Genomic DNA, 72089 nt, shown 5'->3' on the forward strand with positions numbered 1-72089 from the left:
GATACTTTATACTGTTTGAGACTATTGTGAAAGGGGTCATTTCCCTAATTTCTTTCTCAGCCTGCTTATCCTTTGAGTATAGGAAGGCCACTGATTTGCTTGAGTTGGTTTTATAACCTGCCACTTTGCTGAAGTTGTTTATCAGCTGTAGGAGCTCTCTAGTGGAGTTCTTTGGGTCACTTAGGTAGACGATCATGTCGTCTGCAAATAATGATAGTTTCACTTCTTCCTTTCCAATTTGTATTCCTTTCACCTCCTTATGTTGTCGAATTGCCCGAGCTAGTACCTCAAGTACAATATTGAAAAGATAAGGAGAAACGGGGCAGCCTTGTCTGGTCCCTGATTTCAGTGGGATTGATTCAAGTTTCTCTCCATTTAGTTTGATGCTGGCTACCGGTTTGCTGTATATTGCTTTTACTATGTTTAGGTATGGGCCTTGAATTCCTGTACTCTCCAAGACTTTAAGCATGAAGGGATGCTGAATTTTGTCAAATGCTTTTTCAGCATCCAATGAAATGACCATGTGGTTTTGTTCTTTGAGTTTGTTTATGTAGTGGATTGTATTGATGGATTTCCGTATATTGAACCAACCCTGCATTCCCGGGATAAAGCCTACTTGATCATGGTGGATGATCGTTTTGATGTGTTCTTGGATTCGGTTGGCAAGAATTTTATTGAGTATTTTTGCATCGATGTTCATAAGGGAAATTGGTCTGAAGTTTTCTTTCTTTGTTGGATCTTTTTGTGGCTTTGGTATCAGCGTAATTGTAGCTTCGTAGAAGGAATTGGGTAGTGTTCCTTCTGTTTCTATTTTGTGGAATAGTTTGAAGAGTATTGGTGTTAACTCTTCTTTGAAGGTCTGGTAGAATTCTGCACTGAAGCCATCTGGTCCTGTGCTTTTTTTGGTTGGAAGACTTTCTATGACTCCTTCTATTTCTTTAGGCATTATGGGACTGTTTAGATGGTCTAGTTGGTCCTGATTTAATTATGGTATTTGGTATCTGTCAAGGAAATTGTCCATTTCCTCCAGATTCTCTAGTTGTGTTGAGTATAGGCTCTTGTAGTAGGATCTGATGATTTTTTGGATTCCCTCAGTTTCCGTTGTTATATCTCCCTTTTCATTTCTAAGTTTGTTAATTTGGATACTTTCTCTGTGCCCTTTGGTCAGTCTGGCTAAGGGTTTATCTATCTTGTTGATTTTCTCAAAGAACCAGCTCCTGGTTTTGTTGATTCTTTGTATGGTTCTCTTTGTTTCTACTTGATTGATTTCGGCCCTGAGTTTGATGATTTCCTGCCTTCTACTCCTCCTGGGCGAAATAGCTTCTTTTTGTTCTAGGGCTTTCAGGTGTGTCATTAAGCTGGTAATGTATGCTCTCTCCATTTTCTTTTTGGAGGCACTCAGGGCTATGAGTTTTCCTCTTAGCACTGCTTTCATTGTGTCCCATAGATTTGGGTATGTTGTGTTTTCATTTTCATTGTGTACTAAAAAGTCTTTAATGTCTTTCTTTATTTCTTCCTTGACCAAGGTATCATTGAGTAGAGTATTGTTCAGTTTCAACGTGTATGTGGGTTTTCTGTTGTTTCTGTTGCTATTGAAGACCACTTTTACTCCATAGTGATAAGACAGGAGGCATGGGATTAGCTCTATCTTCTTATATTTGTTGAGGTCTGTCTTGTGACCAATTATATGGTCAATTTTGGAGAAGGTACCATGAGGTGCTGAGAAAAAGGTATATTCTTTTGTTTTAGGATAGAATGTTCTATATATATCTGTTAAATCTAATTGGTCCAAAGATTCAATTAGTTTCATTGTGTCCCTGTTTAGTTTCTGTTTTCCTGATCGGTCCATTGAGGAAAGTGCAGTGTTGAAGTCACCCACAATTATTGTGTTAGGTGCAATGTGTGCTTTTAGTTTTAATAAAGCTTCTTTTACGAAAGAGGGTGCCCTTGCATTTGGGGAATAGATGTTCAGGATTGACAGTTCTTCTTTTTGTATTTTTCCTTTGACCAGCAAGAAGTGTCCCTCAGGGTCTCTTTTGATGACTTTGGGTTGAAAGTCAATTTTATCTGATATTAAAATGGCTACTCCAGCTTGTTTCCTGAGACCATTTGCTTGTAAAATTGTCTTCCAGCCTTTTACTCTAAGGTAGTGTTTGTCTTTGACCCTGAGGTGTGTTTCCTGTAAGCAGCAAAAGGTAGGGTCCTGTTTACATATCCATTCAGTTAGTCTGTGTCTTTTTATTGGGGCATTAAGTCCATTGATGTTAAGAGATATTAAGGAATAGTGATTGTTACTTCCTATCATTTTTGACGTTATTTTTTAAATTTGAATGCTTAACTTCTTTTGGGTTTGATGAAAGGTTACTATCTTGCTTTTTCCAGGGTGAAGTTTCCCTCCTTGTATTGGTGTTGTACTCCTATTATCCTTTTTAGGGCCGGGTTTGTGGATAGATATTGGGTAAACTTGGTTTTGTCATGAAATATCTTAGTTTCTCCATCTATGGTGATTGAGAGTTTTGCTGGATATAGTAGTTTTGGTTGGCATTTGTGTTCTCTTAGAGTCTGCATGAGATCTGCCCAGGACCTTCTAGCCTTCATAGTCTCAGGTGAAAAGTCTGCTGTGATTCTGATAGGTCTTCCTTTATATGTTACTTGGCCTTTTTCTCTTACTGCCTTTAGTATTCTTTCTTTGTTTAGAACATTTGGTGTTTTGATTATTATGTGACGGGAAGTATTTCTGTTCTGGTCCAGTCTGTTTGGAGTTCTGTAGGCTTCTTATATATTCATGGGCATCTCTCTCTTTAGGTTAGGGAAGTTTTCTTCCATAATTTTATTGAAGATATTTGCTGGCCCTTTAAGTTGTAAATCTTCACTCTCATCTATGCCTATAATACTTAGGTTTGGTCTTCTCACTGTGTCCTGGATTTTCTGGATATTTTGGGTTACAAGCTTTTTGCATTTTGCATTTTCTTTAACTGTTGAGTCCATGGTTTCTATGGAATCTTCAGCATCTGAGATTCTTTCTTCTATCTCTTGTATTCTGTTGTTGATATTTGCATCTCTGTCCCCTGATTTCTTCCCAAGGCTTTCTATCTCCAAAGTTGTCTCCCTTTGAGTTTTCTTAGTTGTTTCTACTTCTGATTTTAGATCCTGGATGGTTTTGCTTAGCTCCTTCACTTGCATGTTTGTGTTTTCCTGTAATTCTTTAAGAGATTTTTGTGTTTCCTCTTTCATGAGCTCAGCCTGTTGACCAAAGTTCTCCTGTATTTCTTTAAGAGATTTTTGTATTTCATCTTTCATGACCTCAGCCTGTTGACCAAAGTTCTCCTGTATTTCTTCAAGTGTTTTTTGCATTTCCTCCTTGTTGGCTTTTGTATTCTCCTGGATTTCTTTCAATGATTTTTGTGTTTCCCTTGCAAGGGCTTCTAACTTTTGATCCATTTTCTCCTGAATTTCTTTAAGTATGTCCTTCATGTGTTCCTGTACCAGCATCATGACCAGTGATTTTAAATCCAAATCTTGTTTTACTGGTGTGATGGGGTATCCAGGACATGTTGGTAGAGGAGAATTGGGTTCAGATGTTGCCATATTGCCTTGATTTCTATTAGTGACGTTCCTGCGTTTGCCTTTTGCCATCTAGTTCTCACTGGTGTTAGTTTGTCTTGTCAGTGCTGGACTCACCAGTGCAAGCTGCCCCTTCCCAGTTGGCCTCTGGTGCACAGCTTACCTCCTGCACTGCTTGTAGACAGGGTGCTGCTGCCCAGGCTGTTCAGATCCCAAAGCAGGCACCCGAAGGCTCCCGCTGGGGCCTGATGGATTCACTGGAGCACACTGACTTCTCCCAGCTGGCCGCCCGGAAACCCAGCTAGCCACTTGCAGGACTTGGAGATGTGGTGCTGCTGCCCAGTCTGATCTGGGCAGCAGAACTCCCAACCGCGTTGGTGCACACAAGGCTAGCCTAGCTGCTCAGGCCCTGAGTCTAGGCAAAAGCCTGGCAGGCCAATATCGTGCAAAGTTCCCCTCAGCTGTGGGTGTTAATTGGGTGTGTCAGGTGGCTAGGATGGTGGTGTGCACGAGTTCCCTGAGAGTGCTGGGAGAGTCTGCTGGGCTAACAACCTCCTGGCTGGGTCAGCACACAGATGGCCCACCGAGCAGCCCAGGGCCTGGGGGCAGTCCAGGGCCTGACCGTCTGAGACCCCTGCTATGTCTGCCTCGGGCTATGCCTGTTAGCTGGTTTGGTTTTCCCTGCTAGGTCTCTCTGGCTTCCCTTAGGCAAAATGGTGGTGGTGCGCAAACTGGCCTGGATAAACAACCTCCTGGCCGGGTCGGCACACAGATGGCCCACCGAGCAGCCCAGGGCCTGGGGGCAGTCCAGGGCCTGACCGTCTGAGACCCCTGCTATGTCCGCCTCGGGCTATGCCGGTTAGCCTGTTTGGTTTTGCCTGCTAGGTCTCTCTGGCTTCCCGTAGGCAAAATGGTGGTGGTGTGCAAATGGCCCCGATAAACAACCTCCTGGCCGGGTCGGCACACAGATGGCCCACCGAGCAGTCCTGGGCCTGGGGGCAGTCCAGGGCCTGACCGTCTGAGACCCCTGCTATGTCCGCCTTGGGCTATGCCTGTTAGCTGGTTTGGTTTTGCCTGCTAGGTCTCTCTGGCTTCCTGTAGGCAAAATGGCGGCGGTGCGCGCCGGCCCAGGCAAACAAGCTCCTGGCTGGGTCGGCACACAGATGGCCAGCCGAGCAGCCCAGGACCTGGGGGCAGTCCAGGGCCTGACTGTCTGAGACCCCTGCTATGTCTGCCTCGGGCTATGCCTGTTAGCCGGTTTGGTTTTGCCTGCTAGGTCTCCCTGGCTTCCCTTAGGCAAAATGGTGGTGGTGCGAGCTCCGGCCCGGGAAGAAAAAACCTCCTGGCCGGGTTTGCACCCCGGTGGACCCCCGATCAGCCCAGGGCCTGGGTGCAGGCCAACTCCCGTCGGGCTTAGACCCCCCGCGATGTTGGTCTCGGGTTATATTTGCGTACCTCAGTCTCATTTCTCTGGCTACCGAGAACCAATACGGAGCCCTCGTAACTGACTGGCAGGAGGCAGAGTTCTGATGTGTCTCCTTGATCCTCTTTGACTTGAGCTTTTTCACAAGGAGATAAGAAATGGTCGATTTGCATTTTTCTGAATGCTGACCTTCAGTTGATCCAGTATTATTTGTTAAAAAGGCTGTCTTTTTTTTTCCACTGGATGTTTTTACCTTCTTTGTCAAATATCAAGTGACCATAGGTGTGTGGGTTCATTTCTGGGTCTTCAATTCTATTCCATTGATCTTTCTCCCTGTCTCTGTACCAATACCATATAGTTATTATCAATATTGCTCTGTAGTAGAGCTTGAAATCAGGTATGATGATTTCCCCAGGAGGTCTTTTGTTGTGGAGAATAGTTTTCCCTGTCGCGTCCACCCTCGCCGGTAAGGAATGACGCAACACAGGAAGATCTTCTTCAAGCAGTTTACTCAGGACCCTTGTACTTCTTCTTCTTCCCTGTACTACTTCTTCTCCCTCCTGTACTTCTTCTTCTTCTTCTGACCCCGAGAGACTCAACCCAGCCCTTAAATACTAATAGCCAGCCAATCAGGCTTAGCCACTTGGGCATTGCTGATAGGATGTATCCACGTAGAAGGCGCAAGACTCAACAGGCTCCACCCAAATAAGGACTTGTTAACAGTTAACTACAGTTAACGACAGTTAACTGGCAAGCAGCTCCCTACATTTCCCTATCCTGGGATTTTGTTATTCCAAAATGAATTTGCAGATTGCTCTTTATAGCTCTATGAAGAATTGATTTAAAATTTTGATGAAGATTTCATTGAATCTGTAGATTGCTTTTGGCAAGATGACCGTTTTTACTATATAAATCCTGCAAATTCATGAGAATGGATTGGGCTTTCATTGTGTAACATTAGTTTTGGTATGATGTGTCCTCATTTTCATTAAATACTAAAAAGTCTTTAATTTCTTTCTTTACTTCTTCCTTGACCAAGTTATCATTGATTAGAGCATTGTTCAACACCCATATGTATGTATGTTTTTAGTTGTTTTGGTTTGAACTTAAGACCAGTCTTAGGCCATGCTGATCTGATAGGGTACATGGAATTATTTCAATATTACTGTCTCTGTTCAACCCTATTTTGTGACCAATTATATGGTTCATTTTGGAGAAAATACAGTGAGGTGCTAAGAAGAAGATATATTCTCTTGCTTTAGCATGGAATGTTTCATAAATATCTGTTAGACCCATTTGGTCCATAACTTCAGTTAGTTTTACTGTGTCTCTGTTTAGTTTCTGTTTCCATGATTTGTCCACTGTACAGAGTGGGGTGTTGAGGTCTCCCACTATTATTTTGTGGGGTTCAATGTGTGCTTTCAGCTTCATTAAAGTTTCTTTTATGAATGTGGTGCCCTTGTATTTGGAGCATTGATGTTCAGATTTGAGAGTTCATCTTGGTAGATTTTTTCCTTTGACCAGTATGAAGTGTCCCTCATTTTTTGACAACTTTTGGTTGAATGTTGATTTTATCCAATATAAAAATGGCTACTCCACCTTGTTTATTGCAACCATTTGCTTGGAAAATTGTTTTCCAACCTTACACTCTGAGGTGATGACTGTCTTTGTCTCTGAGGTGGGCTTCTTGTATGCAGCAAAATGTTGGGTCCTGTATTCATATCCAGTCTGGTTGTCTATGTATTTTTATTGGGGAGATGAGACCATTGAAGTTAAGAGATATTAAGGAAAAGTGATTGTTGCTTCCTGTTATTTTTGTTGTTAAAGGTGGAATTCTGTTTGTGTGGCTATCTTTTTTTGGATTTTTTGAAAGAGGATTACTTTCTTGCTTTTTCTAGGGTATAGTTTGTCAGCTTGTATTTGTATTTTCTACCCATTATCCTTTGTAGAGCTGGCTTTGTGGAAAGATTGTGAAATGTGATTTTATCATGGAATGTCTTTTTTCTCAATCTATGGTAATTGAGAGTTTTGCTGGGTATAGTAGCCTGGGCTGAAATTTATGTTCTCCTCGAGTTTGTATGAGATCTGTCCAGTATCTTCTAGCTTTCATAGTTTCTGGTAAGAAATCTGGTGTAATTCTGATGGCTCAGCCTTTATATGTTACTTGACCTTTTCCCCTTACTGCTTTTTAATTTTTTCTCTAGTCTTTGTTTACATTCCAAATGCTTTCCCCTTTCCCAGTTGCTCCCTCCCCATAAGTCCCATAAGCCCTCTTCCCTCTGTGCATTCCCCAATCACCTCCCTCCCACTTCTCTGTCCTGGTACACCCCTACAATGTTACAAAGGCTACAAAGCCTTTCCAGGACCAGAGACCTCTCCTTTCTTCTTCTTGGTAATCATTTGTTATGTTAATTGTGTCTTGGGTATTCAGAGCTTCTGGGCTAATTAATATCCACTTATCAGTGACTGCATTCCATGTGTACTCTTTTGTGACTGGGTTACCTCACTTAGGATGATATTATCCAGTTCCAACCATTTGCCTAAAAATTTCATGAATTCATTGTTTTTAATTGCTGCGTAGTATTCCATTGTGTAAATATACCACATTTTCTATATCCATTCCTCCATTGAGGGAAATCTGGGTTCTTTCAAACTTCTGGCTATTATAAATAAGGCTGCTATGAACATAGTAGAGCATGTGTCCTTATTGCATGCCAGGGAATCTTCTGGGTAACCCAATTCTCTGACTATAGCAAGACCTTACTGCTTTTAATATTCTTTCTTTGTTTCGTGCATTTGATGTTTTTATTATTATGTGGCTGGAGGAATTTCTGTTCTGATCCAGTCTGTTTAGAGTTCTGTAGGCTTGCTTCATGTACATAGGCATCTCTTTCTTTTGGTTAGGGAAGTTTTCTTCTATAACTTTTTTGAAGATACTTACTGGTGTATCACCTTTAAGGTGTAAATCCTCTTTCTCTTCTATACCTATATTCCTTAGGTTTGGTCTTCTCATTGTGTCCTGGATTTCGTGGATATTCTGGGTTACAAGCTTTTTGCATTTTGCATTTTCTTTGACTGTTGAGTCAATGTTTTCTAAGGGATCTTCAGCACCTGAGATTCTTTCTTCTATCTCTTGTATTCTGTTGTTGATGATTACATCTATGACTCCTGAATTCTTTCCAAGGTTTTTATTTCCAGAGATGTCTCACTTTGTGATTTCTTTATTGTTTTTACATACATTTTTAAATTCTCTACTTCTTTGTTTGTGTTTTCCTGAAATTCTTTAAGGGATTTTTGTGTTTTCTCTTTAAGTGCTTCTACCTGTTGACCCACGTTTTCTTGTGTTTCTTTAAGGGATTTTTGTTTTTCCTCTTTAAGGGTTTCTGTCTGTTGACACCTGTTCTCCCATATTTCCTTAAGGGATTTTTGTGTTTTCTCTTTAAGGGCTTCTACCTGCTGATCCATGTTCTCCTGTATTTCTTTAAGGAAGTTATTTATGGCCTTTGTAAAGTCCTCTATCAGCATCATAAGATGTGATCCTAAATCCAACTCTTGCTTTTCTGGTGTGTTAGGGTATCCAGGATTTGCTGTTGTGGAGGACTGGGTTTGGATGGTGGCATGTTGTCTTGGTTTCTGTTGGTAATGATCTTGCATTTGCCTTTTGCCATCTAGTTTTCTCTGGTGTTATCTGGTCTTGATGTATCTGACTGTGCCTTATCTGTCCTGCAAGTCTGTGTATCTGTACTCCTGGGATTCCCATTTTCTCTGTGCACACAGGTATATAGGCATACCTTGGAGACCAACTCTCCAGTGCTCTCAGGCCTCTCCTCACTCCAAATGCTCCAAATATTGCTACTGGTTCTCAAATGCCATGAGTGCAGCTGGTTCTCCAGAAAGTATCAGGAGATGGTGTTTTCAGTGTGGCAAACCTGGCAAGGTTCTGCCACAGCAGAAAGGGCAAGTGGCAGTGGAAGGGGCAGAAGGAACGGACAGGGAGTGGTATTCAGAATGGTGGGGCTTTGGTGGTTTCTGGGTAGCTAGTCCTTCCTGATTCCCAGCAGTGGCTCTGGGCCTCCAGAGGTGTGAGGGAGTTTTATCAAATACCCTGATTATAGCTGGTTCTCTAGGAACTTATCAGGTGTCTTTACTGTCACAGACCTGGCAGAGAAAGGGCAGACAGTGGCTCAAGGGGCAGAAGGAATGGAGAGTTTTTCCTTTTTCCACAGGTAAGAACAGAAATTATCATGTTAGAATCTGAAAATGGCCTTTTTCCAGGAAACTAATCTGCAAGTAAGTGGCTACTTGTTCTTTTATTTTTGCCTTTTACATGCCCAAAAAGGACCCATATTCAAAACTAAAAGGAGCCTCTGTAAACTGAATGCCAGAGGCCCTTAAGATTATACATTCCAACTAAGATGATTTCCTTCTAAGATAGTTTAATACATGCAATTAAAAATATATATATTCAGGGTAAGTACACTCAAGGACAGAAAGTACATGATCATCTTATGATACATAAAAGGCAGTTGACATAATTCAACATGATCATAATAAAAACACTGACAAAATAAACCATGTAAGGAACATATCTAAAAACAATAAAGGCTATATATGACAATCCAATAGCCAATACCATACTAAATAGGAAAATATGTGAAAACATGTCACATAAAATATGGGACATCAGAAGAGTTCTTACTCCATTCACTCTTATTCAGGGTGTTCCTGTAAGGTAAAGAAATAGAAGAGGTGCAAATCTAAAGGAAGAAGAGAAATTGTCGGGAGCCAAACTGGCCTTACTTTATGTTTGAGCTCATTTTAAAGATAGGCTTAAGTTTTGACTTCTCCTCAGCTACAGACCTTGGAGAGATCAGGTGGTCAATGGTCACTGTGCCCTCCCAGAAGAAGAAAATATCTTGCAGCTGCCAGAGGTTCACCTTGGCTGAATGCCCAGGCTACGTGAAAAATCCCACTTGCCTCACTTCTTCCCCTGCCTGTATAAGTTCCCTGAGAAAATACAGTTTGCGAGATCTTGAGCAGTTAATTTGTCTTGACCTCCTTATTTGTGTCTCCTGTCTCTGTTTCTCTGCCCTTCTCTTCTAGGGTCCCCTTTCGAAACCCCCCGCGGGCCGGGGCAAGAAATGACCCTACCTTGTAGATGATGGGATCCTTTATTTAGAAGATCCAGTAGATGCTAGCAGAAAACCTGCATAACTGATTTATTCTTGCTGAAAAAGAGCAGGATATTTATTGTGTTTCTGTGAGAGGCTATTTCAGAACCTTTGGATTCAGTAGTTAAAAAAACAGTTAAGAGTGCTGACACATAATGTGCCTTGCTACAAAATGTCAAATACTCACTATCAACTTTGAACATTTGAGTAAACATTTGTCTCTTTGAACTTATTTTTTTTAATCTTCCTGTTCCACTGCAAAAGTCAATCTGCTTTGGCAAATCTTGTATGAAGGTGTCCTCCAACTCTGCAGAAGATTCAAAAGCTTGTACTGCTAATCACTGTTTCTGTTAGGACTGTGTATCAGTGCTCCTCTCCTCAGTGCTCTGTCTTTTGTTTTGTTATTGATGCAGTCTATATTCAGAACTTTACTTCACTTTCTCATGAAGTAATACCTGAGTCAATTAGGGCCTAAATATTTTATATCATTATCTGTAACAGTATGTGACAAAATTCATTGTCAAGTACTTTGACATGGAATTTTACATATTTTTGGCATCTCATCTTTTAATAACTACTTCTAAAACTATAGTTAGGCAGTGTTAACTCTTAAAACAAGATTCTATAAAAATAATGAAGCAATTTGGAGCAATAACTATCTTTTCCCTCTAACAGTATATAATTTATTCCTCAATGATGAAATGAAATTAAACTACTAGAAAATCATTTCTAGTTTGATTTTAATAAGCCTCTAAAATGTATTGTACAAAATGTTTTGCATTGTGGACTTTTTTCCATAAGTCTGAAAAAAATAATTATGAATTTTTAAGTAAAAATTTTTACTTACATTTTATGTAATTCAATTGCATTTTAGTGCTTTTTTATTAAGTTATTTTATTTATTTAAATTGCAAATTTTGTCTCCCTCGCTGATCCTTCTCTCAGAGTTATTCACACCATCCTCTTCCCCTTTGACTGGGTATTCCCCCACCTATCTATCTACCCACCCATCTCCACCCGATGTCTCCATATACCCATTCCCTGGGGTTTATTAACCCACTAAGAACAGACAATGCAGTCCTCTGCTACATATGTGCTGGGTTGCCATGGACCAGCCCATGTATGCTCTTTGGTTGGTAGCTTAGCTTCTGGGAGCTCGGAGAGGTCTGGATTAGTTAATAATGTTGTTCTCAACTCCCATTTTAGCATTAATAATTGGGAAATGGAGTTTTTAGGTGGGCCAGTTTTACCAGAGTCTCTCAGATGACTTATAAATTTCAAATTCATGACTCAAAACTCAAGTTAATTTTAGAGCAATGTCTAAGGAAAGAAGACAGCCATATACTTCTTCATTGTGATTAGATTTTGCCATTAGTCCTGTGTGTTACTGTTTGCCTTGAAAAATGTCACACTTTATTTTTATTAACATTTAACACTTTGAGAAACTTAGTATTTTCATAAAGGCAAATTTACATGGATTATAATTTTGCTTGTATTACACCTTACATTTCCCATAATATAGGAGGTTAGGATATCAGGCTTAAAATACAATAATATTTTTAATACAGCAAGTCATACTACCTCTAGAGAGTTTATGCGATTTTTCTGAAAACAATAAGTTAAAAAATGTATTCAATTAATTTTCTCTTTTAATTCTAATCGTAGATTCAAATTTAATTGAATGATTGTTTTACATGTAATTTATAATCTAATGCTTAGAATAAATGATATGTCAAGCTAATTTGTGTTTCTTAATTATTAACTATCTATGTTTGTGGGTGGGTGACATTGACAGAATAATAAAAGCATAATTAATAATGTTTTCTTCAATTTACATGAGACAGCAAAAAAGGACAAAGACACAAATTTAATAATGGTAGACCCTCAATGAGGTAAACATTAATCTACATTAATTTTAATGCCAAATTAATCACACAGCAGCCATCAGTCCTTGTAAACTATTGCAGTCTACATTATATGTATTGTTAAGGGATTTTCGATCATATGAAATGATAGCTGGTATAGGAGTGCAAACTTATAGGACTAACACTTAGGTAGATGCAAAAGCAAATGAGTTCAAAGTCATCTATATATTGAAACTGAAGTGAACTAGGCGTGCAAGAAACATCTCTAAAACAGTGTTTGTGAGCATACTAACTTGTCACTGATATCTGATGTGACTAATTTGGTAAGTTTGGCTTTATCATGTGTTATATAGTCGTAACATGAACTAATGCTAATAGAATATACTTTATATTTCCTACAGATCTGTTGATACAATGATCTTCTAAATACTTTTGAGCATAACTAATATTATTATTAAATTCATGCAAATATATATAGGTTTATATATTTGTATAGTATATGTATCTTACGGGTTGAAATTATACCCTTCTGGGTATAAAGTTAATAACTATTAATGCAACTTAGGATGGTTTTACAATAGGTATGCTTTAATGGCATAATGATCTAATGGTCTAGTTGGTAGATCCTGAAATAGGGTATTTTAGCCAGTGACTTAGCCAAAAAGAGTTGATATCTTCAGGCACAGTAAAGCAAATTGCTCTAGTAATGGAAAAATCAAATTAAGTTTAAATTTCTAGCTGTTTGGTTGGACCTGTGTCTAAACAGATATTCCAAAAGTTTTACAATCACATCTTTCCCCATTTATTAGCCTAACGTTCATAATAAGAATCACAGTATCACTATGAGTTGGCCCACTCCATTTAATTTTACATTTTATTTTCTCTATTGTCTACCCAAAACTTGGGGGTAAGGTGAAACAAGAAAAAGAAAAGAGAGATTATTGAGTCTGTTACAGAAACTCCTTGGTTATCAGATCAAAATTTGAGCTGAGTTGAGAGTTGAATTGTCTGAATTTATTTGTCTCTTTGTGGTTTGTCCAGAGAGGTGGCAGGTCTCTTTATTGTTGTTACAGTAAAGTTCCAACAGTCACTTTGCTCCTGGTGAAGTTGTTCCACCAGGTATTTTCTTTAAATTAACTAATTGATACCAGTACATGCCACTAACATTATTCTCCTATTTTTATATACTGAAAGCTTAATTAGCTTTATACTCCAGCTGTGTGACACAGCCACCAACATCCACAACATGATTCCTGATGGTAATTCTTTGCTAATTAAGTCCTGACTTGAATGACACTGCCTACTAACCTGAAAGGGGAAATTGTAAAGCATGCAATAACTATCAAATTATAGAAATGCATAACAACAGAGGAACTAATTCAAGGAAATAAAAAAATAATAGAGATGGAGAGGAAGTATTGTATACAAAACTAAAGCAGGGTAACAGAAGAAAACACATTTGGAAGAACACCCTTTCTTTTTCAGACCTTCTTTGAGGGAGTGTGACTCTGACCCCATAAAAGATGGTAAGGTCAAAGAGATGAATCATCATAACTTTGCCAAGGATGAGACCACCTTCAACAGTACAGATAAAACATTTAAGAGAACTAACTCTTTTCGGATTCCATAAGAGGATAGCTCAAAATCCTACTCATAATGACATGGAATTCTCTATCACAGCACCTATATAACAGTATGAGTCCACTATGGACTCTGGCAGGAGTTAGTGGGAAATCATTTTCACAGTTGCCATGGAAACTTGCTGGGAGGTGAGACTCACAAATGTTGCATGTCCCAGTTGCTCTTAGATAAATCAAAAGAGCAGAAAGAAGAGTGCATTGCTGTCAGGAAAGGTAGGTCCTTCTTCCAGCTGTGCATTCCCTGCAGGCACTATTGGCTATGCTTAAGTTTAACACTGCCTGCTGACCAAAGGAAGCATTTACAGAGACTATTCTGATATCATAGATCAGAGGAAAGAGGGTTGAACGAATTAGCTGAGAAGTAATTACTTAATTAACAGCAATTCTTTAAATGACCTCTACTGCATGAGGTCCTGGATTAATACAAAGGAAACATGGAGGTAAGCAACAGAGCAGTAAGTTATAAATACTACTATGACCTCACTTCAATCGAATGCAATGTAGACTTCTACAATTCTATTTAGTATTTTTTGGTATCTATAAGTGCATTATAATTTGTATGTGGTTATTGGTAAGAATTAGTTTTTCTTCTCCTAGATCTACCCGCATTATACACATTTGAACATTAAAATTCTACTAATTTGGTATTTTGTCCAATGTTCTGATTGGACTATGACTCAATTCAAGGAATACTTAAGGATAAACTCAAAATGAATAATGTGTTTTCCAGAAGCAGAAACACTTCAGACAAGTGTTGAAAACTATTGTTTTGGGGAATAAGGAGATTGACTTTTTTTTTAAATGAAGATGAGTTACATATTGTAAAGTAGAAACAAGGATTTCTGATGATTCACAGAAATTTGAAACTGTGCAGCCGAAGATGTAAGAATGCTGAGTAGCCAGAGTAGCCTGTTAGGCAGTTAGCTTCCCTCCCAAGACAGTCAGTCCTCCAATCTGTTTCCTTCTGCATATTTATGAGTTGTCAGCTGGCTTTCTAGGCTCTGAAAGTTGGAGGCAGTTATTCCTTCTTGTTTGTTTCCTTCGTGTTTCCTCTCCACCCTTCCAGACACATCATCTTTCCATAACAACCATAAAATTCAGTTTGCAGATTTTCCATTTTCACGTTCCAGCACCAACCACATGTTTCCTGGTATTTTGAATTTTGCAGCAGCTCATCTCTGTAGAATTCTTTCCCTAGATTTACTTATTTATTTATTTATTTATTTATTTATTTATTTATTTATTATTATTATTTTACATTTATTTTATTGGATATTTTCTCTGTTTACATTTCAAATGTTATCCACTTTCCTGGATTCCCCTCAAAGCCCCCTATCACATCCCATTCCCCCTTCCCCATGTTCACTAAACCACACACTCCTCCTTCCCTGTCCTGGCATTCCCCTACACTGGGACATATAGCCTTCACAGGATGAAAAGTCTCTCCTCCCATTGATGTCCAATAAGGCCATCCTCTGCTACATATGCAGTTTGAGCCATGTGTACTCTTTGGTTTGTGGTTTAGTCCCTGGTAACTCTGGTGAGTCTGGTTGGTTTATATTATTCTTCCTATGGGGTTAAAAACCCCTTCAGCTCCTTGAGTCCTTTTTATAACTCCTCCATTGGGACCCCAAGCTTGGCCGCTAGTATTTGCCCCTGTATTTATTAGGCTCTGGCAGAGCCTCTCAGGAGACAGCTATATCAGGCTCCCATCAGCAAGCACTTCTTGGCATTCACAATAGTGTGTGGCTTTGGTGACTGTATATGGGATGGATCCCCAGGTGGGACAGTCTCTGAATGGCCTTTCCTTCAGTCTCTGCTTCACACTTTGTGTCTGTATTTCCTCCCATGAATATTATTTTCCCCATTCTAAGAAAGACTGAATTATCCATATTTTGGTCTTTTCTTCTTGAGCTTCATATGGTCTGTAAATTGCATCTTGGGTATTTGGAATTTTTGAGCTAATGTTTTCCTCTTTCTTTTCAGAGTTTTTGCATTTTTGGTCAGAGATGACATCATTAATTGAGACTCTCTCCATGATCTGCTGTTTCAGTTCAGACAGAAATTATTACCAAATTTTAATATGAAGAAAATAGAAATGACTAAATACAAATGCAGCTGAGACTCAAAACCACTGGACCTTGAGTTCATGCAATAGAACAGTATCTGGGTAAGTCTGGCTCCCTCATATCATGTAAATACACTGGAATATGGGATGTGGCCCCAAAGCTTAGAAAGACGATCTGGTGGCATCAAAGAACAAAGCCCATCTTATAAGCTCCAAATGGATAGGCCTGGTAAAAAATAAAAAAAAAAAAATTCTACTAGTGACCTGAATGGAGTTAAGTGTCTCTCATTTTAAAGCAAAGATTGCTTCCTGGATTCTAGACTGGTGAAATGCTGATTAGAGGTTCCTGTTAAGCCTACATTTGATTTCCAAATCTGTGTAATTGAAAAAAGGCTACGTTTTTAATAATTTGTTGCATGGCTATGAAACCAAATATATTTATTAATTAATAAGTATCAGGAACAGCATGTCATATCAGGTAATAATCTGGATTTTCATAGTGTCTGAAAATTTTAGCTTTAAATTTTATTTTTAACTTTTGACTAGTTTTGACTAGTAATATATATATATATATATATATATATATAGAGAGAGAGAGAGAGAGCATCAACCACTTTACTTCATAATCTTCTAATCTTGTACTTAAGATTTTGATTATACAATGAAGATTTCCTTAACTTCATTGGATATATAAAATGTTTACAATATTTTATTTTTCATATAGAAACTATTGGGATGAACTGGTTTTTCAATGTATTGTAAACCTAAAGACAAAATTTTAGTACATATTTTTATGACCTTATAATTTAATAAGAGTTCCCATGAACAGTATTCCACCTGTAGCCAGTGAAATGAAACCATGCAAAGAGAATTAAACAGATTTTTTCCACATGTCATTAGGTATTACTGTAAGCATAACACTGAAAAATAAGAAAATTCCAGGTAGGTCCACACTTCTTATTTTAGAAGGGTGTAGGCAATCCCTTGCTATGTTTCTTGTGGTCTAAGGACAATAAACATTCACTATTTGTGATAATTGTGCTATTTCTTTAGAACAGCCATAGAAAACAAATGTTTGATGCTGCTTATATAGGGGTTTAGATGTGAAACTCATAAAAGGAGAAAGCTGAATGATGACTGAGAGGACCTAGAGTGTAAAGAAAAGAAAAAATGGATATCAGTCTAAAGTTACACAGTTCCACTCAACCTCAAAAATTTAGTAAATATATATGTATATATATATATGTATATGTATATACATATACACATATACATATACACATACACACATATATACATATACATACACATATAAATATATATTACAACTGTGCTATCTAAAGTTAATAGCATGCCTTCAAATATTTTAAAATTTGCAAAGTGGATATTTTATATTAAGTAATCTTATCATACATTTCTATAAATATAAAAAGGGTAAAGTCAAATCTTGATTTATTGTATAGATTATGGAGATTATTTTGAAATATCTATTTGTATATATTATATAAATCTGTGTATGGCTTTCAAAATTCTTTAAGTTTTATACATTACTTATCTGCCTTATTTTATGCAAATTTTGTCGTAAAACTGTTTCAGCAAATTACAAATAAATAAAAGATAGTCTTATTTCCCATTTCTAAATATAGTACCTGGGATTCTGTACGGCAAAGGACACCATCAAAAGGACAAATCGGCAACCAACAAATTGGGAAAACATCTTCACCAATCCTGCATCAGATAGAGGGCTAATATCCAATATATATAAAGAACTCAAGAAGTTAGACTCCAGAAAACCAAACAACCCTATGAAAAAATGGGGTACAGAGTTAAACAAAGAATTCTCACCTGAAGAACTTCGAATGGCTGAGAAGCATCTTAAAAAATGCTCAACTTCATTAGTCATTAGGGAAATGCAAATCGAAACAACCCTGAGATTTCACCTTACACCAATCAGAATGGCTAAGATTAAAAATTCAGGAGACAGCAGGTGTTGGCAAGGATGTGGAAAAAGAGGAACACTCCTCCACTCCTGGTGGGGTTGCAAATTGGTACAACCACTCTGGAAATCAGTCTGGCGGTTCCTCCGAAAACTGGGCACCTCACTTCCAGAAAATCCTGCTATACCACTCCTGGGCATATACCCAGAGGATTCCTCAGCATGTAATAAGGATACATGCTCTACTATGTTCATAGCAGCCCTATTTATAATTGCCAGATGCTGGAAAGAACCCAGGTATCCCTCAACAGAAGAGTGGATGCAAAAAATGTGGTATATCTACACAAAGGAGTACTATTCAGCCACTAGAAACAATGAATTCATGAAATTCTTAGGCAAATGGATGGAGCTGGAGAACATCATATTAAGTGAGGTAACCCAGACTCAAAAGGTGAATCATGGTATGCACTCACTAATAAGTGGATATTAACCTAGAAAACTGGAATACTCAAAACATAATCCACACATCAAATGAGGTACAAGAAGAACGGAGGAGTGGCCCCTTGATCTGGAAAGATTCATTTTTGAAGCAGTATTCGGCAAAACCAGAACGGGGAAGTGGGAAGGGGTAGGTGGGAAGACAGGGGGAGAGAAGGGGGTTTATGGGACTTTCGGGGAGTTGGGGGGGCCTAGAAAAGGGGAAATCATTTGAAATGTAAATAAAAAATATATCAAATAAAAAAATTTAAAAATGTAAAAGTATACCTTATATACTTACTGTCAATAGACTTACTATTGTTTCAACGAAAAACCATGAAAAAATGTCCAAGTTGGGGAAAAAAGTGTCTATTTGACTTATGCTTCCCATCATAACCCATCACTGAAGGAAATCCAGACAGGAACTCAAAGAGGAGCAGAACCTGGAAGACAGAGTGGAGCTGAGGCCATAGAGAGGTGTGAGTAGCTTACTGGCCTGTACCTCATGCCTTGCTCAGCTCTTTGATTATAGAAGCCAATGCCATAAGCACTGTATGGCACTATCTGCAATGGGTTAGGCCTTCCTGCATCAGTCACTATTCAAGAACATGCTTACAGGCCTGCCTATACTTGGTCTTACGGAGAAATTCATTTTCTAAAATAAATTAAGTATAAGCAATGATTTACAAATTTGCATTGGTTTCCAAATACTCTAAAATTTGTAAAAATACCTGAACACAATGATATTTTACAAATCCATTAATAATTGCCAATAGTTTTCACTTTTACTAGTAACTAGTCTGAGTCCTATTTTTTATTGGGTCAGGAAGCCAATAAACAACTTTGGAGATTATTGTTCAGATAAAGTTTAGGTGAGTCTATACATTTTTTAAAACTTTTTATTGAATATATTCTTCATTTATATTTCAAATATTATACCCTTTCCCTGTTTACCCCTCCCAGAAAACCCCCAACCCATCCTCCTACCCCCTGCCTCCAAGAAAATGCCCCTCCACCCAACACACTCCCACCTACCCCCACCCTCGATTTCCCCACGCTGGGGTATCTATCGGGCCTTCACAGGACCAAGAACCTTTCCTCCCAGTGATGCCCAACAAGGCATTCCCCTGCCACACTTTTGGCTGGAGCCATGTGTACCGCTTGCTTGATGGCTTAGTCCTTGGGAGCCATGGGGTGTCTGGTTGGTCTACACTGCCATTCTTCCCATGGAGCCAAACACCTTCAGCTCCTCCAGTCCTCACTCCAACTCCTCCATTGGGGACTCCACACTCAGTCCAATGGTTGGTTGGTAGCATCTGCCTCTGTATCTTTAATGCTGTGGCAGAGCCCCTCCAGAGACAACCATAATAGTCTCCTTTCAGTACACACTTCTTGACATCCATAATGGTGTCTGTTTGGTGACTGTTTATAGGATGTTTATAGGACAGTCTCTGTGTGGCATTTCCTGTGTCTATACATTTTTATGAGGCTGCTATTAACATTATTCTCAAAGTACAGTTATATAAGTTAGTCCCAATTAAATTATAGACACCAATATTTGTATGTATTTATAAAAGTTTCTTAAGAAAACTTTGTTATATAAAATTTATTTGTTAAATAAACTTCATTTAACAATCTTAATGTCTTAAAACATGTACAGAAACGTATTGTAATTTTCATGTCTCCAATAATTCTTAACAGTTTTAAATTCCTCATATGACAATTGAGTATTTTTAACATTTTACACACAAGCATACACACACACACACACACACACACACACACACTGACTTATTGGTATGCTATCTTTATAATGTTCAAAATGACATTACATTTATTTCCAGCAGTATAACATTACAGACCTGGTAGCCTTTGGGGGCACTATTTAATTATATTAAAAAAATTACCCTACCTTTGAGGATACCTCTGGCTGAAGGTTTTTCATTGTGACAGGTTGACTAAATATAATCAGCTAATCCTGGTTCAATTGATTTTTAGCTGGACACTTGCCAAATGTTTCTTTTGAGACTCATTTTATTTGTGGTAGTGAGCAAATGAAACATTGCCTTGCCATAAACCTAATTTGTTTAATTAACATTTATTATTATTCAAAAAATTCGGTTTACATTATTAATTACTATAATTCTCTTAAATTGATATTACATATCCATTTTTATGGTTTTATAACAATCAGATATAATGTACAGTTTCTATCATATAGTCAAAAAGGAAAATAACATAGGTTAATAATATAATAATGCTATATTAAATCTAAAGGAAATTTTAGAATATAATTTATATATGCTTTTATAATGTTGTAGAAAACAACATAAATAGAAACAAATAATGATGTTGTACATAAACACATACACACACTTGTACACATACTCATATATGTATATGTATATATATATATATATACATATACATATATATGCCTATAATTGTAATCAATGACAAAAGAAATCAGGAATTTGATAAAGAACGAGAAGAGATATATGGGAGGATATGGAGGGAAGAAAAGAAATAGGGAACTGGTGTTAGTATAATCATTATAAATAATTAAAAAGTAAAATAAAATAATTACAGTAAGAAAACAACAACAAATAAAATAACTGAAAGGAAATAAAACTTGTTAACTACATTGGAACCAAGTCAAAAGGCTTATAGTGTTTTATAAAAAATTTATTTACTCCTCTGTTTTTTTTTATAAATTAAATGTCAATTTTACATATTTTATTTATTCTTCTCTCATTTATTACATCCAGACTGCAGTGTCCTCTCCTCCTCAATTTCAAGATCCTTTTCCCCACAGCTGACCCATCCATTTCCCTTCCCTTTCTCTTCAGAAAGTGATTGGCCTCCCAGAGATACTAACCAAACATGGTCTATCAAGTTGCAATAAGACTGGGCACATCCCCTCATATTAAGTTAAGACTGGATTAAGTAACCTAGTAGGAGTCAAGGGGTCCCAAGAGCAAGCAAAATAGTCAGAGTCAGTCTCTAATCCCATTCTTAGAATTCCCACACGATACCAAGCTATGCAACTGTAACATGCAGAGGGCCTAAGGTAACATGTATAGGCTTCTGGTTGTTTACTTCAGGCTCTCTGAGCTCTTATGAAACCAGGCTTGTTGATTCTGTTGGTTTTCTGGTCCTGTTGTTGACCCCTCTGGTTCCTAGGGAGATCTCTTTATCCCTCTTTTATCCTCATTGTTACTTAGCCTCGGTAGGTCTGTGGATTGTAGCATGATTATCCTTTACTTTATGCTAATATCCACTTACAAATGAGTACATATCATGTTTGTTTTTCTAGATCTGGATTACTATTCTCAGAGTGATTTTTTTTTTCTAGTTTCATTCATTTGCCTGAAAATGTCATGATATCATTGTTTCAATAGATAAGTAATACTCCATTGTGTAAATGTACCATATGTTCTTGATCTATACTTCAGTTGATGGACACCTAGGTCATTTCTAGTTTCTTGCTATTATGAACATAGTTGAGCAAATGTTCTTGTGGAAAGATGGCTATATGCCCAGGAGTGGTATAACTGGAACTCAAGATAGGCTGATTTCCAATGTTCTGAAAAACTGCCATATTGATTTCAAAGTGGCTATACAAGTTTGCACACCCACCAGTGTCTGCTTTTATGTAACCATTTTCTTTCTTATTTTCTTAATTTGGATATTCTCTCTCTGACTTTTAGTTTGACTATAATTTTGTCTATCTTATTGGTTTTCTTAAAGAACTAACTCTATATTTCATTATTCTTTGTATTGTTTATTTTCATTTTGTTATTTTCAGCCCTCAGTTTGATAATATGCAGCTCTCCACTTATTTTTGATATGTTTACTTTTTTTGGTTCTATATCGATCAAGTGTGCTGTTAAGTCATTAGTATCAGATCTCTCCAATTTCTTTCTGAAGACAGTGTTACGAATGTTCTTATTAGCACTACGTTCATGATATGCCAAAAATTTTGGTTTGTTGTTCATTCATTTTCATTGAATTCTAGGGAGTCTTTATTTTGTTTTTATTCATGCCTTTGCCTTGTAGTCATTCAATAGAGAGTTGTCCAATTTCCAAGAGTTGGTAGGCTTTCTGTTGTTTCTATTGTTGTTGAAATACGGCTTTAATCCACGGCGGTCTTAAAGGATAGAAGAGATTCCTTCAATTTTCTTTATCTGTTTAGCTTTGTTTTGGGATGTATTATGCAGTGAAATTTGAATAAAGTTCCCTGGGGTGCCAAAAAAGTTATAATATTTTGTATTTGTGTAAAATGTTCTATAGATATCTGTTAGTTCCTTTTGGTTCATAATATTTGTTATGTCCATTACCCCTGTTTAGACCTGTCCATTGCTGAGAGTGGAATATTAAGTAACCCACTATTGATGTATGGATTTTGATATATGAATTAAGCTTTACTTATATTTCTTTTACAAATGTAGGTGCCATTGTATTTTGTGCCATTGATGTTAAAAATTAAAATATCATCAGATGTATTTTTCCTTGGATAAGTATAAAATATATTCTTCATCTCTTATGATTAATTTTGTTGGAAGTGTATTTTGTCAGACATGGAAATGGCTCTACCTGCTTGCTTCTTGGGCCCATTTGCTTGAAAACTGTTTTTCCATCCCCTTTATTCAAAGGTATGGTTTATCTTTGATGTTGAGGTATGTTTCTTATTTTTAGGAAGGATCAAATTTGTTTTTAATTTCATTCTCTTAGCTTATTTTATTTTTTAATTTAGTAATTGGGTTCATTGATATTGAGAGATATTAATGATCTCTTATTGTTAATTCCTATTTTTGTTGTTTTGATTGTGTTGGTAGTGTATGTATGTATGTATGTGTGTGTGTGTGTGTGTGTGTGTGGTGTGTGTTTGTGTGTGTGTATGTGTGTGTGTGTGCACTTGTGCTTCACTCCCTTTGACTTTGCTGGTATGGGATTATTTAATTTCTGTATTTTTATGATTGTGGTTAGCCTACTTGGTGTAGAGTTATTTTTTCTAGTACTTTCTTTAGGGTAGATCTGCGGATAGTTACTATTTAGATTTGATTTTGACATGGAATATACTGTTTTCTCCATCTATAGTGATTGAACGTTTTTCTGTGTATACTAGTTTGGGCTGGCATCTATGGTCTCTTAGATTCTGTAATAAATCTGTTCAGACCCTTCTGATTTTAAGAGTTTCTATTAAAATATAATTCTAACAGTACTGCATTTATATGCTACATCACCTTTTTCCTTTGTAGCTTTCAATATTCTTTCTTTGCCCTTTATGTTTAGTGATTTAATTGTTATGTGTTAGGGTACATTCCTTTCTGCTCCAATATTATTGGTGTTCTGTCCATTTGTAGACAGATATTTCTTAAGATTATGAAGTTTTTCTTCTAAGATTTTGCTAAAAATATTTACTGGGTCTTTGATATAGGATTCTCCTTTTATTCTTGGGCTTTGCTTTTTAATAGTATCCCAGATTTTCTGAATGTTTTGTGTCAGGAAGTGCTTAAATTTAGCATTTTCTTTCACTGTTGTATCAACTTCACTCATGTTTTTTACATCTCAGTTTTTTGTTCCATCTCCTGCATTCTGTTGGTAACGCTTGTGTATGTAAGTTGTAAGTTCATTGTTTCTTATCTAAAATTTCAATCTCAAGAATTCCCTCAGTGTTGTGGTTTGCATATGTTTAGCTTATGGGAAGTGGCACTATTAGGAAGTATGACCTGGTTAGAATAGGTGTAGCCTTGTTTGAGGAAGTATGCCACTGTATAGACAGGCTTTGAGGTCTGCTAGTGTTTGAGCTCAGCTAAGTATGGGACAGAAACCCATCCTGGCTGCCTGAGAAGGAGAGCTTCTTTAGAAGCTATGAGTTGGGGTATGAAGAACAAGGGTGAGTGTGCTGTTGGATAAACAGCCTGCTTGAAGGTATTTGGGCAAAATGTTGACAGGGTCTGACCTGGGATTCTGGGTACCAGTGTGACCTCTGGAAGAGCAGTGAAAGTTGTGTGTAGTTTTAAAAGTCATACTACTGCCTCTGCCTAAGAGCTCCTGTGCTCTGACCCTTCCTGGCTTCCTACCTTTCCCAAACTGCTTATCTCCAGTATCAGCTGGTCAGTTTCCACCTGGCTTCTTTTCCTACCTGCCTTATGATTCTTTAGTTGACTGCTCTACCAGCTCACTCCCGATAATTTTGCTCTGGGAGGGGTCACATTAGCAGCCTTACCCAAGACCCCTGAATCCATGGACAAAGGACACACACTTAGCTTGTCACTATACAAATTGCCTTTCATGGTACAATTGTTGGGTGCAGATACCATTAGCATTGAAAGTCTCTCTTTCTGCCCTAAACTTTGTGTCTGCTGATCCAAATTAGCCCCTGCCAAACATCTTTGGGCACCCACCTGTAGAGGAGGCAGCAGGCCCTAGCTGCCCCAAGATCTTATGTGATTACTGAGTGCTTCTCATTCCAAAGCATGGCCAAAAAGGCTTGATCTCTTTCCTTGCATCTCCTCTTTCTCATGAGACCCAGAAGTCCCTCCTGTACATCCACCCAGCAATTGGCCCCTTGCCTTCTTTATTGACAAGTTAAGAATCAAATAGGGAATAAGTCCTGAATGACAAATATTCCCCTAACAGTGGGTTTCTTGCCAGAGTTGTGAACCAGGGTGTGGAGACCAGAATATAATATTTTAAGGTACCAACTCATTCATGTAGATAAAATATAAGACTGTTTTTGTGCTTCAAATGTACATGAGTACCTGTGAGATCAAACCATATGTCCCATAGAATTTATTCTTTGGTTGTTTCTAGACAAAATTATATAGCCCTTTGTGACGATTAATTTCAAATCTCAACCTGATTTGAGAAAGAAATATCTATATGGATATTTGGTTAAATCAATGAGGGAATTTCTAGAGAATTCTTACTTGAGAAGGAAGACCTAAACTTGTATGTGGGTAGCACCTCTCTGGCATGAATGACAAGAAGAAAGAAAAAAATGAATGAAGAAAAAAAAAGCAATGATATTTCCTTTTCCCTTATTCCTGATAAGCATCATGAGCCAAGTTGCTCCTGTTACCATATCTTCTTTCTCTCCCCAAATGTTATTGAAAATACATATTTTTCTTATCCAACATATTCTAATGAGAATTTTGTCTCTCTCTTCTCCTCACAGATCCTCCTTTCCCATCTAGATACACTCTTACTAGAAAAGAACAGATTTATAAGTAATAAAAACAAAATATAATAAAGTAAAATATAACAACATAAAACAAACCCCATCACATTAAGGTTGGACAAAAAAAGACAACAGAAAAAAAGGAACAAAATCAAATGCCCTTTCTCTCCTGAACTCAAGAGCCCCATAAACACATTAAATTGAAAGGTATATGTGCATGGGACCTGGACCAGACCTGTACAGAACCAGGGCTTGCTATTTCAGTCTCTATGACTTCATTTGAGTTTTACCCAGTTGATTTAGAGACCTGTTCTCCTGTCTTTCCCTAATCACCTGTGGGGCTGGTATATTTTTTCTTCCTACTTTTCCAAATGATTCCATGAATTGAGAGGAAAAATTTGACAGACAGCTCCCATTTAGGTCTCTTTATTTCAAGTTCTTCTTTCTTCTTCTTCTTCTTCTTCTTCTTCTTCTTCTTCTTCTTCTTCTTCTTCTTCTTCTTCTTCTTCTTCTCTCTCTCTCTCTCTCTCTCTCTCTCTCTCTCTCTCTCTCTCTCTCTCCTTCCCCCACGAGTGTGTGTGGGTGTGTGTCTGCTATCTGGTACAACTTCTTCACCATGACATTTTGCATTCCTCTAAAGTGGGTAGTGGGAACTCAAAACAGTCTTTCCTATTTTCTGTTTTTTTTTGGGGGGGGGGTCAGGTATATGGTCATAGCAATGGGGAAAGTAGTGAAAAAATCATATTTTAATCCTTCAATAAATATTTGAAAACATTTATTTTTGTTAATTTTATTGGATTTAACATAACAAGAGTCACCATTATTCCAAAGGAAGGATTTATAACAATATATTGGGAAGGAAACTGTAATCACAAAAAAAAAAAAAAAAAAAAAAAACCGAAAAAAAAAACCTAGGTAAAATAATACATCATTTACAAACAAAAAGAAGATTTTAAAAAACATGAAATATACATTTGTTGAATTTATAAAGTGGGTGTAAGTTAGAGTAGAGAGAAGAAAAAAATCATAAAAGAATCTTCCCTAACCTAAAGATCACTATATATGTACAAGAAACCTACAGAACAACAAATAGATTGGAGAAGAAAAGAATATTTCCTTGTTACATAATCAAAACACTAAATGCATACAACAATGGAAGAATATTAAAAGCTGTAATAGAAAAAAGGCCAAGTAACATATAAAGGTAGACCAATCAGAATTATACTAGATTTCTCAAAAGAGACACTAAAAGCCAAAAGATCCTAGATAGATATCATCCAGACCCTAAGATATAATCCAGACCCTAGTACGCAAATGCTAGCCCAGGATACCCAACAAAGCTCTCAATCCCCATAGATGGAGCAGCCAAGAGATCCCATGGTGAAACCAAATTTAAGCAATATATTTGTACTAATCCATTCATATAGATGATAGTGTAAGGAAAATTAAAACACATAAAGGAAAACTACACCCAAGAAAACACAATAAATTAAAGATTTCACAACAAATCTAAACGAAGAGAATCACACATAATACCTGCAAAAACAAAAATAGCAGGGAACTAACAATCATCAGTCCCCATTATCTCTCAACAGTAATGGACTCAATTCTCCAATAAAAAGGTACAGGCAAACAGATTTGATCCATAAACAGGATCTCACATTTTGTTGCATACAAGAAACACGCCTCAGTGTCAAACATAGGCACAACCTCAGAGTAAAGAGCTGGAAAAAGTTTTTTAAGCAAATGGTACCAAGAAGCAAGTAGGAGTTGCCATTCTATTATCCAATAAAATAGACTTTCAAACAAAAGTTATGAAAAGAGATGGGAAAGCACACTTTGTCTACATCAAAGGAAATTCAATCAAGATGAACTCTTAATTCTAAACATCTATACCTCAAATGCAAGGGCACCCATATTTGTAAAAGAAACTTTAATAAAGCTCAAAATTCACATTTAACCTCACACAATAATAGTAGGAGATTTCAAGAATCCACTTTCACCAATGGACAGGTCTTGAAATGGAAACTCAAGAGAGATGCAGTGAAACTAATAGAAATTATGAACCAAATGGATTTAACAGATATCTAAAGAATATTTGACCCCAAGCAAGGCCTTCTCAGTACCTTATGATAACAATTTGACCATATAATCAGGCACAAATTAGTCCCTAACAGATAAGGATGATTAAAATCTCGTGTATTATATCATATAAAATGGAGTAAGGCTGGGCTTCAATGACAACAAAAACAACAGAAATCCTACATATTCATGGAAACTGAACAACTCTTTATTCCGTGGCAACTTGCTCAAGGAAGAAATAAGGAAAGAAATTGAAGACTTTTTAGAATTCAATAAAAATGAAGACACAGCATATTGAAACTTATGAGATACAATGAAAGCAGAGTTAAGAGGAAAATTCACAGCACTGAGTACCTTCATAAAGAAATTGGAGAAATCCCATACTAGCAGCTTAACAGGACACTGGAAAACTCTAGAACAGAAAGAAACAAACATACCCAAGAAGAGTAGAGGAAAGCACATAGTCTAACTCAGGGATGAAATCATCCAACTAGAAACAAATAGAACACTACAAAGAATTACCAAACCCAAAATCTGGTTCTTTGAGAAAATCCAGACAGATTAAACCCTTAGCCAAATTAATTAAATGACACAAAGACACTATCCAAATTAAGAAAATCAGAAATGAAAAGTGAGACATAATAACAGAAAATGATCTGAAGAGGATTGCTAGGTCTGTGTTCAGTTGGAGAAGATGCACTTAACTCTCAAAGGACTGGAGGCCCCAGGGAGTTTAGAGGTTTGGTGGGCTGGGGCAGGGACATCCTTCTGGAGACAGAAAGAAAGGGAGGAGGTATGGGATGTGGAACAGTTGGAAGGTGGATGTGGAGAGGAATAAAATCTGGAGGATAAATAAAATAAGACAAAATAAAAGAAAATAAATAATAAAACTAACAAAAATCAGATTTTACTAAAACAGCCTAAACTCAATAAAACTTAAAAATCTATGTGAAATGGGTAGTTTTATAAACAGATACCACATACCAAAGTTAAATCTGGATGAGGTAAAGTATCTAAACAGTCCCACAACCTCTAAGAAAAGTGAAGTATTCAATAAATATCTCTCAATTAAAAACAGCCCAGGGTCAGATGGTTTTAGTGCAGAATTCTACCAAACCTTAAGAGAAGAGCTAGTATCAATTCTCCTCAAAGTATCCCACAAAAACTATTCCACAAAATATAAACAGAAGGAGGATACCTATTTCCTTCTAGGAAGCCACAGTCAGTCTGATACCTAAATCACATAGTAATCAAACAACAACAGCAGCAACAAAAAAGTTCTTCATGCCAATTTCGCTTTTAAATATCGATGTAAGAATACTCAATAAAATTTTCACAAACCAAATCCAAGAACACATTAAAACCATCATTTACTGTGAACAAGTAGGCTTCATCCCAGGGATGCAGGGTTGGTTCAGAATACTAAAATCCATATATAGTTATTATATTTTCAATTATGTAGTAATGTACTACATTAACAAACATGAGGAAGAAAGTCACATGATCATCTCATTAGATGCTGAAAAAGCCTTTGACAAAATATAATACTCATCCATGTTAAAAGTCTTAGAGAGATCAGGCATTCATGGCACATACCTAAACTTAATGAAAGTAAACCAACAGCCAAAATCAAATTAAATGCAAAGAAACTAGAAGAATTTCCACTAAAATTAGGGACAAGAGAAAGCTGCCCACTCTCTCCCTTATCTATGCAATGTAATTTTTGAAATTCTACCTATAGCAATTATTCAAAGAAAGAAGATCAAACAGATCAGAATTGGAAAGGAAGAAGTCAAAGTTTCATTACTTTTGGATGACATAATACTATATATAAGCAACTCCCAAAATTCTACCAGAGAACTCCTATGGCTGATAAACAACTTCATGAATGTAGCAGGATATAAAATTCACTCAAAGAAATGAGTAGCATCCCTTTGAACAAATATTAAATAGGCTGAGAAATAAATTATGGAAATAACACCCTTCTGAATAGTCACAAATAATGTAAAATATCTTGGTGTGATTCTTACCAAAAAAGTGAAAGATTTGTATGACAAAAACTTCAAATCTCCAAAGAAAGAAATCGAGAAACAACTTAGAAGATGGATCCATGCTCATGGATTTGTAGAATTAACAATGAAAATAGCTTTCTTGCCAAAAGCAGTCATCAGATTTAATGAAATTCCCATCAAAATTCCAATACAATTCTTCACAGACATGAAAAGAGCAATCCTCAACTTCATATGGAAAAGCAAAAAACCCAGGATAGTCCAAATATCTCTCAACAATAAAAGATCTTCTAGGAGCAACACCATCCTTGACATCAAGGTATACTACAGAACAATCATGACAAAACCACATTGTATTGGTATAGAGACAGGAAGGTACATCAATTGGATAGAAATAAAGAACCAGAAATAAAACCACACACCTATCGAAACTTATCTTTGACAAAGAAGCCACAAACATACAGTGGAAAAAAGAATGCATCTTCAACAAATCATGCTGGTATAATTGGTGGACTGCATTTAGAAGAATGAATAGAGACCTATATTTATTATGTTGCAAAAAGCTCAAGTCCTAGTGGATCAGGGACCTCAACATACAACCAGAAATACTGAATCTAATAGATGAGAAAGTAGGAAAGAGCCTCGTAATCATTGGCACAGAGGGAAATTTCCTGAAAAGAACACCAATGGCTCAGGCTATATGATCAACAACTGATAAGGGCCTCATGAAATTGAAAAGCTTCTGTAAGGAAAAAAATCAGTAACCTCCAGATTGGAAAAACGTCTTCACTCACCCTACATCCTATAGAGAGCTAATATCCAAACTATACAAAGAACTTAAGACATTAGACTCCAGAAAACCAAATAACCTAATTAAAAAACTGGTAAAGATCTAAAGAAAGAATTCTCAGCAGAGGAATCTTCAATGGCTGCGAAGCACTTAAAGAAATATTCAACACCCTCAGTCATCAGGGAAATGCAAACAAAATGATGTGGAGATTCCAACTTATACCAATCAGAATGGCTAAGATCAAAAATTCAATTGACAATATATGCTGATGAGGATGTGGAGAAAGAGGAACACTCCTGCACTGCTGTTAGGATTAAAATCTGGAACATCTACTTTGGAAAACAATATGATGGTTCCTCAGAAAACTGGAAATAGTTCTACCTGATGACCTAGCTTTGTTTAGCTCTGTACCCCATTTTTAATAGGGTTACTTGGCTCTCTGGAAGCCTTCTTGAGTTCTTTGTATATCTTAGATATTAGCCCTCTGTGGGATGTAGGGTGGGTAAAGATCTTTTCCCAATTTGTTGGTGGCTGTTTTGTCCTATTGACAGTGTTCTTTGCCTTACAGAAACTTTGTAATTTTATGAGGTCCCATTTGTTAATTCTTGATCTTAGAGCATAAGCTATTGGTGCTCTGTTCAGTAAATTCTCCTGGGTACCCATGTGCTCCAGGCTCTTTCCCAGTTTCTTTTCTATTAGTTTCAGTGTGTCTGGTTTTATGTGGAAGTCCTGTATCAGTATGCACTCACTGATAATTGGATATTAGCCTAGAAGCTCGGAATACTCAAGACACAATTCACATATCAAATGATGCCCAAGAAGACGGCAGAACAAAGTATGTATACAACGGTCCTTCTTAGAAGGGGCAACAAAATACCCACAGAAAGAGATACAGAGACAAAGTGTGGAACAGAGACTAAGAAAAAGTCTATCCTGAGACTACCTCACCTAGTGATGCATCTCATATACAGTAACCATCCCAAACACTATTATCAATGCCCACGAGTACTCGCTGACTGGAGCTGGATATAGCTGTCACCTGGGATCTGCTAGTTTATGACAAATACAGAGAGGGGGCATCTCAGACAGTCACTGAACTGAGCATAGGATCCCCAATGGGGGAGCTAGAGAAAGGACCCAAGGAGTTAAAGGGGTTTGCAACACCATAGGAGGAACAACGATATGAACAAAAACATCAACCAGATAGTACACATGGTGTTACCCATGGCTCCAGAAGCATAGGCAGCAGAGGATGGCCTTATTGGACATCAAAGAAAGGAGAGGCCCCTGGTCCTGGAAAGGCTCAATGCAGCAGTATAGGGGAATCCCAGGACAGGGAAGTGGGAAAGGGTTGATTGGGGAACAGGGGAAGGGGATATGGCTTATGGGACTTTGGCAGGAAGAGACCAGGAAAGGGGAAATCATTTGAAGTGTAAATAAAGAATGTATCTAATAAAAATAAAAGGACCCAGCTTTACTTTGCATATACCCAAAAGGACCTCTACCATACCATAAGGACTTGTGCTCCACTATGTTTATAGCAGCCTTACTTGTAATAGCCAGATGAAAACAACCCTGATGTCCTCCAACTGAAGAAATAGTTCATTTATAAAATGGAATACTATTCGGCTATTAAGAATGAGGACATCAGAAATTTTGCAGGCAAATAGAATGGACAAGAAAATGGCACCCTGTGTGAGGTAACCCAGATTCAAAATTATATGCATTGTATGTACTCACAGATAAGTGGATATTAGCAAAACAGTACAGAATATCTAGGATATCACCCACACATTTCAAGACATTTAATAATCAGGAAGGCCTAAGTAAGGATGCTTCAATCCCACTTACCACATAAACCAAAATAATCATGTGAAGGAGAGGAAAGAAGCAACCTAGGTGGGAGATAGGAGGGTGAGGGGGAAAGAGGAAAACAAACAGGGATGAGGGGAAGGACAGAAGAGATGGCCAGGAAAATGAATGGAAATATGCAGCTGCTGGGGTTGGAGGTGTATGAACTCTCTAGAAGTCATAGAAACCTGGGAGGTGAGAGATTCTCAGCACTCAGAGGGGGTGACCTTAGCCAAAATGTCCAACAGTGTTTTGAGGTCCCACTCAAACCTTGAGCTATCCTACAACCATGGGCTTATGATATCTGTAAAAGCAAATGTGTAAGAACAGGTTTAAGGAGCACAAAGGATAGCTGTGATAGACAGTAAGGCAAGAAGACAGAGAACATGTACCTAATCCTCAAGAGACTAGAGACCCCAGGGAAAGAGGAGGTCTGGTTCAGTTGGGGGAGTGTCGGGACATCCTTGTGGATGGGGGTGAGAGGTACAGGACGTGGAACAGTCAGAGGGTGGACCTGGAGGAGGATTAACACTGGAGTATACAAAATAAGATAAAATAAAATAAGAGTAAGTAGGGAATAGCCTGGAAGGCATTGACAAAGGAGACAACTTCTTAAAGAGAGTATCAACAGCACATATATTAAGATCCGTTATTAATAACTGGAAACTTGTGAAACGGAAAAGCTTTCCTAAGGCAAAGGACATCATCAATAAGATGAATTGGCAGCCTACAGAAAGGAAAAGATTTCCAGAAACCCCATTTCTGATAGGAGACCAAAATCTAAAATAAATAAAGAACTTAAGAACTAGATTCCAGAAAACTAAATAATCTAATTAAAATATAAGTACAGATCTAAACAAAGAATTCTCAGCAAAGGAATTTCAAATGGCCAAGAAGCACTTAAGGAATTACTGGATGTGAAACAGTCAGAGTGTATACCAAGTGTAAAAAAAGACTGAATAATATTTTTTTAGAAAAGAGAAACCTACCAAGTATTCACATGTGATACAAAGGATGTTAGAGTCAAAGAGTAATGTTACAGCTAAAACAGTGAGCCTAAGAGCTCAAAGAATGAGCATCAATGGAGCTAGTAGCTGGGTATGAGATAGCCACATTCAATGGATAATGCGTAGACTCTGAGAAACAAACATAGTTGACGGTCTTGCTGGCCATTTTCGGTTGATTCTCTCCTAAGGCATAGATCTAAACTTATTGGTCCCTCATATATCTTTGTTCCTACTATAGGTAAGTATTTTAAACTTAGTTGTAAGAATAGAGGCTGTTAAGAAAAAGCTTCACCAGCCAGTGACTAGCACATGGCAGAATGACAAGGTCAAATACTACAAGACTTATATCAAAGATACCAAAGGTGGACAGAGATAGGCTTTGGCTATCACTGACGGGTGAGTGATACATGAACTCTGCACAATCATCTCCCAGGCAGGACTAGGAGGATACGCATCTATCACATGAGCATTCTACTGACTTTGCCTATGATATCCATGCAAACTAACTGATCTTTAAATAAATGCTATCTCAGTCTTCCTTCAGTTTCTACCTCAGTTTTTAAAAATCCATGGAACAATGACGAAGATGGCCTTTTCCATAGTCTGAAAATGCATAATTCTCTCCGTAGTGACATTCGTTTAATTTCTCACTTTTCTGTAATGTTTAGCAAAGCTCTTCTCTACTTTACATATTTTTTTGTAAGTCTGTGTCTTTAGTTTTCTTTCTATTGAGGAAAAGAACATGGAGTTATTCTATGATGTCTGCATTTGACTGGCATCCTAGTTCTTGGGTTAACACATTAGCTACATGGTAAAAGGTCCTGCATTTCAAGCTTCAGTTTCACTGTGTTTCAATGAATAACCCCTGAGTTTGACCAGACCCACACAGTAGACTTGTGCCCACACAGTCTTTTCAGGAATTGAGCAGATGACAAAGAGAAGAAATAACATTCTCTCATCTATGAGTCAAGACCAGAATGCTAAAGAAAGAAACTTGGAAAATATAAATTCATGAATCTTGATGTGAATTTGTTGCTGGAAAATTCTTGCATTACATTCCACAAAAGTAATAGAATATTGACAAATATAAAGCAATTTCCCTTAAATAACTAAAACTATTAAAAGCTAGTATATAAGGTCATCCCATATAAGATAGTACTCCTTTGAATTAATGTAAAATTTGCTGATTAGGGAATTTTATCCATATAATATGTTCAAATTTGTCTGTAAGATTCTAATCATGGTAGAGACAACACAACAAATTTCATATCCTTTCTCTATTCAATGTGTATGTGTGTGAAGGGCGAGTTCAGACCTTGAACATCAAAACACTTTAGATATTGTCTATATAGACATACTCACAAATTATTGCATTAGAATTAATATCATAAGATATTTTTAAATACACAAGGCATTTTGTCATATTTAGGAAATACCAAAACATATTGGAAATAAAATCAAATTATCAGGCCTATGAACCTGTGGTTAGACAAGCCATAGGCCCTCGGATGGCCTAACTTCTATTATACTGCAATGGACACAATATTAAGAAAACTCCTAATAATATTATACATACAGATTAAGGTACCTCTCAAGCATAATCAAGAAAGCTTTGTTTTGAAGTTTATGGTGGCTAATAGGAAACCAAAACTGACTGAGTTCAAGAGAGAAAGTAATCACAGAATATTAAGTCCTAATTCGACTATATATACCATTCTGAGCTTATCCAAAGGCTACTATGCTCCAGTTAGGTCAGCACTACAGAATAGCTGTACACAGTAGCTCCACACAGTAGCCTCGTGCCCACAAAGCACTTTTGGGCTGAGCAGATGACAATGAGAAGAAATAGCATTATGTCATCTGTAAGTCAAAGCCAGAATGCTAAAAGAAACTAAAAAGTGTGGTGAGTATGCAAGAGTCAGATATGGCAGACAAATATAAGAAAATACTGTCTCTGGACTTGGCAGGATACCTGTATATATGAACTTACAGCATAAGACCTGTGCAAGCTCATGTTAGACTAAATCCTAGCATAGAAAACGAAGCTGGACCTTGAATTTCACCCTTACCTGATGAGTTACTGATAAGTGCAAAAGCATCTTGGGAAATGAAAGGAAAAGTCAGTTTCCTCTAGGATGGTGGCCCATGAGAATATTCAGAAAGGGCACATTGTCTTAAATGGGGGAAAATAAAGGAGACAAACTTGGGTGGAAAGAGGTAGAAAAATTGAGAGAGTAAGGATGAATAAATTGTCAAAATTCTCATAAGATGAAAATTCAATCAATGAATGTCTTAATTTTGTTTGGTTATGTTATATCTTCTTGCTTTAATTTTGGAGCATGTTACCACTGTTTAGCTCAGAATGACTAATGTTATAATGCTTCTGCTCTTAATTATGTGACTAGGCTCCTGTGCCACCACTCCTGCACACAATTACTTTTTTAAAGAAATCTTTACTTTCTCATAGTTCTTAATTATTATTTTTCACCACTGTTTTTGAGTGTGAATGTGTGTCTGTGTATGTGGAAAGCCTATTTCCACATGTGTTTAAGGGGGTGCATGCACCTGTGTGGCAGAGCTGGAAAAAAATCATTGACTTTCCAGATATTACTTGTTTTGTGTACAGATTAAGAGCATAAGTCCAGATGATTGATTTTGAATCTGAATGGTGTAATTCTAAATTTTGAACAGGGGCCAGCAATAATAGGTACAAGAATAAGGAACTTAGTTTGTTTTAATATGGTATTTGTTCCAGTTTTGGAGTGGCTATACTGGAGTCTAGAAATATTGGTGATAGTGAGATGGTAGAAATATTGGCGATAGTGAGGTAAAGGAGAAGAAACTGTGATTGGGTGCACTGAAGACAAAGAATCAAAAAATAATTTAAGAAAAGAAAATATAATTTGTAATGATGAATAGTAAATATACCCTATTTTCTCCCATCCTAAGTATACAACTGGCAATGCCTGTGGTTCACTCAGCTGAAATTAAATATCATCATGGAAAAAATTCATGATAGTGATTCCATCAAAACCATATTGAGCTAGTCCATTGTGCCAGGAGTACAGCATTTTTTAGTACACAATGTAACTTGGAGAGTCATTTCTAGTTTCATTGGTAAGCATAGCTGTTTATAGAGACAAGAGCTTCTAAAGGCTTTGTAAAAGTATAATTAAGAAGTCAAGTAAATGATGAACTAGGAATCATCAGCAATTTCAGGATAGGATTAGGAACACCACAGTCATTGAGAATCCCAGGCAGGTTAAGTTTCTGGTAAAAAGCTGGAAGATTACAAAAAATTATTTCATGGGTAGTGTACTGGATGGTTTTGTGTGTAACCTTGACACAAGCTGCAGTTATCACAGAGAAGAAAGCTTCAGAGGAGGAAATGCCTCCAAGAGAGCCAGCAATAAGGCATTTTCTCAATTACTGTTCAAGTGGGGATGGCCCATTGTTGGTGGTGCTATCCCTGGGCTGGTAGTCTTGGGTTCTATAAGAAAGCAAGCTGACCATGATTCATCTTAGAACAAAATCAGAACAGGGAAGTGGGAAGGGTTGGGTGGGAAACAGGGGGAGGGAAGGGGACTGATGGGACTTTTGGGGAATGGGGGTCCAGAAAAGGGGAAATCATTTGAAATGTAAATAAATATATCAATAAATTAAAAAAAAGAAAGAAAGAAAGCTGAGCAAGCCAGAGAAAGCTAGTCAGTAAGAAACATCCCTCGATGGCCTCTGCATCGGCTCCTGCTTCCTGACCTGCTTGAGTTCCAGTCCTGAATTCCTTTGGTGATGAACAGCTGTGTGGAAGTGTAAGCAGAATAAAACCTTTCCTCCCCAACTTGCTTTTTGTTCATGAATAGAAACCCTGATTAAAACACGTATTTTCAAAAATCTCCATGAAATGAAGACAAAGCATGAAGAGCCATTGGTAAAAAAAGGCTCATTGTAGACCGTTATGACTATCCTGTGGAGAATGACTTACAGACTGATTATGAATAATTAGATTACGTTTGGATTTCATGTTTGAGTTCTAAGGAAGAAAACTTTTGGAAGTGAAAATTAAGTATTTTTATCACTATTTTCAATTAACTGCTACATAAGAGACATAATTTGGGTCATTTTCATAGTAATACTCTATAAAGCTAAATTATTTCTATGCAATAAAGAATCTGGTGCTTTTAATACCGAATGTGGTTCAAAGTCTATGGGAAGAAGGTTAATCAGTGAGGAAGTGCTAAAAAAACAATTGCTAAATTAAATTGCAAATTTGTTGGCAAGAATTCACAATCCATCTCTTTTGTGATTATTTAATGGTAGTCACTTGTGTCATATTTAAAAATGAGGTTGATTGGAGTGGAAGGTTACCACACTGACTCTCAAATAACATATTAAGACTCATCACTTATCAGTTCAATGAGATCTCATATATACCTGTTGGGTAAATTGTATCTCAGGTTACATAGTTTATATTAATAATGTATTTCACATATTACTTTGTCTTATTTGTTCATTTTATCTGTTTATGCATTTACTGATCGTCTATTATGTATCTTTATATTTTATCATCTGTCATCTATCATTAACATCTGTTGATCTACATATGATATATCTCGACATCTTATAGAATTTCTTGTTTTTCTTGTTGAGTTTAAAGACTATAGAAGGACTGTTAACCCAGTTTATATCAAATTGGCAGAGAGTATTAAGTAACTTTAAAGCACCTTGAGAAAATTTGCTTGTCGATGAGTAAAACCATTTACTCAAAACCAACTGGATATTATAAAATAATCCTGTAATATTTCAATCTTCAGGAATCCTCATGATAATCTCTGTAGTAGAGATCATCTAGATATTTTCAGAAATAACTATATCTTGGTTTAATATTTGAAGAGTAAATAATTAAAACCCAAGATGAAGAAACAGCATATTTAACATCTGCCACATAATCTTTCATAAAATTATTGGAGAAAAATAGTCATATTGTATATCTTGTCATCCCAGAAGACAGTTTGCTACACTCTAATTTATCTCTTTATAATTAACACAGAGTTCAAACTCAAATCCCCACATTCTATTTAGTTAAAAAAATATCTTTAGTCACATTTATGAATGTCACAAAGGACAGTCATTTATTAGGATCCTCTGGGTATTCTGGGCTGAGTTCCTATATTCTGGGATTTTCTTTGATATACATGGGAATATCATTGTTATCCTAGTGTGGATTTTGTTGCCTACACTGTCGGGATTTGGTAATATGCCAAGAATATTTTACCTACCATTAGAATTTCCCTTAAGTATGCTCAGGGTTCATCTAGATTCTGAGAAATTCAGCTTTGGTTTCTGATGATGCTCAAGGCTGTCATCTTCTGTGAGTATGAGAAAATATTATTTATAATTAAGATCTAGGCAGATGGTCCTCAAGCTGACATTTTCATTTATATCCTAATTATGGTAAATGTATCTACAATTAAATAAAGTCTTTGGCACACTGATACGCAAAAGGTGGATGCACTATATCCTCATCAAAGACAGTCTCCCCTACTCCTTTGACCAGCAGTCCATAGAACAGTATTCAATATCACCTTACCTCTTCTCATGTGTTAGCAAATCACATGGGAGTTTTGTGTCGGTAAGACTGGCTATCTACTCTACCTCTCATTTGTTTGCTTTGGTTTTTATGTTCCAATGTCTCCTAGGAATCAATGAACAAAGTTATCATTCATAGTTAATACATAATCTGATTTGATCAAGTTTCACATGGGTTAGTGTGTGAGTTGGGGGAAGATATGAGTGTGTACTGTGTATGTGTGTCATTGTGTGAGTTTGTGCACATGTGTGTGCTGTTGTTTTTGATAGTATATTTTGACAAAAAAAAAAAAAAACCAAAAACAATAACAAAAACGACATCTCCGCATAGCTAGTAAATATTGTGAGTGCTCCTGTTTCACAGTTCTTTACTTTGTTTCAGAAGCATGCCCATGCTTTTGAAGGACCATAATTACTTTGTGTTTCAAGTATTTCATGTCATGGCTCAGAGGTTCTGTTTTCAGTTTGCCAGTGTGTCTTGATTAAGATTTTTCCTAGAAATAGTAGGTGGTAGTATCTGTCTTATGCTCATTTCACTCATGTTGGGAGCAAAATTCTATAGCAAGTTATTAAAACATCTCCAACATTTATGTTTAATTTCCAATAAATGAGATTTTATGCTCAGGATATAGAAGGATAATCCATATTTTAGGAGCCATCTGTGATACAGTTTGTCATTAAAATTTTAATGCACAATCAAAACACATACTGAAAAAGGCTTCTCAGTAGGTTCAGTACCTGCTCCATTACATTTTCTCCTTCATTACCTTGACTAAACATAATAACCAGGCCATAATAATGGCCATATAACATCTGCCCCCTTTTTAAATACTTTAATCTCTGTATCCACACTTGCCCATATTACATATGAATCCATTGTAGATTTAATTTTCTTATCCTTTTTTGATCTGTTTTGTTCAACAATCTTGCTGACATGGAAGATTTTCTTGTTAATTTTATTGCTGTTTAAAACGTGAATATTTTGAACAATATGTGTTCAAATGATATTATATTTTAAGGTAGAGGCAATGATAGTCATGTCCTCTGAGCCTTAGATAAATGAAAACTCAGAAATGCTCTGACAAATAGTCAAAAATAAGTTTATAAAAACATGCAGATTTTGATATGCAGAAGTTTACATTGCATATTAATATGTTCAGCTATATTTTGTAATGCTATTTTTATGTAACTGTGTTATTCATTTTGGTGTCCAGATGTCACTGCACACTGGCTTAAAGAATGGAGTGGAGCCTGCACAAGGTGGAGTTCCACTAGATATAGGTCCTGGTGGAAGTAAATGTTGGGAATGACATGTATGGGGTGGGAAGAAAGGCCCTCTTCAGATATCTCAATGAAACAGCTCTCTGAGATGATGCTAGCTTGTGTGTACTTCTTTATTGTGGTGTGCATGTATACACATAGTTTATTACTGCCAAACCAAGGGAATATAATTTTGGGGAAGTAGGGTGAGAATGTCCAGGGTATGCACAGGACTTTGGCGAAGTTTAAGGTACTGAGATGCCTCACTAGCATGGGGAGGTCTTCCAGGACTCTCAGGTGCAGGATTACATGAAGTTCCTCAGGTAGGTGGTGTTTGATCCAAGATCTTCTAGGTGGAGAAGCAGCAGCCCTGCTGACAAAAGAAGTCTGCTGTTTTGCACTGAGCTCAGGACTTTCTGGTAATATCAGGTAACTGCAGTTTGGAAAGTTATCATAAATGGGAGATAATTATTATATAAATAAAAAAGCCAAACCACCCAATCAAACCAAAACACCAAAATACAGACCTTAATTTCTTGATTCTTGGTATCATTTCCTTTGGTTATTTTTATAAATTTCCCTCAATTCTTTATGATATTTTACTGTCAGCTGGATTCAGATTTGCTCTGTTCTTTTTTCCCACAATTTTGAGTAGTGCAATTAATGTGCTGGATTCTATTATTATTTTATTCTATTTATTCTATTTATTATTTTACTCTTACTGAGGTTTTAAAGTAGAAGCTTTTAAATTTCCCTTTTAAGACTGCTTTTAATGTGTTCCTGAGGTTTTGTTGTATTGCATTTTCATTTCCATATAGTTCCAGTAGTCTTTCTATCATTCTTGATTTCTTCGTTGAACCTCACTTACCAGAGATTTGTTTGCTGCTCATCTTAAGTACTTTACATTATACTCAGATAAAGTAAATTGAGTTATTTTAATTTCCTAAATATATGAAAAGTTTTTTGGTATCACAGATAGGGTCTATTTTAAAAGATGCTTCCACAAGCTACAAACCACAATGTTTACTATTTGATGGTATGTGGAGTATTATGTACATATCTGTTAATGCATTTTAATATATCTATAGCCATCTATGTTGAAATCAAAATAAGCAGAAAACTCTGCTGTCTCAGACTTTAACATGTTCCAAGAGTTTCACTCTTTTTTTTACACCATTTAAAAAATATGAGATTATAATGTAATTAATGTGCCACTCCTTTGTGTTTACTCCTTCTAAGCCCTGCCATAAACACCCCTTTGCTCTGTTTCAAATTCATGTCCTCTTTCTTCATTGTTATTGCATGCATAAACATTTTTAGTTGCATTTAATTCTTGGTATCATTTCCTTTGGTTATTTTTATAAATTTCCCTCAATTCTTTATGACATTTTACTGTCAGCTGGATTCAGATTTGCTCTGTTCTTTTTTCCCACAATTTTGAGTAGTGCAAATAATGTGCTGGATTCTATTATTATTTTATTCTATTTATTATTTTACTCTTACTGAGGTTTTAAAGTAGAAGCTTTTAAATTTCCCTTTTAAGACTGCTTTTAATGTGTTCCTGAGGTTTTGTTGTATTGCATTTTAATTCTTTGTGTTGAACATGTTCATTCTCAAAAACCATTGAATGTGGATATATGTATAGTAATCCTGAATTTGTAAATGCCAAACATCTCTCCTTTTAGCTTCAAATTATTTATCATTCATGTTTTTTAGAATTCATTTGCTCATTCACTACTTCTAGATTTTCTATCCTACGACTTATGAAAATCAAAGTGTTGCATAGTCTTTTATTTTTATATATTTAAACATCATTATTTAATTGTACATAGAGATATACTTGTAATACAGTTAGAACCATTTATTATAATCTTTATTCTACCTACTGATACTTTCATTTGTGGTAGATATTACCAGGATTTCTTTTTTCCTTTTGTAAAATAATTGAAAATAGTTTCTTCTTTCATACACTACTTTCTGAGCAGAATTTTCCCTCCCTGAAGTACTCCCAGCTCCACCCCTACTTTTTTCTCCCATAGATATTCTAATCCCTCCTTTTCCTCTTCATAAAAGAGCAGGCCTTAAAGAGATGACATCCAAGTGGGGAAAAAAAAGGCAAAAGTCTGTATAAGGATTTGACAATCCAGCTCAATAGGAGGAAAAGAACCCAAAGAGCAGGTAAAAGAGTAAAAAATGCACAGGCATGCCCACTGGTAGAAGTCCCACAAAAACACCAAGCAAACATCCATTACTGTGTATACATAGGGCCTGGTGTAGACCCATGAAGGCTACAGGGTTTCCATTTCAATGCCTTTGAGCCCATAAAAATCCTAAGCAGAGTCAGTGAACCATGTTCTCCTGGTATCCTCTATCCACTATGCTGCCTATAATCTTTCCTCACATCTTCATTCCGTCTCTGAGCTCTGAAGGAAGAGACCTGATGGAGATCTACAATTTATACTCTCTTTTCTCATAATCTCTGGATGTGTGTATTTGTATCTACTCCCATCAGCTGGTACAGGAAACTTTTCTGCAGATGATGAGAGAAGATACTAATCTATGAGCATATTAGAATATCATTAGAAATCATTTGATTGATTTTTTTTTGCCACCAGTATTTTCTTATACCTGAGATCTGTGGATTATCCAGTCTCAGGTTCCTGACACTTTAAGCACTATAGGGCTCACTATTGTGATGTAGGCCTCAAGTTAAAGCAAACATTGATTGGCCACTCCAATAAACTCTGAACTACCATTGCCCAAACACATCTTATAGACAGGAAACAGTGTAGGTACAGGTGCAGGTGCAGGTGCAGGTGCAGGTGCAGGTGCAGGTACATGTACAGATACAGGGTTTCATGACTTGGTTCAGATTTCTTTTTCTTTTTTTTTTTAGCCTGGAGAATAATTTCTCATGCCAAAGTGACTAGAATATGTGGGTGAATGCTCTAAGCTCTCACAAGCTTGATATCCCTCCATTAAATTAGCTATGTGGATATTTTCATTGGCAATAGGAAACTGGTGTCAGTTTCTGAAGAGTGACTCTTTGTCTTAGCATCATGTGAATCACACCATTACTCTCAGTGACATTCCTACTTGATATGTTTGTAGCACTGATAGTATTCAAATATAGTTTGGACTCAAAATAAAATTATATTTCTATTTTATAATAATCAAATCATGCACAATCAGTTATTCTTCTTCATATCTTTGCCTCAGAGGCTGAATATTTTTTGATAATATTATAGTATCATAATAGCCTTTTTATTATTTCATAAAAATTAGTAAAATCTTAGCAGTTAATCTGGAAAATTTAATAGAAATTAAGCATCTAGGGTCATAAGTCATCTATCAATTATGGATTGGGAGTGATATCTCACATATTTTTTAAATTCTGAGGATATTGCAGTACAAGTAGATCTGTTCACAGTAGTTTTAATAAAAACATCTATAATATTAGTATAGCATTCTGGAATTTGTTACCTTGTATGTAAAGATAAAGGCATTTTTTTTCCTAATATGATTCTCATAGGGATGAAAACTAAGCATAATAGAAAATACTGTCTTACTGGCCTTCATGACCTTCTAGTGGGCATCTCATGGTTTGACTCTCATGCTATTTCAATTCCTTTAAAAGTCAGTTGGTTAGTAACAGCAAGCCTTTAAATGTCTACATTGCCTTAGGTACTAATATTTTACTCCATTAAAGGTAGACACTTTTTAATAAGAAATAAATCAATTATATCATTCTCCACATATATACTATGCCTATTAAATATGCCAAGAATCTTCTATCTTCTGAATAAAGACTTAGCTCGGTACTAGTTGTTGTGATGTGGTAAAGATTCAACTCTATTTTTGGTACTTTAACACAGAAAATTCAAACTGGCATGATGTTTCCAATGACCAAGATGGTCCAATTATTTTTTCTTTAATATGGTGTATGATTATGACACTTTTCTTTATATTGTGTTTTGTTTAGTGTAAAGGAATTTTAACTCAGCAACAAGGCTGCTCTGGCAAGGGATCACATCCAAAGATATGATCTGGCAGGAACACAGACATGGCCTGTATTACAATATGATCTGGCATGAATACGGACATATCTTTGGTACAAATCTTTAACCCCTAACAATGAAGATAAGGTTAGTTTGTTAAAGGATGCTTTTCAAACTCAAAGCATCTTTGAGTTTGAAAGTGACTCAAATAGATGTGCAGACAATGTGAGAAATCAGAGGAAGATAAAAGATATATTTAGTTTAGTTCTTCTTTATTATGTTAAGATAAGTCTTAGCACATGTTCAGTAGCTCTTAATTTTTCCCATTAAAACTTCACGAAGTAAAAGAGACAAATCACAGATAATATATTTTAAATTAATTTATTTCCCTCTGTGTATAAATTAAACATTTAGATTGTTGTTAGGGAATATGCTAGTTTTGTAAATTAGTGACTATATTTTCTCTATTAAAATCTACTACTTTGCTGGCAATGAACAGTTAATTAGCTTTCCAGCACCAAATACATTTTTTTCTTGTTAATTGGGTTTTAAGTACAATTAGAGAGCTGTTTGTTACTACAAATATACATATCTCACTACTGAAACCTTAAGAGATACTGGTTACATATAAAACTCATAAATGTTGTAGTCAGGTAAGAAAGTTATTTAAACCTCCTCCTTTTGGGAATTGCATGGAGCCTTCCAGTACTGTTAGTACTGATCACTCCTGAATCCAAGACTTGGGGATCATTGCTGAAGAGTGAATAGAAGGATTGTAAATGTTTAGTCCTGCTCCCCTAAGCATTTTTGAGCATTGCTTAAGTCATTTTGTTCAATATCTGCCACTCATTTCATATTATTGGTGAAAGAGAATTTGCACAGCTTGACTCAGAACAGGTCAAAATGACCATAACATATCATGTTATATTCTGAAGTTTGATATTTTTAATGCAATTTCCCAACCCTAGGACCAATCAAATTAAAGGTCATCTTTAACTGTTACATGTAAGCTAACAAAATGTCTTGAGTCAGGGCTTATCACCCTCCATGTTTCCTCCATGTGTGTATGAGATCAATTTTTTTTTTTTACTTTGTAAAATGACCTTGGGAGACATTCAGGGTTGCAGTGTTAGACCCCAAGGCTAGGCTACATCCCTGATTAAGGATACCTTCATTAACCATTATTTCTCAATTGCAAAGGTCGTCTGTATGTTTCTGCAACAATGTCTGCATCCCAACAGTCAAAGACAAAGGATCAGGCAGTTTTGTGTGTGACTATGACTCCTAGGAATATCATAAATGACACATTTCTCACCAACGTAGCTTTACAAAAGTGAGCTGAACAGGGATATCACCAATAGACTTACCAAAGTGCTAGTAGAAGAGTCCATAACATCTTAACCTTAAAGAAAAAACTACAGTGAATAAAAATGCTAAGAGTGGCAAGAGCAGTTTTCTTCAGGAAAGAACTAATTGATTGTCAAATTAGCCATAAAAACGTACAAGTATCATTGCACACACACAGTTTGCATTTAGGAATATGTAATAACAGTTAATGGAACAGAAGCCATGGATTGTAAGGAAAGAAAGGATCAGTAATTGAGAGTGTTTGAAAGAAGACAATGAAAAGAAGGAATATTGTAATTATAATCTCAAAAATAAAACAACAGAAAATTACTTTGTATTGAGAATATATATATATATATATATATATATATATATATATATATACACATTTACATACATACATACATACATATTGTTAAGAAAGCCCATGGGTACTTGAGGATATAGTTCAGTAGTAGAGATCTTTTCTAAGTGTATGGGATCCTTGGTTTGAGCTCTAACATTGCAAACAATCAATCACATAACCCCACAAATAGAAATGTAAAAGTATGTTTTATTTGCCTGATGTAATTTTCATCTCAGAGGCTTACTGCTGGATAAACTCATTCTAGCCCCTTAAAACTCTGGCTGGCTGGTTTAACTCAGATGTTATTGATAAAATGCCTCTCCAATCTCACTGGTTCAATTTAGTTTCTCTCAGATTCTCACTGAATTGGTCTATTTGGCCTCAAACTAACTCTGGCAACTTTTTCTAATCTTCTGTCTCCTTCTCATTCGCTGGCTTTTGCTGCCTCTGATGTCCTGCATGATGAAATGCATGAATTGAAAAATGAACTCAATCATGTTGCATCACCCTTCCTGAACTGATCCCAACTGACTGTCTCAACACTTCACTGAAGTCAACTGAATGTCAATACACTTTTTTTTTCCTGTACTACTCTTTTTTCTTTTTTCTTTTTTTATTCGATATATTTTTTATTTACATTTCAAATGATTTCCCCTTTTCTGGTCCCCCACTCCCTGAAAGTCACATAAGCCCCCTTCCCACCTCCTGTTATCCTACCCACCCCTTCCTACTTCGCTGTTCTGGTTTTGCCTTGTACTGCTACACTGAGTCTTTCCAGAACCAGGGGCCACTCCTCCGTTCTTCTTTTACCTCATTTGATGTGTGGATTATGTTTTGGGTATTCCAGTTTTCCAGGCTAATATCCACTTATTAGTGAGTGCATACCATGATTGATCTTTTGAGACTGGGTTACCTCACTTAGTATGATGTTCTCCAGCTCCATCCATTTGCCTAAGAATTTCATGAATTGATTTATTCTAATGGCTGAATAGTACTCCATTGTGTATATATACCAAATTTTTTGCATACATTCTTCTGTTGAGGGATACCTGGGTTCTTTCCAGCTTCTGGCTATAATAAATAGGGCTGCTATGAACATAGTGGAGCTTATATCCTTATTACATGCTGGGGAATCCTCTGGGTATATGCCCAGGAGTGGGATAGCAGGATCTTTCGGAAGTGACATGTAGCCTTCCTTTCCTGTCTGTTCTTATGAGAGTTGCATATATCCTGTATCAGATTTATTCTACCAGATCATTCTCTGATTCATCATTTCTTCTGCTCCTTAATTAGACATAATTGTGGATAAAAGTATGTCCTAAAGGCATATCAGTATTCCAGCCAGAACAATTAAAACTATGAGGTTTTAATCATAAGTAATTTTTATTCCCTGGATATAATTGTCATGTCAGAGGGTTACTGTTGAAAAACCTCACTCTTCCTAGCTCTTTCTGAATTCTGTCTGGCTGGTTCAACTCAGTTGTCCTGACTTCAGTCTCCTTTCCAAGCTGACTGATTAACACTGATTTCTCTCAGCTTCTGATTGAATTTCTCTGCTTGGAAAAATTTTCTCTGAACTCCACAAAATGAACTTTACCAAACCAAACTCCTAAACTCTTTCAACTCCACTGTGGTACACTACACAGACTCCTAACTCTCTGTCTCTTTGAGCTGCTCTCTGATGTTGCATCGCTTTCCTGTCCTCGTGAAAATTAGGAATACCTTATCTCTGACTCATTCTTTCAAGTCGTTCTCTGATTCATCATTTTGTCTGCCACTCAATTAGATATTGCTTTCAGACCTGGCTTCTTCATTCTACAAACTAACCTTTAGTACATTGTTTGGGATTAAAGGCATATACTACATGCACATCTGTATCCTGGTAAGAGCAGTTATGTTAATGGGATACAATTCTTTTACACAAAGATATGTCTAACAATATAAAAACTCAGCTAAAAAATAAGAGACCCAAATCTGGAAAAGATGAAAATGTTCTCACCTTTCCAGAAACCAAGTAAAACAGAATAAAAGCACAATGAGATATTCTCACACACTTAATAGATCGTAGAAAATTACTCAACTTAAATGAATATTGTGAAAATATAGAACAATTTTGGGGAATATAAAAATATTCTATTGCAGACATGTAAGTTGACAACCGAGGAAAAACATTAGGAAGTGTTCAATATAGAAGAGATGCATAACCTGTAAATCAATATTTCTATATCTGGATTTATCCTCGCCTGAAATTATATGAATGTTGCTACTCATATGAACAGAGTTGGTAACAGCATCACTTAAATACATCAAGACTAAAAACAGTGCAAATATGCACAGAGTATATTGATGAACTATAGCATATGGATATGGCTATTGTACAAAGTATAGATGAGCTGCAGCATATGGAAAATATCAGTCATGAAAACACAATATTGAATAAATAGGCAACACTTGGAAGAAGGAATATGATGAACATATGATTGAGAAAAATCATGAAAACCTGACTATATGCAGATTATAAACAAAGTACAAATTATGTTTAGATTTCAATAAAATAGAGAAAAGTAAATACCACAAATGTATCATTATAATGAATATTAGGATGGGAGGTTATGATTACAAGAGACAGAAACACCTATGAAATACATGGAGCATTTCAATTATTATACAATTAAATGAAAAGCACTTAACAGTAATTTTGGATTCAATTTTTTGTTATCTCTCACAATAGAAATATTTTAAAGTTCATGTAAATTTTCTTTCTTTATATTGAATCTCATCATTTAAATAACATAAATGTAAGTATTATGTACTAATGGATATTTGTTCATGACTATTATATTTCATACCTTCATTATTTTAATAGTTATATGTAATATGGTGTATATATGTATATGTGTATGTATATGAGTGTGTATGTGTATATGTGTGTATATATATATTCTTTAAACTTTATCAATATGCTAAACATTTAAAGTATTACTGTTAAAGGGATGAGAAAGTTTGTAACTCCTGGTTGGATAGTGGCATATATTTTAGTTTTAATTGTTTTTCTGCAGACACATAATTTTTGAAGTGCCAGAATGAAATCTGCATAAAAACTATTTTAATGTCACTAAATCGAGTGTAATTAAATTATATCACACTGAATCCCACTAAGTAGGTTTGGTCATATTCCACTATGTCTCAGTTTGCCAAAACCCAGACTATTTTCAATTATTATTAGAACATCTCTGAATTCAGAACAAAATTTCAGATATAATGTAATTTTTTAATGCTGTCACTTTTAACCATACTGATTAAGCTATATCTGAGAATGTCTAAGAAATTGGTTAGGTATCTGACCAAGACTATTTCTATGGGAACCTGAGCAGCCCATTAATAACTTACACATTCCCACTTGAGAGCAGGTCAACATTGTGAAAGAGAAGCAAGATAAATTAATTATTAGATGTTGAAATCCTAACTTAGGAGCATGAGTGTTTAGATGTTTTTCCTCTGTTTCTATTTTACATGAGGTTGATCATATTGTTCATTATTTTTTCATATGTTTCAGATGTAAACTGACACATTAATAATATTGAGTAAATTCATTGTATTAAGATGCATTATTATAATTTGGAATTACTCAAAGTAATGTAAATTGTTAATTACTAGAATTGTCAAATTCTTCAAAAACATTCAGGTTAAGACAGTTTTCTATCTATGAGTTAGGAAGTGTTTAGGGTGATGACCCTACTGAAGATATAGAGAGTGTTCACAGTCACTGATCAGAGCAGTGTGTCACCTACACTCAGGGTAAAGCTAAGAACTAGTTCCACATGAGCTTTCAGACAGAAGTGGCCTTATGAGAATCTGATGAATTTAAGACATGATAAAAAAATGAATGTTAGACAACCCTAAATAAATGGAGTACTTAAACATAATCATAGAGTAAAATGATCCAAGTAATGGTGGCCTACATTATAGGGAGGTAAATACAAGAAATGTTCAAAACTTGGGTAAATTTTTGTGAACATATTTTTCAGAAGCCACCTAAGAGTGAAAACAGATTATTTATGGAACAAGAAATATGCTAGTATGCATAAGTCCAAAAGTATTTAAAATTTCTGAATTATTATATTTAGATTTTGAGCTAATACAGGCAAGAATATACTATAGGCAATGATAAATATCCAGATTTTATTATGAATTTAATGTAGACATTATATGAAAATCTTTGACTCACATTCTACTAAGCTGCTGCATAATTATCTCCCAAAGTATTAGTCTCCCTTGAATTCTTGATTTATTCTAATACTGTAAAATAATAAAACTTTCAAAGTGGACTTTCTTAGAACTTATAGAAGATAAAGTTTGAATTGAATATTACTTGTAAATTTTTAAATATAAAATTTTGGGATAAAGTTAATATTTATAATATAATAAATTACATATCATCTAGGTTATACTAGTAATATAAAATAACTACTAATAATAAATGGGTAAAAACCTCATGGATTTGTGAAAATATAAAATTCTCCTTATATGCATGGTTTCTGCATGTCAACTTAAGTTCTTATGCATGTTATCTTCTGTCCACGATGGAGGATAAAGTAACACCTGTACATATGAAAATATATATGGCATGGCTTGTGTCAATTTAAAACTAATTTAATTAAAGACTCCTCGATGATATAATATAGTTAGATTATCAGAGTCGTCTAATATCCATGTACCATGGAAATCTTTGCTATCCTGTTTTCATCCTAAAAGTTTAAAGAAAAGAGATATATTGGAAGGAGTTTAGCTCTCTAGAAAGACATTTTTAGAGAAAATAACTTATCTTGGAGTTTCTTTCCCTCCATCTCTCCCCCCTTTCTCCTTGTCTCTCTGTTTTAACTTGCTTTGTATAAGGTAAATCAGTTTGCTCCTCAGAATGCTAATGTAATGTGCCCAAAACAAGGTAACCCCAGTAACCATGGATGTGCCTGTCTAAATCTGTGAGACAGACTAAATCTTTTTTCATAATAAGTTATGTCAGTGTTTTTTCTACAACAAAGCAAGCTACCATAAGAATAAGTGTAATTACATTGGAGTACTCATGAAGAACATTCATGTTCTAATGATAGCTTTCCTCAGACACCTGTGTATGTATTTATGGGAGTGTTTCCAAACTGATTTAATAAGTCTGGAAAGAAACTGAAAGTGGGAATCACAGTTGTATGGACTTGGTCCTAGACTGAATGAGAAGGAGAACATGAGAACCAATATCCATATATCTGTTCCCCAGCACAAGAATCAGAGCATCCATCATTTGTAGTCAAGAGTCCCATCAAAATACTAATCTGAATACTAAAGTTTATGCACTGAAGACCTGATACAGACAATACAGAGAATCAATAAAACTGACTTGGTTCTCTGAGAAAATCAGTAAGATTGACAAACTCTTATCTAAATTAACCAAAAGACAGAGAGAAGATATATAAATTAACATAATCATAATGGAATAAAGAGGGCAAATATGGAGCTCACTAAACCAAACTGAAAAACCAAATTGAAAAACTCACTAATCCAAATTGAAAAATTTAAAAATAATAATAAAAAACAAAAACAAAATATAATTTCATTGATACATACCACTTATCAAAGTTAAATTAATATCAGATAAGCAAATTAACAAACTTTATCCTCATTAGTGAAGTAGAAGCACTGATTAAAAGTCTGCCATCACACACACACACACACACACACACACACACACAGGATCAGGATCAGATGAGATTTTCATAGAATTCTACCAAACTTTCAATGAAAAGTTAACATCAATGTTGTTGAATTATTCTGCAGAATCATATATATATATATATATATATATATATATATATATATATATGCGTGTGTGTGTGTGTGTGTATAACAATCAGTAAGTAAAATTAATCTACACACCATATAAATAAACTGAAATAAATATAAAGAAGCTTACATCATCTCATTAGAAGCAGGAAAAGGTTTTGACAAAATATAACATCAGTTAATTTTAGTAATTTATTTAAATAAAAATTTAATAAAGTTTAAACCTGGAGGTTACAAAGAAATAAACAGTGAATTTTAAAATGATCAGAGTACTAGGACATATTTGTAAACATCAGTAAACCACATTTTAGCTATACATAGATGAACAACGAGTTGCTTAGATATGGATTAATGATACCTGTCTGTTCTGTTAATAAAAAGACTTAAAAAACAGCACCAACATTGTAGAAAAGAGCATACTTGAAGTTGCTTTAATATCATTCTACAATAAAGGGATCTGTTCTATTAAGGTACATAGATCGGTAGAGGCAATAAATCAGTCAAATATGTCAGTATGTATCATTGTATAATATCAGAGAGTAAATAGGTTCCATTTTATTTCCCCATCTTCTATCAGATACTTTCTTCCTTCTAAAACTCCCTCTCTCTTGTTCCTTAAAAATATAGGAATCTAGTTTCATTAATTTCTCTGGGGTGTGGAGTTTACCTGGAATGTGGTCCATATACCCAAAATCACACTATTGAAGAAAAAAACCTCTTTGCACCCAGAAGCAGTCAAATTCCTATAGATCCTTGTCATTTATGCCTAGCTCTCCTCCTTCATGCTGGTATTTTTTCTGACTTGATCTTGAATTTGTCTTGTATATGTGGTCACAGTCTCTGTGAGTACATATGTGCATCTGGCCTTTTTTCCACTGGAAAACACACTATGTACTTAAAGTCAGAAATTATGGTTTGTTTATACAATATTTCTGCCCTTTCTCATCAATAAAGATCTCTGAGCATTGAAGGAATGGGATTAAGATATAGGTGTCCCCTTTATAACTGAACATCTCAAGGTCCATTCCTTAATTGGTGTATTGATGAGCTATGGGTTTCTGAGCTAATTACTATCTTCTAAGGGAATAATCTCTTCTGCTCAGATTTGTATGTTGTACTAATCTCTGGGAAAATCAACATGCCAGTAGAAATTGTTTATTGACATGTGCACTTATCAGAATACTAATAGTGGTTTTTCCACTAAGGACAATGATGTGTCTAGAATCAGGTTCTTGGCCTCATTAACAATATCAGATATGGGACATGATTCCAATTAATAAATTGTTGGTTACTCTTAAAATATTTGTGTCATTTTTTAATCAGGAGGCATATTTTACCAGAAATATGGTAGATTTCATGGTTCAGTATTGTATGAGATTAATGATTATTTTTCTCTGATAGCTTCTTCTAGCATAAAACTATGAATGCTTTTATAAAATAGTGATAAAGCTTCATGGCAAATATCACCTATATATTTTCCACTGATTTCTTTTATAACCTATCATTTATAATGTTCTACCATTATTTACAATCTATTGTAATACTATTGAAGAATAATTTGTAGTACAAGAGCTGTTATCAATAATTTAAGCAGTTTTAACAAAGCACTCAGTACTAGGATCCCTAAAGTCCTCATTATTATGCCATTCCTGAGTGTTCTTTGTCTGCTGTGGCTTCATAAGGCACAATACTGTCACATTTTGTGGTGAAAAGAAAAAGTTATTTAAGCAACATTTTATATTCCTTTAGAGATTCATACAACTCCAAGCAACCACATCCACTAAAAATGCCTGTGCTCCATTTCTGAATATTTCCAGAAACTCAGTGTTTGAACATTTTTTATCCTGGTCTTACCAAACTCTTGTTAGCCTGTGACTGCAGGGTATTGTTCAGAGAGGACAGTCCTCTTTTGTCCTTCAGCTATGATGGAAAGAGCTCTGTTACTTAGAAGTCATTCATTGACAACACCTGTCATCTAGATATCTTGTGAAGTAAGGGAGTCCTAAAGGAAAAAACCCAGGAAGAACCCATGTTATCTAAGGTGAGCTCCAAAAACAGAACTCACAGGATGTGCTGCATGGAAGAATATCAGGCCTATTGTGGTACTGTGAAAGGCAGCCTGTTTTCTGGTCAGCAGGTGTTCCTGCAAGAGATGGAAGGCCTGTTTTCTATGCTCCCAGACACTAGGCTCCTTTCAAGAGGCCCCAGCTCCATAATTCTGTGGCCATCAGTCATGTAGGGCAGTGCCCCAAGCTCCTGGTATTCTGCCTGGACTCTACCCCCACAGTTACCTGGCAACAGCCAGGTAGGCCAGCCCACTATAAAAGGAGCTGTTTGCCTTCCTTCCTCTCTTACTCCTGCTTCCCATTTGCTTCTGTCTTGCCCTCTTGTTCCCACTTTCACTGCATCCCCTTCACCCTTCTCTCCATGTAGCTATGGCTGGTCTCTACTTCCCCCCTCTCTCTCTCTTCCCCTCTCTCTCTCTGCCTACTTACAATGAATGTCTTAAAATCATGGACTGCCTCTTCTCATCCGGATCTGCCATGCTGGAGCAATGGAGCAGGTCTTCCTCTAAAGAGAGGCACAACTAACCCCCTGCAGAAGGCTTCCCTTGTGCTCTATAACACAGGCTTCCACCAACCCATGAGTGGAAAGAGAGTCCATCTGAGCAAGACCAGGACTCTCCTCCTTGCAGGACCCAGCCAGAGCCCTCTCCTCCTGCCCCTTTTCCTTTTACCCTGGGCCCCCATTCTTGTTCTGATCTCTTCTCCAACATCCAGTGGCATCTGTGGTGTCCAAGAGCTAGAATCTGCTGTCCCCTAGCCTCCGTGCAGCCCTGAGACCCCCATGCAGCCCTGGGACCCCAGAGCCTGCTCTTCTGTGGCACTTGGTAGTGTCTATGGTGCCCAAGAGTCCTAGCCTGACTCAGGCAGTTCCACAATTCCATGGGTGCCTCAGACTGGCTTCCCCATCCATTGAGCTGGGTCTTGTGGTTTCTCACAGCCCTATGCCTGCCTGGTGGTGGCCTGGAGTGTGCATAAATGTCCCATAATCCACTTCCATGAGAGGCAGGCTGGATGTGGTACATGACTTTTAATCCACAGCCTATACGCTATTTTCATTATGAGGCAATGATAATAAAGTCAATATTAATGCTTCCTTCTTTTTATGGATAATCAATACATTTTGATTAGTAAACTTAAAGTGTACAAATATGAATAAAAGAGTGGGACAGAGTACTTTCTGGCTGGTTTTGTGTATCAACTTGGCACAAGCTGGTGTTATCACAGAGAAAGAAGTCTCTCTTGAGGAAATGCCTCTGTGAGATCCAGCTATAAGGCATTTTCTCAATTAGTGATATGTAGCAGAATTCTCTCCTAACTGATTAAAATAATAGATACAAGAATTCAATTACTGGCAAGATGGAGGTAGTATTTCAAGTTTGAGAGAGGCAGCAGGAAGACAGGAGGAGGGGACAGTCATTTTGGAGTGTGGAAGCAAGGAGACATGATATAGGCTGGAGGCTGTTAGTTCAGATTGCAGACCCAGAAGATTTCCAACTTAGAATAGTTGTTGAAATTAGGATTCTACATTCTATTCTCAGTAATTGTGTTATCTGCTGATTCTAAACAAAGATTGTCTGGTATTTTCCTTCTTACTGGGCTTCAACTGAGCTCCAGGGAAAGGTAAGCACTGTGGAGTGTGGGTTTGTGAGAATATGCCCCAGCTAGCCATGGAAATTTAGGAGTGCAGAGCATGTTTGGCAGCAGCCAGCCACAGGGAGGAGAGAGTTATTTTGGGGCTCTAGAGAGGCAGAGCAAACTTTGGTGGGACAGACTTTGGCAAAAGGGAAAACACTGTAGGAACAGACCAAGACTACAGTCCCAAGCCTAGCTGGTGATAGTGTGGATTGTTTTTTAGTATTACATCCTACAGTTCTCAAAGATGGAAGGACCCATTGTGGGTGGTGCCATCCCTGAGCTGTAGTTCTGTGTTCTATAATAGAGCAAGCTGAGCAAGCCAAAGGAAGCACTCTAGAAAGCAAAGTCCTTCCATGGCTTCTGCATCAGCTCCTGCCTACAGGTTGCTACATAGTGTGAGTTCCAGTCCTGACCTCCTTTCGTGATGACCAGTAATGTGGAATGTAAGCTAAATAAACCCTTTTCCCCCAAGACTTGCTTCTTGGTCATTATGGCTGTACAGGAAAAGAAACCCTGACTAAGACACAATATAATATTGCTGGCTATGAAACTATTAGTAACCGTTGGCTAGATCCATGAAACATCTCATCTTGGTCACCATCACTTATAATACTGACATTATTTGGGTAAGAAACAGGAGGATTACCATGACTGTTAACTTCCATCCTAGTTCTAGGTACAGTAAGAAACCCTGTTTCAAAGGAATGAGGCAGATATTTGAGTTAACTGGACACACACACATTCTCTTGAACTCTATACAGAAACAAGAACACTCATGTATACCTATTTGTATAATACACACATAACCCCCTCACACACACATACACATATCAGAGCAGTATTCATAGAACTAAGAATTGTAATGAATCTTTCTTTGGTGAATAAAGAAGAAGGTTGTTAGTTTTTTTCTTAAATTAGATATTCGCTTTATTTACATTTCAAATGTTAACAGTACCCTTCCCACGTTACCTCACCCAAAACCCTCTATCCCATCCCCCTTTCCATGCCCCCCTCAATTTCCTGACTTGCATTCATCTATTCTGGGGAATGGTTAGATACCAGTTGAAGATATGAAATATTTCAATATTCATGGTATATTATATAAGAAAATGCATCACTACATGTAACATGCCAGCATTTATTCGTATTCTGATTAATAAATTATTGCACTAAGCATTTAGTAAACATGCCTCTTTCGATATTTCTGCCCATCCTCTTTTGTTTCCTTATCAGGTAATAATTCTAATCCAATGGGATTAAAAGTCCATAATATTGTCTGCCAGACCTCCAGGCGTTGGGCCTGTGTCCTGCCTGGAGAGCAGCAGAGGGAGAGAATCTCCACAGCCATATTCGCTGCCTGCCAGGGCAGAAGAGCTTCACTAGATATTGTATCACACTGAGCTTTAGGTCTCTGGGGTGCAAACTGCCAGGGGTCTGCCTGCACTCAGGAACTGAGCACATAGCAGTTCATCTGCCAGACCTCCGGGCATGGGGCCTGTGTCCTGACTGGAGAGCAGCAGAGGGAGAGAATCCCCACAGTCATATTCTCTGCCTGCTGGAACAGAAGAGTGTCACTAGGTACTGTATCACTCTGAACTTAAGATCTCTGGGGGTGCAAATTTCCAGGGTTCTGCCTGTGCCCAGGACCTGAGAACATAGGTGGTTTATCTGCAAGCCGGTCGGTTGTAGGGCCTGTGTTCTATGTGAGAATCAACAGAGGGAGTGACCCCCATACACATCATCTTTGCTCCATAACAGAGCAGTCTGAGAACACCTGGTTCACCTTGACAATGCAAGTATAACATTTCTTGAGGCAAGACTGAGCAGGGTTCCAAAGGAACAAAAAAGAAAAAAAAAATGACAGCATATCAGTAATCTGTGCCAGAGGAAACCCAGTCATCCAGTGTCATGGAAATAGCCTTAAAGGTCCACAGTAGGTTGAAGCACCAGCCAGTGACAATAAGACCATCTAACACCAGTGAGAACTAGATGGCTAAAGGCAAGCATAGGAACATTACTAACAGAAACCAAGGCATATGGCAGCATCTGAACCCAATTCTCCAACAATAGCAAGTCCTGGATACCACAACACACCAGAAAAACAAGAGTTGGATTTAAAAGCACTGGTAAGGATGCTGTTAGACGAACACATGAAGGACATAAATAAATCTCTTAAAGAAATTCAGGAGAAAAATGATCAAAAGCTAGAAGCCCTTACAAGGGAAACACAAAAATCACTTAAAGAAATTCAGGGCAATATGGATCAGAAGTTTGTGGCCAATAAGGAGGAAATGCAAAAATCACTTTAAAAATGCAGGAGAACTTTGATCAACCAGCAGAAGTCATGAAAAAGGAAACACAAAAATCTCTCAAAGAATTAGAGGGAAACACAAACAAGCAAATGATGGAACTGAGCAAAAACTTCCGGGATCTAAAAACAGTAGTAGAAATAACTAAGAAAACACAAAGGGAGACAACTTTGGAGGTAGAAAACCTTGGGAAGAAATCAGGAACCATAGATGCAAATATCAACAACAGAATGCAAGAGATAGAAGAAAGAATCTCAGATGCCGAAGATACCATAGAAACCATGGACTCAACAGTCAAAGAAAATGCAAAATGCAAAAAGCTGGTAACCCCAAACATCCAGGAAATCCAGGACACAATGACAAAGCCAAATCTAAGGATTATAGGCATTGATGAGAGTAAAGATTTACAACTTAAAGGGCCAGCAAATATCTTCAACAAAATTATGGAAGAAAACTTCCCTAATCTAAAGAGAGAGATGCCCTTGAATATAAAAGAAGCCTACAGAACTCCAAACAGACTGGACCAGAACAGAAGTACCTCCTGTCACATAATAATCAAAACCCCAAATGTACTAAACAAAGAGAATACTTACGGCAAGTATTATTGAACTTGGGCACAAGTGCAAGTAACATATAAAGGGAACAAGGGCAAGTAACATATAAAGGAATACCTATCAGAATTACACCAGACTTCCCACCAGAGACCATGAAACCTAGAAGATCCTGGGCAGAGCTCATGCATACTCTAAGAGAACACAAATGCTAGCCAACACTACTATACCCAGCGAAACTCTCAATCACTATAGATGGAGAAACCAAGATATTCCATGAAAAAACCAAATTTACACAATATCATCCCTCTACATACCCTTCCCTACAAAGGATAATAGGGGGAAAGCACCATTACAACAAGGAAAACTATACCCTAGAAAAATCAGGATATTAAGCTTCTTTCATCAAACCCAAAAGAAGATAACCATACAAGTATAAAATTAACATCAAAAATGATAGGAAGCAATAACCACTAGTCCTTAATATCTCTTAACATCAATGGACTCAATTCCCCAATAAAAAGACATAGACTAACAGACTGGTTATGTAAACAGGACCCTATATTTTGGTGCATACAGGAAACACACCTCAGTGTCAAAGACAAAAACTCCCTTAGAGTAAAAGGCTGGAAGATAATTCTACAAGCAAATGGTCTCAGGAAAAAAGCCAGAGTTGCCATTCTAATATCAAATAAAATTGACTTTCAACCTAATGTCATCAAAAAAGACATGGAAGGTCACTTCTTTCTGGTCACAAGAAAAATCCAACAAGAAGAACTCTCAATCCTGAACATCTATGCTCCAAATACAAGGGCGCCCTCATTCATAAAAGAAACTTTACTAAAGCTCAAAGCACACATTGCACCTAACACAATAATTGTGGGTGACTTCAACACTCCAATCTCATCAATGGACGGATCAGGAAAACAGAAACTAAACAGGGAGACAGCGAAACTAATTATAGTTTTGGACCAATTTGATTTAACATATATATATATATATATATAACTTTTCATCCCAAAGCAAAAGAATATACCTTTTTCTCAGCACCTCATGGTACCTTCTCCAAAATCACAAGACAGACCTCAACAAATATAAGAAGATTGAAATAATCCCATGCCTCCTATCAGATCACTATGGAGTAAAAGTGGTATTTAATAATAATAAAAAAAAAACAGAAAGCCCACATACACGGAAACTGGACAATACTCTACTCAATGATACCTTGGTCAAGGAAGAAATAAAGAAAGAAATCAAAGATTTTTTTAGAATTTAAGAAAATGAGGGCACAACATACACAAATCTATGGGACACAATGAAAGCAGTACTAAGAGGAAAGCTCATAGCTTTGAGTAACTCCAAAAAGAAATTGGAGAGAGCATACACTAGAAGATTAATGGAACAACTGAAAGCCCTAGAACAAAAAGAAGCTAATTCACCCAAGAGGAGGAGAAGACAGGAAATTATCAAACTCAGGGCAGAAATAAATCAAGTAGAAACCAAGAGAACCATACAAAGAATCAACAAAACCAGGAGCTGGTTCTTTGAAAAAATCAACAAGATAGATAAACCCTTAGTCAGACTAACCAAAGGGCATGGAGAAAGTATCCAAATTAACAAAATTAGAAATGAAAAGGGAGATATTTCAACAGAAACTGAGGAAATTCAAAAATCATCAGATTCTACTACAAAAGCCTGTTCTCAACACAAGTGGAGAATCTGGAGGATATGGACAATTTCTTAGACAGATACCAAATACCAAAATTAAATCAGGACCAAATAGATGATCTAAACAGACCCATAACCCCTAAAGAAATAGAAGGGGTGATAGTCTTCTGACCAAAAAAAGCACAGGACCAGATGGTTTCAGTGCAGAATTCTATCAGATCTTCAGAGAAGACTTAATACCAATACTCTTCAAACTCTTCCACCAAATAGAAACAGATGGAACACTACCAAACTCTTCATATGAAGCCACAATTATGCAGATACCAAAACCACACAAAGATCCATCTAAGAAAGAGAATTTCAGGCCAATTTCCCTTATGAATATCAATACAAAAATACTCAATAAAATTCTTGCCCACTGAATCCAAAAACACATCAAAACGATCATCCATCAGGATCAAGTAGGCTTCATCCCAGGGATGCAAGGATGGTTCAATATAAGGAAATCTATAAATGCTATCCACTACATAAACAAACTCAATGAAAAAAAACACGTGATCATTTCATTAGATGCTGAAAAAGCACTTGACAAAATTCAGCATCCTTTCATGCTAAAAGTCTTGGAAAGAACAAGAATTTAAGGCCCATATCTAAACCTAATAAAAGCAATATACAGCAAACTGGTAGCCAACATCAAACTAAATGGAGAGAAACTTGAAGCAATCCCACTAACATCAGGGACTAGACAAGGCTGCCCCCTCTCTCCATATCTTTTCAATATAGTTCTTGAAGTCCCAGCTAGAGCAATTAGACAACATAAGGAGGACAAAGGGATACAAATTGGAAAGGAAGAAGTCAAAGTATCACTATTTGCAGATGATGTGATAGTATAATTAAGTGACACAAAAAACTCTACTAGAGAACTCCTACAGCTGATAAACAACTTCAGCAAAGTGGCTGGCTACAAAATCAACTCAAGCAAATCAGTAGCCTTTATATACTCAAAGGATAAGCAGACTGAGAAAGAAATTAAGGAAATGACACCCTTCACAATAGTCATAAACAGCATAAAGTATCTTGGGGTGACTCTAACCAAACAAGTGAAAGACCTATATGACAAGAACTTCAGATCTCTGAAGAAGGAAATCGAAGAAGATCTCAGAAAATGGAAAAATCTTCCATGCTCATGGATTGGCAGGATTAATATAGTTAAAATGGCTATCTTCCCAAAGGCAATCTACAGATTCAATGCAATCTCCATCAAAATCCCAACCCAGTTCTTCATAGAGCTAGAAAGAACAATTCTCAAATTCATCTGGAATAACAAAAAACCCAGGAAAGCTCATACTATTCTCAACAGTAAAAGAACTTCAGGGGGATTCAGTATCCCAGACCTCAAACTTTACTACAGAGCAATAGTGTTAAAAACTGCATGGTATTGGTACAATGTCAGGCAAGCAGATCAGTGGAATAGGATTGAAGACCCAGAAATGAACCCACACACCTATGGTCACTTGATCTTCAACAAAGGAGCTGAAAGCATCCAATGGAAAAAAGATAGTCTTTTCAAGAAATGGTGCTAGTTCAATTGGAGGTTAGCATGCAGAAGAATGCGAATCCATCCATTCTTATCTCCTTGTACGAAGCTTAACTCCAAGTGGATCAAGAACCTCCTCATAAAACCTGACACACTGAAACTAATAGACAAAGAAAGTGGGGAAGATGCTTGAGGGCATGGGCACCAGCGAAAAGTTCCTGAATACAACACCAATAGCTTATGCTCTAAGATCAAGAATTGACAAATGGGACCTCATAAAACTGCAAAGTTTCTGTAAGGCAAAGGACATTGTCAAAAGGACAAAAGGTCAACCAACAGATTGGGAAAGGATCTTCACCAACCCTTAATTTGACAGAGGGCTAATATCTAATATATACAAAGAACTCAAGAAGGTAGAACCCAGAGAACCAAATAACCCCATTAAAAAGTGGGGTACCAAGCTAAACAAAGAATTTTCACATGAAGAATTTCGGAGGGCTGAGAAACACCTTAAGAAATGTTCAGCATCATTAATCATTAGGGAAATGCAAATCAAAACAACCCTGAGATTTCACCTCATACCAGTCAGAATGGCTAAGATCACAAACTCAGGAGACAGCAGGTGCTGGAAAGAGGAACACTTCTTCACTCCTGGTGGGATTGTAAGATGGTGCAACAACTGTGGAAATCAGTCTGGAGGTTCCTCAGAAAACTGGGCATGACACTTCCAGAGGACACTGCTATACCATTCCTGGGCATAGACCCAGAGGATTCCTTGGCATGCAATAAGGACACATGCTCCGCTATGTTCATAGCAGCCCTATATGTAGTAGCCACAAGCTGGAAAGAACCCAGGTATCCCTCAAAGGAGAAATGGATACAAAAACTGTGGTATATTTACACAGTGGAGTTCTATTCAGCCATTAGAAACAATGAATTCATGAAATTCTTAGACAAATGGATGGAGCTGTAGAACATCATACTAAGTGAGGTAACCCAGTCTCAAAAGATCAATCATGGTATGCACTCACTGATAAGTGGATATTAACCTAGAAACTTTGAATACCCAAGACATAATCCACATATTAAATGATGTCCAAAAAGAACAGAGGAATGGCCCCTGGTTCTGGAAAGACTCAGTGCAACAGTATAGTGGAATACCAGAACAGGGAAGTGGGAAGGAGTAGATGGAGGAACAGGGGGAGGGAAGAGGGCTTATGGGACTTGCAGGGAGTGGGGACCTAGAAAAGGGGAAATCATTTGAAATGTAAATAGAGAATACCTTGAATAAAAAAAAGTCCGATACTTGCTGTCTGCAGGGACACAGAGGGATCACTAGGTACCATAACACCCTGAGCCTTAGATTTCTGGTGGTGCAAACCACCAGGGGTCTGCCTGCACTCAGGAACTGAGCACCTAGGCGGCTTTTGTCTGCCAGCCCACCAAGCTCCGGAAGCTGTGGAAGGAGAGAAGCCCCGCAGCCATATTTGCTGTCTGCAGGGACACAGAGGGATCACTAGGTAACGTAACACCCTGAGCCTTAGATTTCTGGTGGTGCAAACCACCAGGGGTCTGCCTGCACTCAGGAACTGAGCACATAGGCGGCTTTTGTCTGCCAGCCCGCCGGGCTTCGGAAGCTGTGGAAGGAGAGAAGACCCGCAGCCATATGTGCTGTCTGCAGGGACAGAAAAGGATCACTAGGTACTGTAACACCCTGAGTCTTAGATTTCTGGTGGTGCAAACCGCCAGGGGTCTGCCTGCACTCAGGAACTGAGCACATAGGTGGTTCATCTGCAAGCCAGTCCATCTTAGGACTTGCGTCCTATGTGAGAATCAACAGAGGGAGTGACTCCCACCACAACTTCTTCCCCCCATAATAGAGCAGACAGAGAACACCTGGTTGACCTTGACAAACTAAGTATAGCATTGCTTGAGGCAAGATTGAGAAGGGCTGCAAAGGCACAAAAGAGGAAGCCAGAATATCAATAATCTGTGCCAGAAGAAACCCAGTCATCCAGTGTTGCAGAAATAACCTTAAAGATCCACAGTAGGTTGAAGCTCCAGCCAGTGACAATAAGACCATCTAACTCCTGGGAGAACCAGATGGCTAAAGGCAAACATAGGAACGTTACTAACAGAAACCAAGGCATTATGGCAGCATCTGAACCCAATTCTCCAACATTAGCAAGTCCTGGACACCCCAACACACCAGAAAAACAAGATTTGGATTTAAAATCACTGGTCATGATGCTAGTACAGGAACACATGAAGGACATACTTAAAGAAATTCAGAAGAAAATGGATCAAAAATTAGAAGCCCTTACAAGGGAAACACAAAAATCATTGAAAGAAATTCAGGAGAATACAAAAGCCAAAAAGGGGGAAACGCAAAAATCACTTAAAGAAATACAGGAGAACCTTGATCAACAGGCAGAAGTCATGAAAGAGGAAACACAAAAATAGCTTAAATAATTAGAGGAAAACACAAACAAGCAAATGACAGAACTGAGCAAAAATTTTCAGGATCTAAAAACAGAAGTAGAAACAACTAAGAAAGCACAAAGGGAGACAACTTTGGAGATAGAAAACCTTGGGAAGAAATCAGGGACCATAGATGCAAATATCAACAACAGAATACAAGAGATAGAAGAAAGAATCTCAGATGCCGAAGATACCATAGAAACCATGGACTCAACAGTTAAAGAAAATGCAAAATGCAAAAAGCTTGTAACCCAAAATATCCAGGAAGTCCAGGACACAATGAGAAAGCCAAATCTAAGGATCATAGATATTGATGAGAGTGAAGATTTACAACTTAAAGGGCCAGCAAATATCTTCAACAAAATTATGGAAGAAAACTTCCCTAACCTAAAGAGAGAGATGCCCATGAATATACAAGAAGCCTACAGAACGCCAAACAGACTGGATCAGAACAGAAATACCTCCTGTCACATAATAATCAAAACCACAAATGTACTAAACAAAGAAAGAATACTTGGGGCAGTAAGAGAAAAAGGGCAAGTAACATATAAAGGAAGACATATCAGAATTACACCAGATTTCTCACCAGAGACCATGAAAGCTAGAAGATCCTGGGCAGAGCTCATGCAGACTCTAAGAGAACACAAATGCCAGCCGAGACTACTATACGCAGCAAAACTCTCAATTACTATAGATGGAGAAACCAAGATATTCTATGACAAAACCAAATTTACACAATATCTTTCTACAAACCCAGCCCTACAAAGGGTAATAGGGGGAAAGCACCAGTACAATGAGGGAAACTATACCCTGGCAAGAGCAGGATATTAAGCTTCTTTCATCAAACCCAAAGAGGTTAACCACACACATATAAAATTAAAATCAAAAATGTTAGGAAGCAATAACCACTACTCATTGATATCTCTTAACATCAATGGACTCAATTCCCCAATAAAAAGACATAGACTAACAGACTGGTTACGTAAACAGGACCCTACATTTTGCTGCTTACAGGAAACACACCTCAATGTCAAAGACAAAAACTACCTTAGAGTAAAAGGCTGGAAGACAATTCTACAAACAAATGGTCCCAAGAAACAAGCCAGAGTTGTCATTCTAATTTCAGATAAAATTGACTTTCAACCTAAAGTCATCAAAAGAGACAAGGAAGGTCACTACTTGCTGGTCAAAGGAAAAATCCAACAAGAAGAACTCTCAATCCTGAACATCTATGCCCCAAATACAAGGGCACCCTCATTCATAAAAGAAACTTTACTAAAGCTCAAAGTACACATTGCACCTAACACAATAATTGTGGGTGACTTCAACACTCCACTTTCACCAATGGACTGATCAGGAAAACAGAAACTAAACAGGGAGACAATGAAACTAGTTGAAGCTTTGAACCAATTGGAGTTAACAGATATATATAGGACTTTTTATCACAAAGCAAAAGAATATACCTTTTTCTCAGCACCTCATGGTACCTTCTCCAAAATCCACCATATAATTGGTCACAAGACAGACCTCAACAAATATAAGAAGATTGAAATAATCCCATGCCTCCTATCAGATCACTATGGAGTAAAAGTGGTCTTTAGTAACAGTATAAACAGCAGAAAGCCCACATACACATGGAAACTGAATAATACTCTACTCAATGATACCTTGGTCAAGGAAGAAATAAAAAAAGAAATCAAAGATTTCTTAGAATTTAATGAAAATGAAGGCACAACATACACAAATCTATGGGACACATTGAAAGCAGTGCTAAGAGGAAAACTCATAGCTTTGAGTGCCTTCAAAAAGAAGTTCGAGAGAGCTTACACTAGAAGATTAAAGGAACAACTGAAAACCCTGGAACAAGAAGAAGCTAATTCACCCAGGAGGAGAAGAAGACAGGAAATCATCAAATTCAGGGCTGAAATCAATCAAGTAGAAACCAAGAGAACCATACAAAGAATCAACAAGACCAAAAGCTGGTTCTTTGAAAAAATCAACAATATATATAAACCCTTAGCCAGACTAACCAAAGGGCACAGAGAAAGTATCCTAATTAACAAAATTAGGAATGGAAACGGAGATATCACATCAGAAACCAAGGAAATTCAAAAAAATCATCAGATCCTACTACAAAAACCTGTACTCAACACAACTGGAGAATCTGGAGGAAATGGACATTTTCTTAGAGAGATACCAATTACCAAAATTAAACCAGGATCAAATAGACCATCTAAACAGACCCATAACCCCTAAAGAAATAGAGGGGGTCATAGATAGGCTTCCAACCAAAAAAAGCACAGGACCAGATGGTTTTAGTGCAGAATTCTATCAGACCTTCAAAGAAGACTTAACATCAATACTCTTCAAACTCTTCCACCAAATAGAAACAGAAGGAACACTACCCAACTCCTTCTTCGAAGCCACTATTACGCTGATACCAAAACCACACAAAGACCCAACTAAGAAAGAGAATTTCAGGCCAATTTCCCTTATGAATATCGATGCAAAAATACTAAATAAAATTCTTGCCCACTGAATCCAAGAACACATCAAAACGATCATCCACCATGATCAAGTAGGCTTCATTCCAGGGATGCAGGGATGGTTCAATATACGGAAGTCCATAACTGCTATCCACTACATAAACAAACTCAAAGAAAAAAAACCACATGATCATTTCATTAGATGCTGAAAAAGCATTTGACAAAATTCAGCATCCTTTCATGCTAAAAGTCTTGGAAAGGACTGGAATCCAAGGCCCATATCTAAACATAGTAAAAGCAATATACAGCAAACCGGTAGCCAACATCAAACTAAATGGAGAGAAACTTGAAGCAATCCCACTAAAATCAGGGACTAGACAAGGCTGCCCCCTCTCTCCATATCTTTTCAATATAGTTCTTGAAGTGCTAGCTAGAGCAATTAGACAACAGAAGGAAGTCAAAGGGATACAAATTGGAAAGGAAGAAGTCAAATTATCACTATTTGCAGATGATATGATCGTATACTTAAGTGACCCTAAAAACTCTACTAGAAAACTCCTACTTCTGATAAACAACTTCAGCAAAGTGGCTGGCTACAAAATTAACACAAGCAAATCAGTAGCCTTTATATATTCAAAGGATAAGCAGACTGAGAAAGAAATCAGGGAAATGACCCCCTTCACAATAGCTACAAACAACATAAAGTATCTTGGGGTGACTCTAACCAAACAAGTGAAAGACCTATATGACAAGAACTTCAGATCTCTGAAGAAGGAAATCAAAGAAGATCTCAGGAAATGGAAAAACCGTCCATGCTCATGGATTGGCAGGATTAATATAGTTAAAATGGCCATCTTGCCAAAGGCAATCTACAGATTCAGTGCTATTCCCATAAAAATCCCAACCAAGTTCTTCATAGAGCTAGAAAGAGCAATTCTCAAATTCATCTGGAATAACACAAAACCCAGGATAGCTAAAACTATTCTCAACAGTAAAAGAACTTCAGAGGGATTCAATATCCCAGACTTTAAACTCTACTACAGAGCAATAGTGATAAAAACTGTATGGTATTGGTACAATATCAGCCAAGCGGATCAATGGAATAGGATTGAAGTCCCAGAAATGAACCAACACACCTATGGTCACTTGGTCTTAGACAAAGGGGCTGAAAGCATCCAGTGGAAAAAAGATAGTCTTTTCAACAAATGGTGCTGGCTCAATTGGAGGTCAGCATGCAGAAGAATGTGCATCAATCCATTCTTATCTCCTTGTACCAAGCTTAACTCCAAATGGATCAAGGACCTCCACATAAAACCTGACACACTGAAACTAATTGAAAAAAAAAAAAAACTGGGGAAGACCCTGGAGGACATGGGCACAGGGGAAAAGTTCCTGAATAGAACACCAATAGAGTATGCTCTAAGATCAAGAATTGACAAATGGGACCTCATAAAACTACAAAGTTTCTGTAAGGCAAAGGACACCATCAAAAGGACAAACCATCAACCAACAGACTGGAAAGAATCTTCTCCAACCCTAAATCCGACAGAGGGCTAATATCTAATATATACGAACAACTCAAGAAAGTAGAACCCAGAGATCCAAATAACCCCATTAAAAAGTGGAGTACCGAGCTAAACAAAGAATTTTCACATGAAGAACTTCGGAGAGCTGAGAAACACCTTAAGAAATGTTCAACATCATTAATCATTAGGGAAATGCAAATCAAAACAACCCTGAAATTTCACCTCACACCAGTCAGAATGGCTAAGGTCAAAAATTCAGGAGACAGCAGGTGTTGGCGAGGATGTGGAGAAAGAGGAACACTCCTCCACTGCTGGTGGGATTGCAAGATGGTGCAACCACTTTGGAAATCCGTCTAGCGGTTCCTCAGAAAACTGGGCATGTCACTTCCTGAGGACCCTGTTATACCACTACTGGGCATATATCCAGAGGATTCTTCAGCATGCAATAAGGACACATGCTCCACTATGTTCATAGCAGCCCTATTTGTAATAGCCAGAAGCTGGAAAGAATCTAGATGTCCTTTAACGGAGGAATGGATACAAAAAATGTGGTATATTTATACAATGGAGTACTATTCAGCCATTAGAAACAATGAATTCATGAAATTCTTAGACAAATGGATGGAGCTGGAGAACATCATACTAAGTGAGGTAACTCAGTCTCAAAAGATCAATCATGATATGCACTCACTGATAAGTGGATATTAGCCTAGAAACTTTGAATACCCAGGACATAATCCACAAATTAAATGATGTCCAAAAAGAATGGAGGAGTGGGCCCTGGTTCTGGAAAGACTCCGTGCAAGAGTATAGTGGAATTCCAGAACAGGGAAGTGGGAAGGGGTAGATGGAAGAATAGGGGGACGGAAGAGGGTTTATGGGACTTGCGGGGAGTGGGGACCCAGAAAAGGGGAAATCATTTGCAATGTAGATAAAAATAAAAAAAAAAAGTCCATCATATAGCAAGTAAGCCGGGAAAAATAGAGGCTTTAGGAAATAACTGATAGTGAAAATGTGAATAAATTGAATAGATTAAATTTTATTTAAAGATAAATAGAAGAATAAATTGCAAATTAATTATTACGTATGTTCATAAAATTCAAAATTAGAGAGACATTTTTAATTGCCATAATAATAATGTAGTTATATAAACATTTAACATTGTGTCTTATCAAAAGTAAGCCAGATTAGTCCTGTGCATTGGTCCAAAGAAGCAAATACATCATTTCAAATATTTGAAAACAAGTCTAGTAGAAAACGAAATACAAGATATTTTTATTTTTGGAAATTTTAGTGATAGAGCATCAAAACTGAAATTCAGAAAATGGGTTTTTTGCTCTATAATACTCTTTTGGGATTTAGCATTGCAAATATTTTAGAGCCTTCCTCTATGAAAGTATAATATGAAGTCATTTTCCCACTGAGAAAGCAGAAGAATTTTATAAAGCACTGTTAGCTTTATTTAGATAAGTGAATTGAAAACCTATTCCAACAAAGAAATTTTTATTTGTTATATAAACATATTTAAACCACTGAAATGAAACTTCAAAGTCATTTGCATAATATTTTCTCATTAGAATTAATACTCTTTACAATCCACATACAATTTAAAACTTACAACACATATTTGAGGATATTGGATTCATTTCAGTGTAATATCAGTAGAATAGGCAGGTTGTATTGACAGCACCCGCAATGCCACAGTACCGAGTATCGGGTGTAGGCCTGGGGGATTAACAAAAAACACAGACACGGATCATTCTGCAAGGAGATGCCCAAGCTTTACTGAGAGACCAGCAATATATATATATTAGAGGCCAGGGAAGGGAACAGGAAAAAAACAATTATAGTCATAGGTCAGGCACCTGGGATGTCTGTACCACACCGGGCAGGAAGGCAGGAATCCAGCTAAGCTACGGGACGTTTTGCTCTCAAGAAACCTGTGCAAACAGCTCAGCTGGGGGAGTTGAGCCAAGCTCTCTGATTCCCAACATTGTATTACCTGAGAAGCAGAAAATATTCACTAAAATATGCCTTCCTAAAATAGATTTAAGTCTACTTAGTAATTATGTCTTAGAAAAAGTATGTCTTTACTATTTTACTTTCTTCTTCATCCACTGTAGTTATTATCAGTTTGATAATCACCTATCAATTCCTACTTGAGATAATCAGTCTTGATTTTCACCTAGATGTGTCTGGGAAGAGAGAAGCAAAATTGTCTCCTTCAATTGGCATGTGGCCATGTCTATAGAGAATAGCTTTGATTATTGATTGATTTTGAATATTTCATCTCACTATGGGCTGAATTATTTCTTAGGCAGGTGACCCTGGTCTGTATATAAAAGCCAACTAGAAGGAACTCCGCAAATAACATTTATTTCTGGATCCTATAATTGATCTTGATGAAGTTTCTGCCCTAAATTTCTTCAATGATTGGTTCATCCCCAGAAGTATAAGTTAAATAAATACATTTATACCAAAACTGATTTTTAGTTGTTTATCACAGCAACAGAAAGCTAATTAGAATGAATATAAGTTCCAGAAATGGGGTTGTTGTACTAATGGACCTGACAATGTTACTCTGGGAAGACTTTTGGAGGGTTTTGGAACTTTGATACACCATTGATTGATAATAGCTTATTGAAATAACTTATTTCCACAGTTGTGCTGTGGAAATTTTTATGTTAAGAATGCTGAAAGAGGGACTATAGTTTTTAACTGTAATTTTTAAATAATTTCTTATCACTTCTTCTTGCACAGAATTCAAGTATGATTTCCAGCATAGATAGAAATTGTAATCATTGCATGTAACTCAAAAAATCATGTGTCCTGTTTAAGAATTAAAGAACATTAGTATGCACTTGTTCAACAGACATAGGAGAAAAAAATTTATTCATGCACATAAAATGAAAATAAATTTTAAACATATTATAAAAGCAGAAATATATGCAGATTTTTGGCAAGGCTTGTGATATTTCAGAGGGAAACCTACAAATATTCCAGTAAGGCTGTTTGTGTGATATTTTGTATTAAAAACTTTTAGCTGCTCATTTGCTAGGGGTAAATAATATCTGTGTCCAACAGACTGGTAATGACACATTTGCTTTCCTGGGAGAGAGAATACTGGTCAACTGGTGTTGAAGAATCAGGTATAATTAAAACAGATCAGTGCATTGAGGCAAAATTTCTGTGCTTCATTAGGATTGATAGCGTATGCTCTAAGATCAAGAATTGACAAATGGGACCTCATAAAATTACAAAGTTTCTCTAAGGCAAAGAACACCATCAAAAGGACAAATCGGCAACCAACAAGTTGGGAAAAGATCTTCACCAACCCTACATCAGATAGAGGGTTAATATCCAATATATATAAAGAACTCAAGAAGTTAGACTCCAAAAAACCAAATAACCCTATTAAAAAATGGAGTACAGAGTTAAACAAAGAATTTTCACCTGAAGAACTTTGGATGGAGGAGAAGCATCTTAAAAAATGTTCAACTTCATTAGTCATTAGGGAAATGCAAATCAAAACAACCCTGAGATTTCACCTTACACCAGTCAGAATGACTAAGATTAAAAAATCAGGAGATAGCAGATGTTGGCGAGGAGGTGGAGAAAGAGGAACACTCCTCCACTGCTGGTGGGGTTGCAAATTGGTACAACCACTCTGGAAATCAGTGTGACCGTTCCTCCAAAAACTGGGCACTTCACTTCCAGAAGATCCTGCTATACCACTCCTGGGCATATACCCAGAAGATTCCCCAGCAGGTAATAAGGATACATGGGTCACTATGTTCATAGCAGCCCTATTTATAATTGCCAGAAGCTGGAAAGAACTCAGGTATCCCTCAACAGAAGAGTGCATGCAAAAAATGTGGCATATATACACAATGGAGTACTATTCAGCCATTAGAAACAATGAATTCATGAAATTCTTAGGCAAATGGTTGGAGCTGGAGAACATCATACTAAGTGAGGTAACCCAGATTCAAAAGATGCATCATTGTATGCACTCACTAATAAGTGGATATTAACCTAGAATACTGGAATACCCAAAACATAATCCACACATCAAATGAGGTGCAAGAAGAACAGAGGATTGGCCCCTGGTTCTGGAAAGACTCAGTTTAGCAGTATAGGGCAAAGCCAGAACAGGGAAGTGGGAAGGGTTGGGTGGGAAAACATGGGGAGGGAAAGGGGCTGATGGGACTTTTGGGGAGTGGGGGTCTAGAAAAGGGGAAATCATTTGAAATGTAAATAAAAATATATTGAATAAAAATATTATTAAAAAAAAAGAAAGAATATTTTCTCAGGGTCAACACAGCTAAGCTCCATCCCAAAAGAGCTAACACATATGAAGTAGGAAGAAAATCTTTAACAAAAATAATGT

The sequence above is a fragment of the Apodemus sylvaticus genome, chromosome 9 (genome assembly GCF_947179515.1).
Source record: "Apodemus sylvaticus chromosome 9, mApoSyl1.1, whole genome shotgun sequence".
NCBI lineage: Eukaryota > Metazoa > Chordata > Mammalia > Rodentia > Muridae > Apodemus > Apodemus sylvaticus.